The following is a 72089-nucleotide window of genomic DNA, read 5'->3' as shown; positions in this document are numbered from 1 at the left end:
AAAGCGCTGTCTGGTGGCGGGATTGGAGGATATGAGGGAAATGTGTAATAACAACTTGCTTTTATAGCACTCAATATGACAGTGTTTCCCTTTCTGACCTCAAAAGGATGGACAGTAGAGTTGGCCATACCTAGATTCAGACTTGAGATTTCCATATTACACGGAGATATTCAGCACCAAGCGTTTCACACATTGAGCCATGTTGGCATCTATTTGATGTATTGTACCACTGGTTGGTACTCTGCTTACAGTTCAGTTCAGCAAGTCCCCCTCATGAGAGAAAATATTGCAAGAGGAGAACACGTGAGGAGTACTTGACTCCTTTGATGTTTAGCACCATCTCTGTATGGAAGTGTAAACATGTTCTAATCAGTTGCGGCTGCTACGGAACGTGGGTGGCAGGGAGGTGGGGATATGGCAAAAAAAATAACACACCTGTGTATGGCTGCCACCTCTCCTCCGTCCTCTTCTCTTCCTGAGTCCCTGCAGCACAGAAGCACATAGGCTCCCATAATCCCCTAAGCCAATCATGACAGCAGCATCGTGATTGGTCTGAGCGGCCAGGTTTGGCGCTCAGGCAGGGTGTGGAAGCCTGTGCATGTTCTCCACCCGGCTGTGCAATAAAGTTGGATGGAGAAATTCTAAGTGCGCATGTCTGTTTGGCCGTCCCAAGATGGCCAGCCAAACTGTCATGCGCACTTATGATGCACATACCACTCCTCCCTGTGACACAGCTCAGCACTGCCCCGCCCTACCTGTCTCCGCACTGAAAAAGAAAATGATAATAACATTGTCTTATTATCATTTTATTTTTCCTTTTTTGCACTGCTCAGAGCCCTAGCGGAGAAGCCGCAGTTGGTTCTAATGTGCAAAAGATTGCCTGAACTGTATGGTCTTCTGGTATTTCTGATGCAGGAAAGTTCTATCAGGATACGAGAGCCACAGCTAGAGCATAACAGGCACAGTGGTCTTGCATATATTATGGAACTGCTGGATTTTAGATTCATTGAATGCAAGTACTCAGGACAAGGGCCTGAAGTAACCCAAGTGAATGTGTCTTTTCCCACTCTGCAATGTACTCATATATAGAGACAAGTGCTGCACTACACTTGAAGCATGTATTTAAACCCTGCACACCTCACCCAGCATATCTCATTAGGACATGTTGAATCTTACATCCTTCCAACCATGGACTCCGAATGGGCGCCAATGAAGCTGAAGCTGTACATCCTGCTCAGGTGTATTAAGTTCTACAGTAAAAATACAATTTAATGCAAGCCTTTCACATGCTAAAGGTTGAACAGGGTACAAAACTGGACAGTTAATACTCAGTGGTGGAATGAGAGCTGTCCTGGTGCCTTCAGGGGAGGTGGGATGTGCTCGAATTTCTTCAGCCCCAACCTCCTCTTGCTCTTTGGATTCTTTGCAGATAGCCATTTCTTGAGTAGGCCTGGGCACATTATTATGCAGTAATGCCGATCCTACAGCACTAGTCATAGAGTAAGTTCTCAGCAGTGTTTTACATGTTCTGGTGCTTTCCTGAACCAGTTCGGGTGGATTAAGGCTCCTGGGCAACAACAATTAGCTGACCTGTAGTATTTTGTGGGTTTCTAGTTAATTGGACGTTGACGTCTTTGGTTTACTAGAACAGTGACCCAGGGGTTACTGGGATGTCAATATTTTAGATGAATAGCTGTGTAGTGGTGTCTGTGGCTGGCCATTTGGAGGGTATCATTCCATGTGTATGTTCCTCCTTTTAGATGCCAGTTGGTCTCCAGATTACCCCATATCACCAAGCATGCACTGCTCCAGATGTAAGCTTTCCTTTTGCACATAATCCTTTTTAGGAGTGTACGTTGGATCAAATGAAGAAGGAGAACAACAACCAGAAAGCATGGCGCCGTTAAATGAAAACCTTTGATTGGAGTACTGCATCTTTGCCTACATGGAGTCACATGGTAACGTTTTATGTAGGTTGCTTTGGATGTCTCTGGTTACTGGGATATTAGCACATAGGTTCAGTCGCGTCTCACTGCCCTCTGAAGGGGCGGGGTGGGGGCGGCGCGCGGTGGGGGGTGAAACATTTAATAAAAATAATAAACAAATAAATAATAACTTAGCTACTCCGTTGCCGCCGCGCCGCACCTCTTTTCCTCTTTGCTCCAGGCTGCAGGCACGGGCTCCCAGCCGGCCCTGCGGCCAATCCTGATGCTGCTCCAAGCAGCGTTATGATTGGCTGGGAGCTCCCAGCCAGTGCACTCCCAGGCAGACTGGGAGCCTGTGCAGGCTCTCTCCAGCCCAGCAACATGGATGCTGGGCTGAAGAGAGCCTACTCCACATGTGTTTTTGGCCGGCCCGAGACGGCCGGCTAAACATACATGCACACTGAGGGGAGTGCTCTGTGCCCTCCCCTCATTGCTCATCACCCCCAATGCCCCACCCCTTTACAAGAAAATGAAAATAAACACAGTTTATTATCGCTTTCTTGTAAAGGTTTTGCAGCTGCTGCTTCTGCTGGCAGGGGGCAGTGCTCCTCCGCCCTATTGGAGGAGCTGCCCCTGCATAGGTTACTTTAAATAACACCGCTTTTAGATGCATATTGGTCCACAGAGTATCATGGACGACGAATGTTATTTGGATGATGGCACAGAGGTTTTGGTGGATGTGCCTGTTTTAGACAGACAGTGATCAAAAGAATACTGTGAATGTCTGCTTATTTGGATATTGGCCCAGATACCACTGTTACTATGCATGTTTTTAGATGCACGCTTGTTTGCAGAATAGGGTCCACATTGATTGATACTGTAGACGTCTCTCGTTATTTGTACACTGGCCAACACTGAGGACAGGAACGATGCCGCAAGGGAGGGCCAAATAATGGGGAGATGTTAGCTAAAGTATGGGCAGAGAAAAGGCAGATTATACGGCCATATGCAGCAAATTTTGTGGCAATATATTTTCACTATTTTACCACTTCAGCATACTTTAATAAAGTCTAGATAAAAGTTTAACGTTATTGGTACAATGTTCAATACCTACATACAGCAATCAGCAACCAAAAGGTCAAGCAGCTAACCTTTGCAGAGGGCAGGCCACAGAGCCAGTTCTAGCGCTTTTTGTAATTTTTTTTATCTATTTGAGTTTGAAACATAATTTTTGTTTGTAGAAATCTGAAAATTATACAGCAGATGGTGGCTTATGTGGCGAGTGCACTCAGTCCATATTTATGCAAAAAGGCTGAAGAAGCAGAACACTTTATTCCAGTGGCACTGCCCATATGTTACTGTGAAAGTTCCAAGGGTTACATGCACACGTTTTAGTTGCACGTTAGTCTACAGGAAGCCTGTAGTTCATTAGCTGTTGGTCCGTGGATTATTGTGGATGTGAGTGATTTTAGGTGCTTATTGGGCTATAGAATAATTAGAATATATCTAGTTAGTTGGATGCTGACCCATAGATTACTGTGTAAGCATGTGTTTTTAAGATGCACATTGGTCTGAATCATGGGTACTCACAAACATTTTCTCAGGGGCCACAAAGTATGCTTGTAGTGTGCCCGAGGGCCGCATTGATGCCAGCAGCACCATGGGAGTGGAGTTTTGTTGGTTGGGGGATGGGAGGAGTTAGGTGGTCATGTTGTGGTTGGTGAGTCATTGAGATATTTTGAGTGTTGCATTCCATACTGTCCTCTAAATAAAGCCACATACGTTTTAGAATTCTGTGTTTGCTGTCTCTGAATCACTATCCCTTTACTGAGCCTATGGGTAAGCATTGAGAGAGTCAAGTGTACACAAATGTACACAAATTTGATATTTGCTCGAGTTAGAGCTATTAGCGTTGTAAATTCCTAACTGGATTTTCTTGCCACTTAAATTGAAAATAAAAAGTAAAACAGTTGACATAAGCAGGCCGATTCAAAGCACCACGGCCACCATGAGGATGAGCTCGAAGGAGGCACACAAAAGGAAAAGACAGTCGCTTGCAGCCAAACGTATCAGCAAACGTGCAATTATCCATGTAACAGGGTCGATGGTTAAAGTGGTAACAAACTGCCCCAAGGAGGGACAAACATAAAGCATTTACCAATGATAACAAAGGATTTTTGAAAGGCAAGCCCAGGAGCAAGTGATAGTGATGGGCATGCAGTGGGTGTGGTTAAGAGACCACAAATAGATTACAAAACGTCAAAGAGCTTGCGCGCTCAACCTAAAAAGAAGTAACTTCATGACTGCATTGGAATGAAATAGAATTGCACAATGTGAAGCCAAAAACGTAGTATCAATCCCGGGATCCTCACTTGACTAAAATGTGTGACCTTAGGCAATTATCTAATTTCCTTTTGCCTTCTTTTCTTCATTATGACATATGACAGCACCTTGAAATACATGCATTCAGGATATACACTGCCCAAAACCGTATTTTGTGTTTGATTTATTAAACTATAATGATGTACAGGTGTAATAACAATCCAGGCTACCCACAGGGGTCAGTGTGACAACTTACTTGCCTTTTAGTTCACTATTGGCCTTGTTTTCCAGGTGGGAGTAGGCATTAATATCTTTACATCCCATTTTGAAAACTGTCAGTCTTGGAAACAAATGCACTGATATAATCTGATGAAATAAGGTGAAATAGGTATGAGTGTTAATAAAATACATTTTTTTTTAATTCTGAAGTAATGGCTTCATATTTTTGCAAATTTGTTTCAACTTTCTTTAACAATTAATATGTTCTTGAACTTCTTCTGTTTTACTTAGGTTAACATGTAAATAAACCTTGCACGTTTATTTCATATCTTTCTATTCGTGCTATCTCAAGAAAACAGCAATCTAGTGAAGTCGCTCAGGTGGGGGCTACATGTCAAGGTCAGGAGGGCTGCATGTGGCCCCAAGCCATACTTTGAGTATCACTGGTTTGCATGCTACTCTGGCTGGTTATTTGGAAACTGCCCCATAGTTACTCTCTCTTTGTCAATAGAATACTGCGGATGACTGTTATTTTGGCCCATATGTTACCATGAATATCTCTATTTCACTCAATGTCTTTTTAGTGGGATTTCAAGCTGCAACATGAACCTAATATACACTATTTTGAAATCGTTTTATTCCTATTATTATACATATTTCACCCTCCTAACTCCCAGCTCCATCTCTTTTCTGTCCCCTTACATTCTGGTGTATTTTAAAACTTTATACAGTCTTTCAGCAGCTCTGAGAGATTATACAGCAGTAAAATTGTAGTATAGTATATATTTGTATAATCCAATCCAAGTTTCCCCTAGATGCTTCCATTAAAAAAAAAATAGGATTATAGAATGTTTAGTATCCAAGTAGTTGCAGCGCGGTCTAGCAGGCACATATTGCAAGTGTTCAGTCTGTTTTAGACAATGTATGATATTAGTGGTTTCTGTTTTATCCCAAACACTTTTCTTTGTGCCTCATACTCAGTGGCGGCTGGTTTATGTTTATATTTCTCTCTGTAAGGCTACGTCCCACTTGATTTGGTCTGTGATACCATGATAGGCAATGAGGCATATCCTATTTTTATCAAAGCCAAAAGTAATACCTTTGGTGCGTGTTCTGATTCCCGTTCTGTCTGCCAGCAGTTCAATAACTAGTGCTCAATTAAAGGGTGAGAGGTGACAGCCCTGCCTTGTGCTCTGATGGAATGTGAATTGTTCTGATTATCTTCAATTTGTTCTTACTCTTTCTTCGTGGATTCATATCCTGCTACTAATTATTTGTTCGTGGTTAAGTCTAACCCAATGTGTTTTAAAATCAACTTAGGAAAGTCCAATGAACACAGTCAAATTTTTCAGCATCTAAACTCAAAAGAGTTATTTTTCTAGCTGTCATGTCCACTAAGTGTGCTATTTAGTTGATATTGTCTGATCCCTGGCTGCCCTTGATAAAACCAATCAACCAATCAGTCTTTTCGCTGGAATCGTCTTGAAGACTTTGACATCTGTGCTATATTGGTTAATATGAAGCACAGTTCACCTGGCTCTTTCCCAGTTTTGGAATGAAGAAAATATCTCCTTCTCCCATGGTTGGCATGACATCCCCCTGCGGGAGGTGATAAAAAAGCTTCTGTTAGGTGTTTTCCAAATATCTGAAGAAGTTTTGTAGAAATGCATCAAAATTCCATTGGGTCCTTTGTATTGTTTGATTTTTTTCATTTATTGCTTTTTGGACCTCTAACACATCTGTCAATGAATCTGCTTTGTCATAGGGTGAATACAGGGTAAGTGGTATGACTGTAGGAAGGTTTTAATCTCTTCCTGGTTTTCATCTTCTGCATATATGCGGTGATAGAACGGATTGAAGGTATCTTACTTCCCTACCGTAAAACTTCAGAGTATAGGAACAGTGTAGGCAGGAAACACAGATAGGATTCCAAGGGGAAGATCAAAAGAAACTGTGCTTCTTAGAGGATGCATATGTATGTTATATGCGCTACAGCAGCATTTTTAATGACAAGTAGTCAGATGCGTTTTTTGAGAATTATTGCTTGTGCCAAGAATGAAGGTAGATAACAATATATTGAGCTACTTTGTTAATTGGAAATGAGATGAGAAAGCATATACGAATTAAGTCTATAAAAGATGCTGTTTGTAAAAGCTGAGTTGAGTGTTGTTTCAGTTACAGAACTGAGCTGTGCTCCCGGCCGCATTATTCTTTTATAAACCAGAGTTGTGCCATTCTTTATTCCTGAAAACTTGACTACATTTTGGTAAGCCAGAGCCAAGAGCCCTCCGTCTCCTCAACTCCCTGGACCATGGCTGAATGAAACACTGCCTGCATTGCTTTAATAGACCATTGCATGCAAATCAGGTGAGCATACACCTGCCTATTTGAGCGGGTGGTCGGGGTTCCAGAGGCTGTTGTCCAAAAGGGTGAGGAGAGGTCAGGCTTTGAACTTTATTATTTAAAGTGCATACTTCTGTGGCAATTGTAGTATGGGGGAATAAGTGCATGCAGGATTTGTGTGGGTTTTGAAATGCAATGGTGATGCAGAAATGAAATGTGATTTCCCAGCCATTCCGGAAGACTAGCTAGTAGGGATTCCCTTTGTGTGAAAGAAAGGAAGTACAACGAGTAATAGTGCATTAGCCAGGGGACAGCTCCTGGAAAAAATAGACTGTAACAGTATTACTCAGCGGACAGCTCCTGGAAGAAATAGATGGTATTTGTGCATTACATAGAGGACAGCTCCTAGAAGAAATAGTTAGGTACTAGTCCATTACACAGGAGGCAGTTCCTGGAAGGGACAGTTCGTGTCCATCAGATATCCCGTTGAGAAGTGAGAAGTGAGGTGAATCGGGTAGTGCACACAAAGTCTGACGCCACACGAGACGGTTACTTTACCAGCACCGGCAGACCCCATTCTAAAAAGGTAAGACGCACAATTTACAAATCCTCGATTTAAGACATCGGGAAGGCGCTTTGGAGGGAGGACAATCGAGACCGAAGCGCCAGGGGGAAGTCTGATGTTTTAGTAGAAAAGACGTCCGAATGGTCGGCATCAAGTGACCTTACACTGAGCACGGTCAGACTTTTGGTTGCGAAACTGAAAAAGCGCAACAGCATTGAATAAACATAATGAGTAATAGGGAGGATAAAAAGAATATGATAATCCACAGCCACGGCAGTCAAGTTATAGAAAAAAGACAAGGATTGTCACCAGTAGTTGTACAGTCTGAAATAAGTGAGGAAGAGAAGGGTGCAAGATCTCTGCCATATTTTTGATATCCCAGTAGGGATACTCAAAGCGGAAGGGAAGTGGAGAAATATTAGTGCAGATAAAACACACAAATTAAAAATAGAAAACATCAAAATAAGTAGAAATTAATAGGAAGACCTTATGAGTGAAGTTAGTGAATCCCTGTGATGGGAAACAGATACTCTCGATTTAGTTTTAACATTTAAATGGGCTCTCGACCAACCCCCCTATGCCCGTGAAACACCCCTTGGTTTAGCATTAGAACACAAGACCCTCTCACATTAGAAATACTTCTTGATGCGTTTTTCACAGATTTATATGATTCTGGGGTTTTAAATGATGGAAGGGACCCCACACCCCCAGACACCACTACTGATAATTTTAATTCATGATAACGTTATAACACGTACAGCGTCAGGCACCAATCCACTTCACCCCCCATAAATGCACCTGCACCCAATATTATCATAAAAGAAGTGCTGCACAGATTAGCGATCAGTATCGCTGATGTTCACCAGTATGGCCTCACAATGATGTATGTCAAGTCAGGAATCACTCCATGTGAACACTTCTCCACCAAACACATTGCTATAGGTTAGCAAAATTGATAAGGACACATATATAGCAGTGAGGAAGATGAAGGGTAAAAAAGGGATAATAATAAGAGGAAATACCAGGAAGCATATAACTTGGGTAAAGCCATGGATGCCCCCTGGAACATATGATAAAAAACTTTCTTGTGAGACAAAAAGGAAAATACAGAAATATTGTAAGCAGTGGCACAGAGAGAGACACTAAGGACCATGCCCAGCCATGGCCAAAGGAAGGCACAATTGACGAAGACATAGTTCAACACACACTGACTCATATTAGCTCTAAGTATCAGAAGAGAAAGAAGAGGGAAGCTATTCTGTCATTATGGCAGTTTTTTTGTGACACAAAGACAAATGTAAAAGGGACAGAGCCTAAACGCAACGCAGGAGCAAGAGAAAACCCCAGAGCAGGCTTCAGAGGAGCCACCGCCATATGGTATCTATCCTACTCTGCCGGCTGCCGGTGGCGGGGTATCAGGATCCAGATCAGGTTGAACCTGAGGAAGACAGGATAGATGTGAAAGAGGCTGGCAGAGCCCCCAGTCCCACCCTAGCAGCTCCTTGGGTGGATCATGAACAGAGAAGAAGAGACAGGGCAACGCCTAATCGTGACACACTAGAGAACAGGCAAGAAGATTCAGGAGCCTTGACCCTCTTCGAGGGCAATGGATGACTGGGCAGATTGTTCTAAAATTGGGAAACACATTGGCAGAAAAACTGAGTGAGGCAGCTGGAGAGTGGATGCAGGAAGAAAGAGAGTGGGAAAAAGAGATGGAGAGATCATAGTATGACGAACGTTGAGATGAGATGGAAGTAAGAGAAAGTTATTTTTTAAGAAGAGACAGAAGCCTGTGTAATTTCCAACAACGACCCATACAAAGGCTACAATTGATAGCAAGGGACTCAGTAGAGAGACAGAAATAAGGTCAATTTTAAAAACATCTAAAGTGGAGCAGACACCTATAGAGATGATAGAACAAAAGTTATTATCGCAAGCCCTTTTCAGACAAATTAGCAACATGAATGGAAAGAAACAGGAGGACACCGTGGCCAAGGCAAGTGTCTTTCCAACCCTATGACTTACCAACGGCAGAAGACTGTATACAGCAGGGACGTGGTGCCCCAGAATGGAAACATCCATACATGCAGGAATGCCTTGCAGTGTGGGAGATGTATGCTGAGGACAAACTGACTGAAGTGACATGAAGTAACAGGTCGGATCTGAGGTTATGCTGCAGGCTGCCAGGTCTCCCGCCCATTATGCAGCGGCACCCCATTTTTAAGGGAGGGCAAGTACAAACATACACATTGTCCCCACTGTCTGAAGGTGCAGGAAAATGGATAGGGTGTTTTGAAAAACACACGGCCGCAGTCAACCTCGCCTTGGGCGATGTTAAAAGTTTGCTGAGTTCTCTAGTGGTAGACGAAGTAACTACCATATTTACCAGAGCTGGACTCTGTTATGTCACATTGATAAACATGCAGTTTGACTAGTCCTCCTTCAACAAAGTCCGTCAGCACGTTTGGAATGCGCTTTGGCAGATATACCCAGACAGACCAGATATCGGAGCACTTATGGCAGAAAGAATTAAGCCGACTGAGGATATTGCAGAGTTCGTCACGAGAATGAAAGAACAATGGGTACAGGAGGTCGGTGTAGTTGGGAAAATACAGGAGGAAATGCACTTTTATTTTACAACGTGCTGAAGAAAGGTATATGGTCAAATTTGGATGGGGTAGTGGGAATTGAGGCCAAACCATGACCAGAAATACAGGCCCACATAATACATTATTTTAAAAGGAACCAAGAAAAAGCTAATGAGAGAATAGAACAGGCAGAGAGGGCTAACGTTAAGTTGGTGCAACAGAAATTCAAGAAACCGAGCACGGAAGGGACTTAGCTGACAGCACCACCAGCAACTATTACAACGCCAGTGCAAGGGCAGACACCAGGAGGGCAACTAGCAAGTGATATGGGGAGGACACAAGGAGGTCCGTCAGGAGAGCCAGGACTAATGCAGGGGAGAAGGCAAGGAAGATACCGAGTGGGACAGCAGTGTTATTATTGTGGCAAGGTGGGTCATTTTGCAAGAGAATGCAGGGCTAAGAGCTAAGATGAACGCGTGCAAGGGTGGCTTACGTCGCAAAGACAGGTGACTAGACCACTGCAGGTGCAATAGGGACCAAAACAAAATGGGAGACAGGAGTACCCCCGGACCCTCCAAGCTCAGTGGGTGGCACCACAGAGGCCACCGCCCTAAAATGGGTCCTTGGGGGCAGCAACACCATGGGAGGGCAAGCACAGGTGCAGGTAGGGGGAGTGATGGTGCAAGAAGGTAACTCCTTTCACGCATCACCCCAAGCGTTCAGTGGGACACTGACACCGAACTATGTCCAGTGACAAACCAATACTATTGGTAACCCACAGGTCAGAAGAAGAACCCACTGTCACAGTAGCCATAGAAGGGCACCCCTATCAGTTTTTAATTGACACTGGGGCCACCAAGTCTTGCATAAAGGAAGGAACATTACCACTTTTGTGCGACTCAGTGGACACACAAGGGTTCACTGGGGCTGTCAGACAGGTTCCTTGTACGAGATCAGTAAACATGGCTGTGGGTGATGCACAAATTGACGGACCATTGTTGTATTCCCCAGTGTCACCCGTCAGCCTTCTTGGAAGAGATCGAATGAGCAAGTTGAATATGACCATTTTGTTCCTGGAAGCAAGATCGATGGTGTGTTCTACACCCAGTATCATGCCAGACAGAATACTGTCTCTCATAGCTCCTGAGGAATCAGGGCAGCAGGTCAGAACAGTACCAGTCGATACAGAGGATTTCTTGTGTGGCAAATACACTTTTATAGTGCATACACCAACACTAAAAGGAAAGCCAGTGCAACTACCAAAAGAACTGGTGTTCAGACCTTGTGAACCCATAGACCCCCATAACAGAATGAGAGATGTGTCTGGACATATCAGTTCTCGGAATAAGACCAACATGTGCAGTGCTCATCACATTCGACCGGAAGCAGGCAATGTAGGCATCAATAGTGTTTACAGATCCTGTGGTCAAATTAAGGGATGTCTCAGATGAGGAATTGTTCAGTGAACACCCCCTGATTGGAACAGTTGTGTTTGAAATGGACATTTCAATTAGAATGCAGTTGCAGTATAGGACAGTGTTAAAACATGCACAAGACGCTACAATACGAGAAAGGGATTTGGCAAAGGTACCAGAAGTGTTATGGACAAAGGGGCCACATGATGTGGAACTAATTAAAGCAGCTGATCCTGTGAAAATTACATTGAAACCCGGAGCCATTTTGCCCATGATACGTCAGTACCCCCTATCCAAAGAAGCTGAGGAAGATATCTTACTGACAATTTAGTCGTTACTTGAGCAGGGAGTAATATATGAGAGGCTATGCTGATTTTCCCAATAAACAAGGCCAAGGGAGGAACTTGGAGAATGATTCAAGATTTGCGCTCTCTGAATGACATAGTCATTCCAGAGTTCCCGGTGGTGCCTGACCCATCTGTTATACTGACAAATATCCCCAAAGATGCCACTTTCTTCTTTGTAATCGATCTGAAAAATGTGTTTTTAGCGTTCCATTACATCCAGACAGCCAGTGTTTGACCAGGTTCACATTTGCCATTTGCCATTTGCTCAATGTTTTGTGAATCCCCAAGAATTTTTAATAAGACTGTGAAAAAAGACTTAGCGAACATACAATGCAAGAGTTCGCTTTTACAATATGTGGATGACATACTGGTTTGTAGCGCTACTGAAGACATATGTAGAGAAAACACCATTGGCCTCCTCTGTACACTTGCAGACAAAGGGTACAAGATCGATAAAAATAAGTTGCAATATGTGCAGGCAGAGGACCACTATTTGGGACAACTAATATCTAAAGATGGGAGAAAAGTGACACCTGACAGAGTAGAGAGCATTAGAAACATGCCTAAGCCCAACACTACCAAACAGATGCAGTATTTTTTTGAGCTTTGTAATTATGTGAGGCAGTGGGTGTTTGATTACGCTACGCTGACAGCACCATTCCTCACCACATTAAAATAGTCTCATGTGACAGCAAATAAAATACCTTGGATAAAGGAGGGTGAGGAAGCGTTCCTGGAGCTAAAGAAAGCGATCACGAATGTTCCAGTGTTAGGTACACCTGACAACACAAAGCAATTCTACCTCTTTTGTCATTGTAACGGAATGACAGTGATGGCAGTATTGACTCAAAAGGCATCTATGGATCATAAGCCAATTGCCTACTACAGAGGGCTGCTAGATCCTGTCAGGAAAGCTCACTATCCATGTGGGCAAGCCCTGCCTACAGCCACCTTTGCAGTCCAGAAGTGCACCACTATCGTGATGGGATCACCTTTAACACTGTATGTAGGGCATGCGGTATTCGCTATATTGCAAAGAAGCAAAAGCACTCTCACCACTGAGAGAGTATCTAGTTATGAAGTAATACTTTCATTACCATCCTTGCAAGTGGTCACATGTCACACAGTTAATCCAGCGACATTCTTCACTCACCCAGTTACTGAAGACAAAGAAGTACACGACTGTGCCAATTATGTGCCAGAGGAAGAGAGCAAGGTGGGGGAGGACCTCATCCTTGGGAGCATGCTGCTCTTTGTAGATGGATCCTCCTTCTTAGATCAAGAAACAGGGATTAGACATTCAGGAGCTGCAGTTGTAAGAGCCGGATAGCAGGGGTCATCTGATAACTTACAGATAGTGAGTCACATACCACTACCTTCTCATTTTTCAGCACAAGCCGCAGAACTAGTGGCCATCATTGAAGCACTGCAGCATGCCGAGGGGTTAGAAGTCACCATCTATTCAGATTCAGTGTATGTTACCACCACTGTACATTCATGCACCCACAAGTGGGAGAGGAGGGGGTTTCTTAAATCTGATGGGTCCCCTGTAATTCACAAAGATTTGCTGACAAAGTTGATTCAGGCTCTAGCCTACTATCCAAGGTAGCAGTGATAAAATGTGTGGCACATACAAATAAGCAAGACCTTGTCTCCAGGGGTAATGCTTTTGCAGACTGGGCAGCCAAAGAGGCAGCCAAAACATTTTCAAATTATACGGAATCACAAGAGCACACATTATAAATGATGATGAGTAGACAACAGAATGATACTGAAGTACCACCCCCTACACAATAGCACAGAAATAGCACAGTTACATCTCTGTGAGTTGCAAGAGCAAGCACAACCACATGAAAGGGAATTATGGGAACACAGAGGGTGCATACAATCACCAACAGATTTTATTTATAGGAAGGAAATCACTGGAAAACGTGTAATGCCACAAGCCCTGCTGTATACCGCACTAGAGCAACTACATCTCCATGCACACACGGCTAAAGAATATTTTCTTGCTACATTACAGGCAGATTGGTTTATCCCACAACTATCTGAAATGATTACTATGTATATTGCTAAATGTGCAGTATGCCAACAATACAGAGCACGACCCACACTAAAAGTTATTACATCAACAATTCCCCACCCAATAGGTCCATTTAAACATCCACATTTAGACTTTGTTGACATGATTGTTAGATTTAACAACTACAGGTATCGAATTGTAGTCGTCTGTCCTTTCTGAAGGTGTATTGAGGCAGTACCCTGTGTACATAATGATGCCAAAGCAGCAGCTAACTTTTTGATACGAGAAGTAATACCCAGGTGGGGAATAGCAGAAGCGATCCATTCAGACAACAGAACTCATTTCGCCAACGCCCTTTTTCAACACATTGGCACCTCCCCGGGAATAAAACATAAATTGTCATCTATCACCCCAAAAGTAATGGTATAGTGGAGCGCCTTAATGGCCTTTTGAAAAACAAGGAAGTGATCATCACCTGACCCTGCACCAGATAGTGACAGGTGCCCTATGCCGACTTCTTTAATAGCAAGGCAGAAGACAGATGCTCACAAAACAGCTGAGGTTTTAGGGAATGAAATGAGCTGTTATTTGTCTCAGTTGCTGAAGTCTGTTAAGTTCTTCTCTAAACAGTTTGCATAACAGTGGAAGTGCACCACCGCAGCCTAGCAGACCAGTCCAATTCCTGTGTGTCAACAAGTGTATGTTCGCAATTTTGTAAGGTGATGTAAAGACAGCAAGTTCAAGGGGCCTTATCCAGCCACTCAGAGCACCCCAACAGCAGTGAAAGTGGAAGGCAGGAGACCGTGGATGCACCTATCTATTTGATTGGCACCTGCCCCGTGTCAAACACAGCCATTGTTACAGGAACATTTAGAGGAGAACAAAGAGGACAAGGAATAACACTGTTTTCTTTTAAAGAGCGAGCTGAGTACCTCATTGGCTCTACCTACAGACATTTGTGGATTACTTTTTTTTTTCTTGTTTATGTTTTATCATATTTACAGCTATATTATAATGGTATCTTAATTCATGTATAGTGTTATGTACAAACATTGTGCACTTGAAAAGAGAAACATATTACTATAAGAATGTATCTTGCAATATTTATGCTCACTTACTAGATAATTTGTGGTATCCGCATATGAGAGAGGTAGGCATGCAAAGTACTAACGAGTCTTGCCTGGTATGTTCTGCATGCCAAATTGTATTCATCTAAAGAAGTACCTCTTAACGTCACACGGTGTCTTTTGCATCTTTTCCTGTGTAGAATGAGAGCACGGACGCAATCCTCACAGGTACTAAAGGGAACATTTTTAGTAAACATCACACAGTATGAAGAGGAGTTAGCTGACATAACGGATAGTTTGACTGATTGCAAAGAAATAAAAGTAAAGCTGGAGACAAGGGTTCTAAGTTACAAGGCGGATAGGTGGAAGGCTAGAATATTAGAGCAGGGATTCCTAGGGGAATCACGACCTACTCTTTTGTGTAAGGATTATTCTGCCACACCTAGTCCCTATCATTGTCAGGAAAAACCATACCTCAAGGTAAATGGTTCAGTATATGTCCATGGTCTTTAGTCACTGTGCACACCCCCTCCTTGGTGATTGCAGGAGTGGACATCTCAAAGCTACATGACCACCCTATCAGCTGTCTAATGACCTTGTTACATCATCATTGGAGGAGAAGAGCCACTGAGTATTTTGCCACTGCAACTTGGGCAGAAGTTCCGCAGGAGTATCGACTGTTTAACGATGCTCAGTAGTTTTTTGGAAGCATCCTCCCATTCATTCAAGCGAAATCCACAGCTCGTTGGTTGCAAATAACACGATGGAAACTGCTGAAAGCCATTAATGCTACATAAGACGGTTTTAATGCAATCAAAGAAGAGTTGCAGGCAGTGCGAGTAATGCTTATGCAACATAAGTATGTGTAAGACTAAATGACGGCTATGGAAGGAGGGTTTTGTGCCAAGATCAGTACGGCTTGTTGTACATACGTGCCAGATAATGATGCAGACAATGGAACAATAACAGAGGCCATACAGACTTTGCATAATCTGCAGAAGAGAATGGTGGAAGACGGGGGATCCCCCGACGAGTGGTTTCCAGGGTTGTTTTCGTTGATGCAATCCTGGTCACCAGAATTGCCTAAATGACTTCTTTCAATCCTTGTGGTGATCCTTTTGATGTATTGTCTAGTCCAGATTATTGTAGGATGTTGTAAGTCCAGCGGTCGGAAGTTAGGAGGGATGTTTATTAGTAGGGTAGTTAGCAAAACATGGCAGGAAAAACAGAATGCATACACTGGGGTATGTACATTGGATAGGAGAGATAAGTTAGTAGTTAAAAATTCAACTAGAGAGGGGAATGTAATAGGCCTCTAAAGAAAGAGGGAAGGCCCACTCTATTCAACACATGGCTTAACAGGAAAATGTGCAGGAACATATACAGTGCGAGATAAATACAGGCCTAAACCAGGGTTCCATGTTACAATGGAATACAGGGGCAGAAAGGAAAACGAAAGAACAGGCGAGATGCAGGGCAGAGCAGTTGCAGCTGGTCCTCGCATACCACAGATAATTTAGACAGCTGCACACACAAGAGCCTAAGCCACGTCCCGATGCAAGTGTTAGGAGGAGGGGTACATCATGGCACATCTGCAAGAAAGACATGGTATTCTTGTGAGTGTCAAGGCTGGCAGAGGGAGGAGGATAGGCCGTAAATCTTCAGAGTCTTGGAACAATGTAGGGAGGAAACCCAGATAGAATTCCAAGGGGGAGATCAAAAGAAACTGTGCTCGTTAGAGGATGCATACCCATATTATATGTGCTACAGCTGCATTTTTAGTGACAAGTAGTCAGACACGTTTTTTGAGAATGATTGCTTGTGCCAAGAATGAAGGTAGATAACATTATATTGAGCTATTGTGTGTTAATGGGATATGTGATAAGAAAGCATGTACGAATTAAGTCTATAAACAACGCTGTTTGTAAAAGCTGAGTTGAGTGTGGTTTCAGTTACAGAACTGAGCTGTGCTCCCGGCCCCATTATTCTTTGATAAATACTGTATTGCTACCAGATTTGTGTCACTTCTTTATTCCTGAAAACTCGAATACAAGGGTGTCTAATTGTTGCCCTTTCTTTAAAATGTTTGGCTTAACTTTAATAATGTTAGCTCTGATTTGTTTGTTCTCATTAGGTTTAGTTACTCCTTAATGCCTGTAATCTTGCCCCTGTCCACTTTAAAGGCATCTCAGTTTGTTCTGGGGGAAACATCTTCCTGTCTATTAACTTAAAAATATTTGATCGCCTTCACCATTTCTCTTTTACTTGCTGTGTCTCTGAGAACTGATGTTCCCATCCTCCACTCATTTTGACAATATTTGCTACTTGAGGTGTGCCTTTCAGTTTCAATGAGTGGGTGATTAGAGAGGAAGCTGTCTGGAATCTCAGCATTAGATAGTGGCTAGATGAGAATCTCTGATATAAATAGGTAATCTCTTCTGATATGTACCGTGTGATTATGTGAGTACTATGAGTAGTCTCTGTTTTCTGAGTAGTATATCATGGGCCATGCATTGTCTACTCTCCTCTCCCTTATTTTCTGTTTTAGCTCCCTTAAGGTGGCTCTTGAATATTCTTCTGTTCTTCTCGATCTGTCCAATTTTAGATTCCACACTCTATTGAAACCCAGTCCAAGAATCACTTCTTCGCAGAGCCCTGCATTAACTTGTCCACAATGCTGTTTAGAAATCCGTCTTGTTCCACATTTGGGGTATATATGTTTATGAATATGATGAAACTATAACCCATTCTCATCTGCACCTGACAAAATGCTCTTCACCGTCTTTCTGGACCCTAGTTCTCTCTCTTTTAACGTTATGTTTAAAAGGATAGCCACTCCTGCACTATTGGTGGGTTGACGAGACTCAAAACTGATAGGCATAAGGTTTGTGTGCAATCTAAATTGGTCTGTGGGTCATAGGTATGTTTCATGTAAGAAAACAATGTCTGGATCCTGCTGAGTTTTGTATCACTGCATGTTATGCGTCTTGTCTGGGCTTTCATCCCTTTAACGTTTAACAATAATAGCTTGAACATCGTTATATTTAAAGATTCCTCTTGGAAATTTCCCTTCCACACTGCTGAGTGTTTCTAACTTACGAGCCCTGGTCAAGTCCCTCCTTCAAGTACCCAAAATGATCAACTCAATCCTGGTCAACTGGGCCAACATTAGCTTTGTGGCTTCAGAGATATCATTGTCTAAACGTTGGTAGCAACATTTCCTATCTTTCAATCCACAGAAACAAATCAACAAAATGGGTGGTCTTACCACTTATGGTATTCTATACACTTTCTACTATCAGTTCATTCCTCCTCTGCCATGTTGCTATTTGAACCAATTATGGATTGTATCATGACTCACCAGGCAGAGATGTTGTGGGGTATCATAGTTACCTGAAGGCTGGCTAGATTTCCGTTCCTGCATTGTAATCCGATGGACCAAATAAAGTGTTTTCAGTTACAGACAGATACTTCTACTTTCTTATGAATATTTCCAACCTCAGATCTCTAGCCTTGTGAAATATTGTAAGCCACCAGATTGGATCCAGAAACTCAAATAGCAGTGCAGGTTGTACTGGGCAGCTCTGCACCAATGTTGTTCCTCACCAGAACTGATAAACGGAGCAGCATATAAGTGCTACCCCTGCACGCTGAAGTCTGCTCCTTTCTTTCTACATCTTCAGATGCACATCTGGAGCTCCGCTCGTGTTTTGTTGTCACTTTGTGAAGTAATTTTGTCTTCAAAATGATCCAGTGTGCAAGAGAACGTTTAACCCTCTAAGACTACAGAGTTTAAACCTTGTAGGATCTGTCACAAATAGATGTTTGTGACAGATCCCCACGAGCTCTGTCTTTGGTGTTTGTGTTTGGCATGATTCCAAGGCTTGCAGAGCTGCACCCAGATGAACCTGAAGGCCATTCAACAATGTGAGGTGAAGCTTTATGTGGCAAAGCACCAGAAGCCTCCTCACAGGTTCCCTTCCTCATCGAAATCAAGAGTGAGGACCCACTCCATCTCACAAAGTCATTCAAGCAACAGATCATCTTCGTGGTCCAAGACTTTAGGTAAGTCAAAGAAAAACATAAAGTGTCCAAACAGGACTGAGTCCATTCCCACTACTTTGCGGAGAAGGAACAAGGGCATCACTGTGCCTTCATCTCTTGCTCCATTTCTACTGAGGAGGTGGTTAGATCTTTGGTCCTGATGCACACTGAGTTCCCGGGTCCCTTTGCGATGTTTGAGCATGCCAAAGCTTACTTAGAGGCCATGCTGCTCATCTTTATCATGGTACTGACTCCTACTGGTGTGCCTTTAGGCCACAAGGATCTTCAGGGTCCCTCAGTCTCCCTTTGAATTCTTCCCTTAGAACCCACTTCAGGTTCCACATTGGTGTCAGTGCTGACTTTGGGTTTGGCACCAAACTCTTGGCCAGCTCCATGTCATCGACACTGGCACCAATGAAGCATGCACCAGAAGAGGAAAAGCAACTCATAGTGGCCTCCGACTCAGTCAAATTCATCCCCACAGGTGCAGACAATATTCCTCTACAGTGCGTTGTGCACAGTCAATACACCAGATTTTTGGCTAAGACTCTGATCAGGGTCAGCAATATAGAGATCAAAATGGAGATGATGGAGAAGAGATTGACCCCTTTATGATGAAGGCAATTGGTACATGGACCTACAGGATGCCAGTGGGTTGGATACCCCACTGAAGACTGGGTTGGTATCCCCACCCTAGACCAGCTCAGGAAGAAAGTATAGATTTTTTCACTGTGATTCGGAGGGCTGTTGAGGTCCTTGACTCCACCTCTCCACTATAATGGTGAAAACAAATGTTCACCCAGAGATCTTTCAGCCTGGCCAGGCACATAGCGAATCTCTTCTGCCCTTCAACAAAGCCCTCGCAGGCACTACATTCAACATTTCAGCTAAACTGTGCTCTAGCCCACCGGGCAGTCGACGGATTGCGTGTCGGCATAGACCAGCTCCAGGATTCCCTCACTTTTTAACTCCACCTGCAACCTGTGAGAGTTTGGTGGTACAAGCTTCCAGCTGCATCATCCAGCGTCAGATGACTCTTCCTGACAGAGTCCAAATACATAGAAACAATTGACAAATGTATGCCCTCCTTTGCCAGCATTACCTTGAGATCAGTCAGTGCCAGTTGCATTCTTAACCTTTACACATACAAACATAGTTGGTGAGATCTTACCAGCATTCTTAGAAAACATATGGGCTTCCTCTGTCCATACCTTGCAGGGTGGCAGGAATGAGGCCAAGTTCATCATCCATTGAAGCGTAACACCACTGATTGTCTAGGAAGGGTCACTGGGAAGAGCGTGGTGCTGTGGCACCACTCATGGATGAGATCCACAGGCTTCTTAGGCAATTTCCATGTGTCCTTAATGGACATGCTGCTCAGTAATACCTGCCTTTTTGGCAGCAATGCACTTCCTTACAACAGTTTTCCCTTTTTCGGGGATATGTCAGCGGCTTCGGGTATTGGCAGCATCTGGCTATGCTGCCCACACAACAGGCCATCCTGCACTTTTGCGCACAGGCTGTGGTGCCACCAGACAATGACCAGGTCATCAGGGGCAGGCTACATGTCAGAATGGCAGAGCATTACATTTGACAAGTGGGTCCTCTAAATTGTCCTTAGGGCTACCCCTAAACAACCCTTTTTGACTCACTGTATCTGCTAACTACGTCAGCAGCTCTCGGATGACCATCTGTGTTTTTTGTATCAGGAGGTGAAGGTCCTTTTAGCCAGAGGAGCCATAGAGATGGTTTTGGCCAACGAAGAAGGGACTGGATATTTTTCCTGCTACTTCTTAGAGTCGAAGAAGGGCGAAGGCCTTTGTTGTATTTTGCATCTTCACTCTTTCCATGCCTTCCTGTGAAAGGCCAAATTAAAGATATTCTAGCTGGCCCGAGTTCTCTTTGCCCTGGATCCCAGAGAAAGGATGGTGGAGATAGACCTGCTTCATTGGTGCCTATTTTCACATCCAGTACATCAGGCCCACAGGCACTATCTGCGATTTAATGTGGGCCACACGCATTTTTAGTTTTCCATGCTCCTTTTCAGCTTCACCAGTTCCCTTTGGGTGTTCACAAAGGTGATGGAAGTGGCCACTGCCTATCTGCAGAAGTCCCGGACACCAGACTTCCCCTACCTCGAAGATTGGCTGTTGAAGGTGGGCTTACCTTTCCTCCATACCAACTAGTCCAGTACATTTGAGCTGTGATCTCAATGTTTCAGTCTCTTTTCTGGGCCTCAGTAAGGATGGCTGTGAGGTTTCTTGTTATGGTTGCCTCCTACATTCTGCTTACCAAATTAGCCCAATGACAAATGCAGGCTCTAGAATGGATCTGAAGTCTTAGTGATCCTAGCACCAGGGAAACTTGTTGGATTCCATTCAGGTGTCCGAGGAGATCGCAAAAGATCTGCAGTGGTGCCTGCTCAACCTCATTGGCCCAGCATCAGACCCCTCTCTTACCCCTCTCAGATTATTGGGTGGTGACAGATGCATTACTACTGAGATGGGGATGCCATCAGGGAGAGTGGGAGACCAGAGGACCCATGTTATCTGTGGAGTCCCACCTACACTTAAGTCTGTTGGAACAGAGAGCAAATAACTTGGCATTAAAGGCCTTCCAGTCAACCATCAAGGGCAGGCTGGTACAGGTTCTCACAGACAACACCTCTGCCATGTGATACTGCAAGAAGCAGGGCAGGGTGGGGTCTTGGGGCCTGTGCCTCTGGAGCTGGCTGAGTCCTCAAGTAATATACCTGGTGGAACACCAGCTGGCTTGATCTTTAAATGAGAGGGTGAATGAGCTTAGCTACCACATTGTATTGGATTACGCATTATGGTTACACCCGAGGTAGCGCAGGGTGTTTTCCAGCAATTGGGAGAACTCTGGCTCAATTGATTTGCAACCACAGAGAGTGCACAGTGTCAATACCTTTTTATATTGGCATTCCCGAGGACGCTATACCTCGGAGGTGCAATCTGCAGGCAGCAGAGAACTTCTCTCTGCTTTTGCCTGTCCTGCCTTAGTTCTGAAGAAGCTATGGAATGACTGGACAAAAATCCATCACACTGGCTCCAGGTTCAGCCAGGAAAGAGTGTTATTTGCACTTTCTGGGCCTGAGCATCTGTCCTTCGATCAGGCTGCCACTTCAGGAGGATCGTCTCTCACAGAAGCAAGGCACCTCCATGCGTGGAGATTGAACAGCCCAGTTCATCCCTTTTGACCTTCTTCCTGAAGTTGTTGATGAGGTCCTATTTGCCAGGTGTAGGAGGCTGGACTGGCTTGTAGTGAGTACCAAGGGGTACTTACACCTTGCACCAGGCCCAGGTATCCCTTATTAGTGTATAGGGTGTCTAGCAGCTTAGGCTGATAGAAAAGGTAGCTTAGCAGAGCAGCTTAGGCTGAACTAGGAGACGAGTGAAGCGCCTACAGTACCACTAGTGTCACTTGCACAATATCATAAGAAAACACAATACACAGATATACTAAAAATAAAGGTACTTTATTTTTATGACAATATGCCAAAGTATCTCAGTGAGTACCCTCAGTATGAGGATAGCAAATATACACAAGATATATGTACACAATACCAAAAATATGCAGTATAGTATTAGAAAACAGTGCAAACAATGTACAGTTACAATAGGATGCAATGGGGGCACATAGGGATAGGAGCAACACAAACCATATACTCCAAAAGTGGAATGCGAACCACGAATGGACCTCAAACCTATGTGACCTTGTAGAGGGTCGCTGGGACTGTAAGAAAACAGTGAGGGTTAGAAAAATAGCCCACCCCAAGACCATGAAAAGTGAGTGCAAAGTGCATTAAAGTTCCCCAAAGAGCACAGAAGTCGTGATAGGGGAATTCTGCAGGAAAGACCAACACCAGCAATTCAACAACGATGGATTTCCAGACTAGAGTACCTGTGGAACAAGGGGACCAAGTCCAAAAGTCACGATCAAGTCAAGAGTGGGCAGATGCCCAGGAAATGCCAGCTGTGGGTGCAAAGAAGCTGCTACTGGACAGTAGAAGCTGAGGATTCTGCAGGAACGACAAGGGCTAGAAACTTCCCCTTTGGAGGATGGATGTCCCACGTCGTGAAGAGTCGTGCAGAAGTGTTTTCCCGCCAAAAGACCGCAAACAAGCCTTGCTAGCTGCAAACTTGCGGTTTAGGGTTTTTGGATGCTGCTGTAGCCCAGGAGGGACCAGGATGTTGCCAATTGCGTCAGGGGACAGAGGAGGCGCCCAGCAAGACAAGGAGCCCTCTCAGAAGCAAGCAGCACCCGGAGAAGTGCCAAAACAGGCACTACAAAGTGGAGTGAAACAGTGCTCACCCGAAGTTGCACAAGAGAGTCCCACGCCGCCGGAGGACAACTCAGGAGGTCGTGCAATACAGGTTAGAGTGCCGTGGACCCAGGCTTGGCTGTGCACAAAGGAAATCCTGGAAAAGTGCACAGGAGCCAGAGTAGTTGCAAAAGACGCTGTTCCCAGCAATGCAGTCTGGCGTGGGGAAGCAAGGACTTACCTCCACCAAACTTGGACTGAAGAGTCACTGGACTGTGGGAGTCACTTGGACTGAGTTTCTGGATTCAAGGGACCTCGCTCGTCGTGCTGAGAGGAGACCCAGGGGACCGGTGATGCAGTTCTTTGGTGCCTGCGGTTGCAGGGGGACAATTCCGTCGACCCACGGGAGATTTCTTCGGAGCTTCTAGTGCAGAGAGGAGGCAGACTACCCCCACAGCATGCACCACCAGGAAAATAGTCGAGAAGGCGGCAGGATCAACGTTACAGTGTCGCAGTAGTCGTCTTTGCTACTTTGTTGGAGTTTTGCAGGCTTCCAGCGCAGTCAGCAGTCGATTCCTTGGCAGAAGGTGAAGAGAGAGATGCAGAGTAACTCTAATGAGCTCTTGCGTTCGTTATCTAAGGAATTCCCCAAAGCAGAGACCCTAAATAGCCAGAAAAGAGGGTTTGGCTACTTAGGAGAGAGGATAGGCTAGCAACATCTGAAGGAGCCTATCAGAAGGAGTCTCTGACGTCACCTGCTGGCCCTGGCCACTCAGAGCAGTCTAGTGTGCCAGCAGCACCTCTGTTTCCAAGATGGCAGAGGTCTGGAGCACACTGGAGGAGCTCTGGGCACCTCCCAGGGGAGGTGCAGGTCAGGGGAGTGGTCACTCCCCTTTCCTTTGTCCAGTTTCACGCCAGAGCAGGGCTGAGGGGTCACTGAACCGATGTAGACTGGCTTATGCAGAAATGGGCACCATCTGTGCCCATGAAAGCATTTCCAGAGGCTGGGGGAGGCTACTCCTCCCCTGCCTTAACACCTTTTTCCAAAGGGAGAGGGTGTAACACCCTCTCTCTGAGGAAGTCCTTTGTTCTGCCTTCCTGGGCCAAGCCTGGCTGGACCCCAGGAGGGCAGAAACCTGTCTGAGGGGTTGGCAGCAGCAGCAGCTGCAGTGAAACCCCTAAAAAGGCAGTTTGGCAGTACCCGGGTCTGTGCTAGAGACCCGTGGGATCATGGGATTGTGCCAACAATGCCAGGATGGCATAGAGGGGTAGACATGTTACATGGCCATATTCGGAGTTACCATTGTGAAGCTACACATAGATAGTGACGTATGTGTAGTGCACGCGTGTAATGGTGTCCCCGCACTCACAAAGTCCGGGGAATTTGCCCTGAACCATGTGGGAGCACCTTGGCTAGTGCCAGGGTGCCTACACACTAAGTAACTTAGCACCCAACCTTTACTAGGTAAAGGTTAGACATATAGGTGACTTATAAGTTACTTAAGTGCAGTGAAAAATGGCTGTGAAATAATGTGTGCATTATTTCACTCATGCTGCAGTGGCAGGCCTGTGTAAGAATTGTCAGAGCTCCCTATGGGTGGCAAAAGAAATGCTGCAGCCCATAGGGATCTCCTGGAACCCCAATACCCTGGGTACCTCAGTACCATATACTAGGGGATTATAAGGGTGTTCCAGTGTGCCAATGTAAATTGGTGAAATTGGTCACTAGCCTGTTAGTGAAAATTTGGAAAGAAATGAGAGAGCATAACCACTGAGGTTCTGGATAGCAGAGCCTCAGTGAGACAGTTAGTCATAACACAGGTAACACATACAGGGCACACGTAGGAGCACTGGGGCCCTGGCTGGCAGGGTCCCAGTGACACATACAACTAAAACAACATATATACAGTTAAAAATGGGGGTAACATGCCAGGCAAGATGGTACTTTCCTACACAACCCCCCCCCCCAAACTAAGGACAATAAAACTAGCCATGTCCTGATGAGTCTTCATTGTCTAAGTGGAAATATCTGGAGAGTCCATCTGCATTGGAGTGGGTACTCCCAAGTCTATGTTCCACTGTATAGTCCATTCCCTGTAGGGATATGGACCACCTCAACAATTTCGGATTTTCACCTTTCATTTGGTTTAGCCAAAGTAGAGGTTTGTGGTCTGTCTGAACAATGAAGTGAGTGCCAAACAGGTATGGCCTCAACTTCTTCAGTGCCCAGACCACAGCAAAGGCCTCCCTCTCTATGGCAGACCAATGCTTTTCTCTAGGGGTCAACCTCCTGCTGATAAAAGCAACAGGTTGATCCTGGCCCTCAGAATTAAGTTGTGATAAGACTGCCCCTACCCCTAATTCAGATGCATCAGTTTGGACAATGAATTTCTTGGAGTAACAGGGGCTTTTCAGGACAGGTGCAGAGCACATGGCCTGCTTCAGCTCCTCAAAAGCTTTCTGACAGTTTGCTGTCCATAATACCTTCTTAGGCATTTTCTTAGATGTGAGGTCATTAAGAGGGGCTGCAATGGAGCCATAGTTCTTTATGAACCTCCTATAGTACCTTGTGAGGCCTAAAAAGGCTCTCACTTGAGTCTGAGTAGTAGGGGGAACCCAATCTATAATAGTTTGGATTTTCCCTTGAAGTGGTGCAATCTGTTCTCCACCTAACAGGTGTCCCAGATAAACCACCTTCCTCTGCCCTATCTGGCACTTTGAAGCCTTGATAGTGAGGCCTGCCTTTTGCAGAGCCTCCAAAACTTTCCATAGGTGGACCAGGTGATCATCCCAGCTGGAGCTAAAGACAGCTATATCATCTAGATATGCTGCACTAAAAGCTTCCAGCCCTTGCAGGACTGTATTCACCAACCTTTGAAAAGTGGCAGGTGCATTTTTCAATCCAAAAGGCATTACTGTGAATTGGTAATGGCCTCCAATGGTTGAAAATGCAGTTTTTGCTTTTGCATCTTCTGATAATTTGATCTGCCAATACCCTGCAGTCAAATCAAAAGTGCTTAGATACTTGGCAGATGCCAGTGTATCTATTAGCTCATCTGCCCTGAGTATAGGGTGAGCATCAGTTTTGGTTACCTGGTTAAGACCTCTGTAGTCTACACAAAACCGCATTTCCTTCTTTCTATCCTTGGAATGAGGTTTTGGTACAAGTACCACATGAGAGGCCCATGGACTTTCAGAGTGCTCAACCTCTCCCAGTTCAAGCATTTTCTGTACCTCTTGCTTTATGCAGTCTCTGACATGGTCAGGCTGCCTATAGATCTTACTTTTGACAGGCAAGCTGTCTCCAGTATCTATAGTGTGCTCACACCAAGAAGTGGTACCTGGCACAGTAGAGAAGAGTTCAGAAAACTGACCCAGGAGATTTATGCAGTGGTCTTTCTGCTCAGCAGTAAGACAATCTGCCAAAACTACACCTTCCACTAGAGCATCTTGTTCTGTGGAAGAGAAGAGATCAGGGAGAGGGTTACTCTCTTCTTCCTGTCCCTCATCAGTTGCCATGAGCAGGGTGAGATCAGCCCTGTCATAGTAGGGTTTCAGGCGATTGACATGGAGCACCCTAAGGGGACTCCTGCCAGTGCCTAAGTCAACTAAGTAGGTAACTTCACCCTTTTTCTCAACACTTATGTGGGGTCCACTCCATTTGTCTTGGAGTGCTCTTGGGGCCACAGGCTCCAAGACCCACACTTTCTGCCCTGGTTGATACTGAACCAAAACAGCCTTCTGGTCATGCCATTGCTTCTGGAGCTCTTGGCTGGCCTGAAGGTTTTTACTGGCCTTTTTCATGTACTCAGCCATCCTTGATCTTAGGCCAAGTACATAGTCCACTATGTTTTGCTTTGGAGCTTTTAAAGGTTGTTCCCAACCCTCCTTAACAAGTGTTAGAGGACCTCTCACAGGGTGACCAAATAGGAGTTCAAAGGGGCTGCAGCCCACTCCTTTCTGGGGTACCTCCCTGTAAGCAAAAAGGAGGCAAAGTAACAGGATATCCCATCTCCTGCGGAGTTTTTCAGGGAGTCCCATAATCATGCCTTTGAGAGTTTTGTTAAATCTCTCCACCAGTCCATTTGTTTGTGGATGATAGGGTGTGGTGAACTTGTATGTCACACCACACTCCTTCCACATGGCCTTTAAGTAAGCAGACATTAAACAGCTTCCCCTGTCTGATAACACCTCTTTTGGGAAGCCCACCCTGGAAAAGATTCCCAGGAGGGCCTTTGCCACTGCAGGAGCTGTAGTGGTCCTTAGAGGAATTGCTTCAGGATATCTGGTGGCATGGTCCACTACCACAAAGATAAACCTATTGCCTGAAGCAGTAGGAGGGTCAAGGGGGGCAACTATGTCAACCCCTACCCTTTCAAAGGGAACCCCAACCACAGGCAGTGGAATAAGGGGTGCCTTTGGAGTGCCACCTGTCTTGCCACTGGCTTGACAGGTTTCACAGGACTTACAAAATTCCTTTGTGTCCTCTGACATTCTAGGCCAATGAAACAAGGGAACAAGCCTGTCCCAAGTTTTCATTTGCCCCAAATGTCCAGCTAAGGGAATGTCGTGGGCTAGAGTTAGGAGGAACTTTCTGTACTCCTGAGGAATCACCAATCTCCTGGCAGCTCCAGGTTTTGGATCCCTTGCTTCAGTGTACAAGAGGTTGGCCTCCCAGTAAACTCTGTGAGAGTCACTGACATCCCCATTTGCTTGTTTGACAGCTTGCTGCCTTAGACCCTCTAATGTGGGACAGGTATGCTGTGCCACACTCAGCTCCTCCCTGGCAGGCCCCCCTTCACCCAAAAGCTCAGCAGCGTCTGCTTCCAGCTCCTCTGGTGTAGGTTCTGCACAGGGTGGGAATTCTTCTTCCTCAGAATTAGAATCCACTGTAGAGGGAGGGATAGTAGGTAGTGTTTTACCTTTACTAACCCTAGCTTTAGGGAGCACTTGGTCCATTCTTCCAGGATCCAAGTCACCCTGTCCTTTTTGCTTTTTGGCCTGAGCCCTGGTCAAAGCAAAAATATGCCCTGGAATGCCCAGCATTGCTGCATGAGCCTCCAACTCCACTTCTGCCCATGCTGATGTCTCTAAATCATTCCCTAATAGACTGTCTACAGGTAAATCTGAGGCAACCACAACTTTCTTTGGGCCAGTAACCCCCCCCCAGTTGAGATTCACAACAGCCATGGGGTGGCTAAGGGTGTTGTTATGAGCATCGGTTACTTGGTACTGGTGACCAAGTAGGTGTTGTTCAGGGTGGACCAGTTTCTCTATTACCATTGTAACACTGGCACCTGTGTCCCTGTAGGCCTGAACCTCAACACCATTTATTAGGGGTAGTTGCTTGTACTTATCCATGTTAAGGGGACAAGCAACCAAGGTGGCTAAATCAATAGCCCCCTCAGAGACTAACACAGCCTCTGTGGTCTCCCTAATCAGACCAACCCCAACTAAGTTACCAATAGTGAGCCCAGCTACTCCCTTGGATTGGCTATTGTGAGAAAGTAGCCTCTTTCTAGCCTTGTTACCCCCACTTTTGGCCTGTTTGTGAGTGTATGTCAGGGTGTTTTCACTGTCTCACTGGGATCCTGCCAGCCAGGGCCCAGTGCTCATAGTGAAAACCCTATGTTTTCAGTATGTTTGTTATGTGTCACTGGGACCCTGCTAGTCAGGACCCCAGTGCTCATAAGTTTGTGGCCTATATGTATGTGTTCCCTGTGTGGTGCCTAACTGTCTCACTGAGGCTCTGCTAACCAGAACCTCAGTGGTTATGCTCTCTCCTTACAAATTGTCACTAACAGGCTAGTGACCAATTTTACCAATTTACATTGGCTTACTGGAACACCCTTATAATTCCCTAGTATATGGTACTGAGGTACCCAGGGTATTGGGGTTCCAGGAGATCCCTATGGGCTGCAGCATTTCTTTTGCCACCCATAGGGAGCTCTGACAATTCTTACACAGGCCTGCCACTGCAGCCTGAGTGAAATAACGTCCACGTTATTTCACAGCCATTTTACACTGCACTTAAGTAACTTAAAAGTCACCTATATGTCTAACCTTTACCTGGTAAAGGTTAGGTGCAAAGTTACTTAGTGTGAGGGCACCCTGGCACTAGCCAAGGTGCCCCCACATTGTTCAGAGCCAATTCCCTGAACTTTGTGAGTGCGGGGACACCATTACACGCGTGCACTACATATAGGTCACTACCTATATGTAGCTTCACAATGGTAACTCCGAATATGGCCATGTAACATGTCTATGATCATGGAATTGCCCCCTCTATGCCATCCTGGCATTGTTGGTACAATTCCATGATCCCAGTGGTCTGTAGCACAGACCCTGGTACTGCCAAACTGCCCTTCCTGGGGTTTCACTGCAGCTGCTGCTGCTGCCAACCCCTCAGACAGGCATCTGCCCTCCTGGGGTCCAGCCAGGCCTGGCCCAGGATGGCAGAACAAAGAACTTCCTCTGAGAGAGGGTGTGACACCCTCTCCCTTTGGAAAATGGTGTGAAGGCAGGGGAGGAGTAGCCTCCCCCAGCCTCTGGAAATGCTTTGTTGGGCACAGATGTGCCCAATTCTGCATAAGCCAGTCTACACCGGTTCAGGGACCCCTTAGCCCCTGCTCTGGCGCGAAACTGGACAAAGGAAAAGGGAGTGACCACTCCCCTGACCTGCACCTCCCCTGGGAGGTGTCCAGAGCTCCTCCAGTGTGCTCCAGACCTCTGCCATCTTGGAAACAGAGGTGCTGCTGGCACACTGGACTGCTCTGAGTGGCCAGTGCCACCAGGTGACGTCAGAGACTCCTGCTGATAGGCTCCTTCAGGTGTTAGTAGCCTATCCTCTCTCCTAAGTAGCCAAACCCTCTTTTCTGGCTATTTAGGGTCTCTGTCTCTGGGGAAACTTTAGATAACGAATGCAAGAGCTCATCCGAGTTCCTCTGCATCTCTCTCTTCACCTTCTGCCAAGGAATCGACTGCTGACCGCGCTGGAAGCCTGCAAACCTGCAACATAGTAGCAAAGACGACTACTGCAACTCTGTAATGCTGATCCTGCCGCCTTCTCGACTGTTTTCCTGCTTGTGCATGCTGTGGGGGTAGTCTGCCTCCTCTCTGCACCAGAAGCTCCGAAGAAATCTCCCGTGGGTCGACGGAATCTTCCCCCTGCAACCGCAGGCACCAAAAAGCTGCATTACCGGTCCCTTGGGTCTCCTCTCAGCACAACGAGCGAGGTCCCTCGAATCCAGCGACTCTGTCCAAGTGACCCCCACAGTCCAGTGACTCTTCAGTCCAAGTTTGGTGGAGGTAAGTCCTTGCCTCACCTCGCTGGGCTGCATTGCTGGGAACCACGACTTTGCAGCTCCTCCGGCCCCTGTGCACTTCCGGCGGAAATCCTTTGTGCACAGCCAAGCCTGGGTCCACGGCACTCTAACCTGCATTGCACGACTTTCTAAGTTGGTCTCCGGCGACGTGGGACTCCTTTGTGCAACTTCGGCGAGCACTGTTTCACGCATCCTCGTAGTGCCTGTTTCTGGCACTTCTCCGGGTGCTACCTGCTTCAGTGAGGGCTCTTTGTCTTGCTCGGCGTCCCCTCTCTCTTCAGGTCCAATTTGCGACCTCCTGGTCCCTCCTGGGCCCCAGCAGCGTCCAAAAACGCCAAACGCACGATTTGCGACTAGCAAGGCTTGTTGGCGTCCTTTCGGCGGGAAAGCACTTCTGCACGACTCTCCAAGGCGAGAGGGATCCGTCCACCAAAGGGGAAGTCTCTAGCCCTTTTCGTTCCTGCAGAAACCTCAGCTTCTTCTGTCCAGTAGAAGCTTCTTTGCACCCGCAGCTGGCATTTCCTGGGCATCTGCCCATCTCCGACTTGCTTGTGACTTTTGGACTTGGTCCCCTTGTTCCACAGGTACCCTAGATTGGAAATCCACAGTTGTTGCATTGCTGGTTTGTGTCTTTCCTGCATTATTCCTCTAACACGACTTCTTTGTCCTTAGGGGAACTTTAGTGCACTTTGCACTCACTTTTCAGGGTCTTGGGGAGGGTTATTTTTCTAACTCTCACTATTTTCTAATAGTCCCAGCGACCCTCTACAAGGTCACATAGGTTTGGGGTCCATTCGTGGTTCGCATTCCACTTTTGGAGTATATGGTTTGTGTTGCCCCTATCCCTATGTTTCCCCATTGCATCCTATTGTAACTATACATTGTTTGCACTGTTTTCTAAGGCTATACTGCATATTTTTGCTATTGTGTATATATATCTTGTGTATATTTCCTATCCTCTCACTGAGGGTATACTCTAAGATACTTTGGCATATTGTCATAAAAATAAAGTACCTTTATTTTTAGTATAACTGTGTATTGTGTTTTCTTATGATATTGTGCATATGACACTAAGTGGTACTGTAGTAGCTTCACACGTCTCCTAGTTCAGCCTAAGCTGCTCTGCTAAGCTACCATTATCTATCAGCCTAAGCTGCTAGACACCCTATACACTAATAAGGGATAACTGGGCCTGGTGCAAGGTGCAAGTACCCCTTGGTACTCACTACAAGCCAGTCCAGCCTCCTACATTGGTTGTGCAGTGGTGGGATAAGTGCTTTGAGACTACTTACCACTCTTGTCATTGTACTTTTCATAAGAGAAAAATATACAAAACAAGGTCAGTGTATATACACATAGCCAAAAAGTTTTGCATTTCCTCTTTTCACTCTTTTCTAAGTGCTGAAAAGTACTTCTAACTTTCTAAAAAGTTCTAAAAAGTTTAAAAAGTTTTTTTTCTCTGTCTTTCTAAAAGCTCTGACAAACTTTTTATCTTTTACTATCACTTTAACTCTCTCTAAAAATGTCTGGCACAGGCCAAAATGTTGATCTGTCCAAACTTGCATATGATCACCTTAGCTGGAAAAGAGCAAGGAGTCTCTGTATAGAGAGAGGTTTGAGTGTAGGGAAGAATCCTTCCTTGGAACTGTTACTTAACATGCTTAGAGAACAGGATAAGGCCATAAGTGCCCAAACTGTGGAAAAAGTAGCTAATGGTTCTCAATCTGATCCAGGGACTCCCCCAGGAAAAGATTCAGGAAAGAAACTTCTCAGCCTGCCCATTACTAGACAGTCTAGCATAGTTGGTACAGAGGTTGAATCACACCATACTGATGGTGTGCTCTCACATTATACTGTTAGCCAAGCTGTTAGGGTGCCCTCTGTAAGGGACAGGTCTCCTTCTGTTCATTCCCATCATACCTCTGTATCTAGAAATGTCCCTCCCACCCACCCTGATGACAGATTGTTAGAAAGGGAGCTCAATAGATTGAGAGTGGAACAAACCAGACTGAAGCTTAAAAAGCAACAGCTGGATTTGGATAGACAGTCTTTAGAATTAGAGAAGGAAAGACAGAAGTTGGGTTTAGAAACCCATGGTGGCAGCAGCAGTATTCCCCATAGTCATCCTGCAAAAGAGCATGATCCCAGGAATCTGCATAAGATAGTTCCCCCTTATAAGGAGGGGGATGACATTAACAAGTGGTTTGCTGCACTTGAGAGGGCCTGTGTTGTACAGGATGTCCCTCAAAGGCAGTGGGCTGCTATCCTATGGCTATCATTTAGTGGAAAGGGTAGGGATAGACTCCTTACTGTGAAAGAAAGTGATGCCAATAATTTTACAGTTCTTAAGAATGCACTCCTGGATGGTTATGGCTTAACCACTGAACAGTACAGGATAAAGTTCAGAGAGACCAAAAAGGAGTCTTCACAAGACTGGGTTGATTTCATTGACCATTCAGTGAAGGCCTTGGAGGGGTGGTTACATGGCAGTAAAGTTACTGATTATGAAAGCCTGTATAACACAATCCTGAGAGAGCATATACTTAACAATTGTGTGTCTGATTTGTTGCACCAGTACCTGGTAGACTCTGATCTGACCTCTCCCCAAGAATTGGGAAAGAAGGCAGACAAATGGGTCAGAACAAGGGTGAACAGAAAAGTTCATACAGGGGGTGACAAAGATGGCAATAAGAAGAAAGATGGTGAAAAATCTCAAGATAAGCATGGGGATAAGGGTAAAACCAAAGATCCCACTTCAAATCTTAAACACTCTTCAGAGGGTGGGGATAAAACAAATTCTTCCTCTTCTTCCCAACCTGCACACATTAAAAAGCCTTGGTGCTTTGTGTGTAAAAACAGAGGCCATAGGCCAGGGGATAAGTCCTGTCCAGGTAAACCCCCTGAGCCTACCACCACTAATACATCAAGCTCTAGTGCCCCTAGCAGTAGTGGTACTAGTGGTGGGACTGCTGGCAACAGTCAAGTTAAGGGTGTAGTTGGGTTCACTTTTGGGTCCATAGTAGAAACTGGGGTAGTCAGTCCCAAGACAGTTTCTGTCACACCTAGTGGCATTGGCCTTGCCACTCTGGCTGCTTGTCCCCTTACAATGGATAAGTACAAGCAGACAGTTTCAATAAACGGTGTTGAGGCCTTGACCTACAGGGACACAGGTGCCAGTATCACTTTGGTGACTGAAAACCTAGTGCACCCTGATCAACACATCATTGGACAACAGTATAAGATTATTGATGTCCATAACTCCACTAAGTTTCTTTCCTTAGCTATAATTCAGTTTAGTTGTGGTGGAGTTACTGGCCCTAAGCAGGTGGTGGTATCACCTAGCTTACCTGTAGACTGTCTCTTAGGTAATGACCTAGAGGCCTCAGGTTGGGCTGATGTAGAGTTTTATGCCCATGCAGCCATGCTGGGCATCCCAGAGGAATTGTTCCCTCTCATTTCTACTGAAATGAAAAAGCAAAGGAGAGAAGGCCTGAAAACTCAGGATCCCTCTCCATCAACAGGTAAAAAGGGTATCACAGTATCCCCTAACCACCCTACCATTCAGGATACCATTCCTGTGGTGGGAGAAACCTCTCCTGGGGTGGCACCTGTTCCAAGGGAATCATCAGCTGGCAAAGCTGTACTCCCTGAGGTAGAAGTACCTCTGTGTGGGATAACTAACATTGGTGACAAAAAGAGCACCATTTTAGTTAACATGGAGCATCCCTCCAACCCTCCCAGAGAAACTTTAGTGCAGAAACTCTGCACTGCCTCACAACACTTAGGACAGCATCCCTGCCCTAGTGTGGAGCTGATAGGACAGCATCCCTGCCCTGCTCCAACTCAAGAGAAACAGCATCCCTGTTCTCTCTTCCAGCCATATGGACAAAGTTTTTGCCCAGCTATGGCTTTACTGAGACAGCATCCCTGTCTGGCATTTCCATCACTACAAATAGGTTCAGTGGACAATTCCCACTGCTCTAAACTAAAACTTACTGATAGAAACTCTGAAAATACATCTTCACATTGTTGCTTAGCTAAAAAACTTCAAACAGGGTGGTTTACATCCCCACAGGGAAGTAACCATAGAGTGGATGATAAAGGGAGTAACCAGTCTATTGCAGAGCTACTCTCTACTTATCACCACTTAGACAATAAAGTCTCAACTGGCCAAGGTTAGCCTTATTGTCCTTCGTTTGGGGGGGGGGTTGTGTGAGAAAGTAGCCTCTTTCTAGCCTTGTTACCCCCACTTTTGGCCTGTTTGTGAGTGTATGTCAGGGTGTTTTCACTGTCTCACTGGGATCCTGCCAGCCAGGGCCCAGTGCTCATAGTGAAAACCCTATGTTTTCAGTATGTTTGTTATGTGTCACTGGGACCCTGCTAGTCAGGACCCCAGTGCTCATAAGTTTGTGGCCTATATGTATGTGTTCCCTGTGTGGTGCCTAACTGTCTCACTGAGGCTCTGCTAACCAGAACCTCAGTGGTTATGCTCTCTCCTTACAAATTGTCACTAACAGGCTAGTGACCAATTTTACCAATTTACATTGGCTTACTGGAACACCCTTATAATTCTCTAGTATATGGTACTGAGGTACCCAGGGTATTGGGGTTCCAGGAGATCCCTATGGGCTGCAGCATTTCTTTTGCCACCCATAGGGAGCTCTGACAATTCTTACACAGGCCTGTCACTGCAGCCTGAGTGAAATAACGTCCACGTTATTTCACAGCCATTTTACACTGCACTTAAGTAACTTAAAAGTCACCTATATGTCTAACCTTTACCTGGTAAAGGTTAGGTGCAAAGTTACTTAGTGTGAGGGCACCCTGGCACTAGCCAAGGTGCCCCCACATTGTTCAGAGCCAATTCCCTGAACTTTGTGAGTGCGGGGACACCATTACACGCGTGCACTACATATAGGTCACTACCTATATGTAGCTTCACAATGGTAACTCCGAATATGGCCATGTAACATGTCTATGATCATGGAATTGCCCCCTCTATGCCATCCTGGCATTGTTGGTACAATTCCATGATCCCAGTGGTCTGTAGCACAGACCCTGGTACTGCCAAACTGCCCTTCCTGGGGTTTCACTGCAGCTGCTGTTGCTGCCAACCCCTCAGACAGGCATCTGCCCTCCTGGGGTCCAGCCAGGCCTGGCCCAGGATGGCAGAACAAAGAACTTCCTCTGAGAGAGGGTGTGACACCCTCTCCCTTTGGAAAATGGTGTGAAGGCAGGGGAGGAGTAGCCTCCCCCAGCCTCTGGAAATGCTTTGTTGGGCACAGATGTGCCCAATTCTGCATAAGCCAGTCTACACCGGTTCAGGGACCCCATAGCCCCTGCTCTGGCGCGAAACTGGACAAAGGAAAGGGGAGTGACCACTCCCCTGACCTGCACCTCCCCTGGGAGGTGTCCAGAGCTCCTCCAGTGTGCTCCAGACCTCTGCCATCTTGGAAACAGAGGTGCTGCTGGCACACTGGACTGCTCTGAGTGGCCAGTGCCACCAGGTGACGTCAGAGACTCCTGCTGATAGGCTCCTTCAGGTGTTAGTAGCCTATCCTCTCTCCTAAGTAGCCAAACCCTCTTTTCTGGCTATTTAGGGTCTCTGTCTCTGGGGAAACTTTAGATAACGAATGCAAGAGCTCATCCGAGTTCCTCTGCATCTCTCTCTTCACCTTCTGCCAAGGAATCGACTGCTGACCGCGCTGGAAGCCTGCAAACCTGCAACATAGTAGCAAAGACGACTACTGCAACTCTGTAACGCTGATCCTGCCGCCTTCTCGACTGTTTTCCTGCTTGTGCATGCTGTGGGGGTAGTCTGCCTCCTCTCTGCACCAGAAGCTCCGAAGAAATCTCCCGTGGGTCGACGGAATCTTCCCCCTGCAACCGCAGGCACCAAAAAGCTGCATTACCGGTCCCTTGGGTCTCCTCTCAGCACAACGAGCGAGGTCCCTCGAATCCAGCGACTCTGTCCAAGTGACCCCCACAGTCCAGTGACTCTTCAGTCCAAGTTTGGTGGAGGTAAGTCCTTGCCTCACCTCGCTGGGCTGCATTGCTGGGAACCGCGACTTTGCAGCTACTCCGGCCCCTGTGCACTTCCGGCGGAAATCCTTTGTGCACAGCCAAGCCTGGGTCCACAGCACTCTAACCTGCATTGCACGACTTTCTAAGTTGGTCTCCGGCGACGTGGGACTCCTTTGTGCAACTTCGGCGAGCACCGTTTCACGCATCCTCGTAGTGCCTGTTTCTGGCACTTCTCCGGGTGCTACCTGCTTCAGTGAGGGCTCGTTGTCTTGCTCGACGTCCCCTCTCTCTTCAGGTCCAATTTGCGACCTCCTGGTCCGTCCTGGGCCCCAGCAGCGTCCAAAAACGCCAAACGCACTATTTGCGACTAGCAAGGCTTGTTGGCGTCCTTTCGGCAGGAAAACACTTCTGCACGACTCTCCAAGGCAAGAGGGATCCGTCCACCAAAGGGGAAGTCTCTAGCCCTTTTCGTTCCTGCAGAAACCTCAGCTTCTTCTGTCCAGTAGAAGCTTCTTTGCACCCGCAGCTGGCATTTCCTGGGCATCTGCCCATCTCCGACTTGCTTGTGACTTTTGGACTTGGTCCCCTTGTTCCACAGGTACCCTAGATTGGAAATCCACAGTTGTTGCATTGCTGGTTTGTGTCTTTCCTGCATTATTCCTCTAACACGACTTCTTTGTCCTTAGGAGAACTTTAGTGCACTTTGCACTCACTTTTCAGGGTCTTGGGGAGGGTTATTTTTCTAACTCTCACTATTTTCTAATAGTCCCAGCGACCCTCTACAAGGTCACATAGGTTTGGGGTCCATTCGTGGTTCGCATTCCACTTTTGGAGTATATGGTTTGTGTTGCCCCTATCCCTATGTTTCCCCATTGCATCCTATTGTAACTATACATTGTTTGCACTGTTTTCTAAAACTATACTGCATATTTTTGCTATTGTGTATATATATCTTGTGTATATTTCCTATCCTCTCACTGAGGGTACACTCTAAGATACTTTGGCATATTGTCATAAAAATAAAGTACCTTTATTTTTAGTATAACTGTGTATTGTGTTTTCTTATGATATTGTGCATATGACACTAAGTGGTACTGTAGTAGCTTCACACGTCTCCTAGTTCAGCCTAAGCTGCTCTGCTAAGCTACCATTATCTATCAGCCTAAGCTGCTAGACACCCTATACACTAATAAGGGATAACTGGGCCTGGTGCAAGGTGCAAGTACCCCTTGGTACTCACTACAAGCCAGTCCAGCCTCCTACAGCTATTAGTAGGTTTGCTCCCACCACCACTGCTATTACTAGGGGCACTAGGTGTAGCAGCAGGGGTTGTAGTGGTAGGAGGCTTGGTGCTTTTCTTTGGACAACTGAGATCTGTTGTCCAATGGCCTTTTATTTTACATAAATAGCACCATGGTTTCTTTTCTTTGTTTTGATTTGAAGAGGATTTGGGCCCACCACCCCCACCAGAGTGTTTTTGTGGGCCTGATGAAGACTCATTTTTAGATTTGTCCCCACCCTTGTCAGAAGACTTGCCATCCTTCTTCTTGCCATCTTTGTCACCCCCTGTATGAACTTTTCTGTTCACCCTTGTTCTGACCCATTTGTCTGCCTTCTTTCCCAATTCTTGGGGAGAGGTCAGATCAGAGTCCACCAGGTACTGGTGCAACAAATCAGACACACAATTATTAAGAATATGCTCTCTCAGGATTAAGTTATACAGGCTTTCATAATCAGTAACTTTACTGCCATGTAACCACCCCTCCAAGGCCTTCACTGAATGGTCAACAAAGTCTACCCAGTCTTGTGAAGACTCCTTTTTGGTTTCTCTGAACTTCATCCTGTACTGTTCAGTGGTTAAGCCATAACCATCCAGGAGTGCATTCTTAAGAACTGCAAAATTATTGGCATCACTTTCTTTCACAGTAAGGAGCCTATCCCTACCCTTTCCACTAAATGATAGCCATAGGATAGCAGCCCACTGCCTTTGAGGGACATCCTGTACAACACAGGCCCTCTCAAGTGCAGCAAACCACTTGTTAATGTCATCCCCCTCCTTATAAGGAGGAACTATCTTGTGCAGATTCCTGGAATCATCCTCTCTTGCAGGATGACTATGGGGAATACTGCTGCTGCCACCATGGGTTTCAAACCCAATTTTCTGTCTTTCTCTTTCTATCTCTAAGGACTGACTATCTAAATCCAGCTGTTGCTTTTTGAGCTTCAGCCTGGATTCCTCCACTCTCAATCTATTGAGCTCCCTTTATAACACTCTGTCATCAGGGTGGGTGGGAGGGACATGCCTTGAAACAGAAGTATGGTGAGAATGAACAGAAGGAGACCTGTCCCTAACAGATGGCACTCTAACAATCTGGCTAACAGAAACAGCACTTCTACTATGATGAGAAGGGATACTCTTACTGTGATGTGAGGCAACACTATTACTATGATGTGACTCTACATCAGTACCAGCTATCCTAGGTGGTCTGCTAATGGGCAGGCTAGGAAGTTTCCCTTCTAAATCTTTTGCTAGTGGTGCCCCAGGGTCAGATTGGGAACCATCAGTTAATTTCTCAACAGAAGTGCCACCTCTGGCCTTATCTTGTTCAACAAGCATATTAACCAACAGTTCTCTAGAGGGATTCTTACCTACACTTAAACCTCTTTCTATGCAGAGACTCCTTGCTCCTTTCCAGCTAAGGTGATCATAAGCAAGTTTGGACAGATCAACAGTTTGGCCTGTGCCAGACATTTTAGAAAGTGTTTAAGTGACAGAAAAAGTGAGAAAAAAGTTTATTCAGAACTTTTTGAAAGACAGAAAAAAACTTTTAAAACTTTTTAAGAACTTTTTAGAAAGTTTAGAGGTACTTTTCAGCACTTAGAAAAGAAGTGAGAGAAGAAAAGCAAAACTTTTTGGTTAGGTGTACATACACTGAACTTGTTTTGTATATTTTTCTCTTATGAAAAGTACAATGACAAAAGTGGTAAGTAGTTGCAAAGTACATATCCCACTGCTGCACAACCACTGTAGGAGGCTGGACTGGCTTGTAGTGAGTACCAAGGGGTACTTACACCTTGCACCAGGCCCAGGTATCCCTTATTAGTGTATAGGGTGTCTAGCAGCTTAGGCTGATAGAAAAGGTAGCTTAGCAGAGCAGCTTAGGCTGAACTAGGAGACGAGTGAAGCAGTACCACTAGTGTCACTTGCACAATATCATAAGAAAACACAATACACAGATATACTAAAAATAAAGGTACTTTATTTTTATGACAATATGCCAAAGTATCTCAGTGAGTACCCTCAGTATGAGGATAGCAAATATACACAGGATATATGTACACAATACCAAAAATATGCAGTATAGTATTAGAAAACAGTGCAAACAATGTATAGTTACAATAGGATGCAATGGGGGCACATAGGGATAGGGGCAACACAATCCATATACTCCAAAAGTGGAATGCGAACCACAAATGGACCCCAAACCTATGTGACCTTGTAGAGGGTCGCTGGGACTGTAAGAAAACAGTGAGGGTTAGAAAAATAGCCCACCCCAAGACCCTGAAAAGTGTGTGCAAAGTGCACTAAAGTTCCCCAAAGAGCACAGAAGTCGTGATAGGGGAATTCTGCAGGAAAGACCAACACCAGCAATGCAACAACAATGGATTTCCAGACTAGAGTACCTGTGAAACAAGGGGACCAAGTCCAAAAGTCACGATCAAGTCGAGAGTGGGCAGATGCCCAGCTGTGGGTGCAAAGAAGCTGCTACTGGACAGTAGAAGCTGAGGATTCTGCAGGAACGACAAGGGCTAGAAACTTCCCCTCTAGAGGATGGATGTCCCACGTCGTGAAGAGTCATGCAGAAGTGTTTTCTTGCCGAAAGACCGCAAACAAGCCTTGCTAGCTGCAAACTTGCAGTTTAGGGTTTTTGGATGCTGCTGTGGCCCAGGAGGGACCAGGATGTCGCCAATTGCGTCAGGGGACAGAGGGGGTGCCCAGCAGGACAAGGAGCCCTCTCAGAAGCAAGCAGCACCCGGAGAAGTGCCAAAACAGGCACTATGAAGTGGAGTGAAACGGTGCTCACCCGAAGTTGCACAAGAGAGTCCCACGCCGCCGGAGGACAACTCAGGAGGTCGTGCAATGCAGGTTAGAGTGCCGTGGACCCAGGCTTGGCTGTGCACAAAGGAAATCCTGGAAAAGTGCACAGGAGCCGGTGTGGTTGCAAAAGACGCTGTTCCCAGCAATGCAGTCTGGCGTGGGGAGGCAAGGACTTACCTCCACCAAACTTGGACTGAAGAGTCACTGGACTGTGGGAGTCACTTGCACAGAGTTGCTGGATTCAAGGGACCTCGCTCGTCGTGCTGAGAGGAGATGCAGGGGACCAGTGATGCAGTTCTTTGGTGCCTGCGGTTGCAGGGGGACGATTCCGTCGACCCACGGGAGATTTCTTCGGAGCTTCTAGTGCAGAGAGGAGGCAGACTACCCCCACAGCATGCACCACCAGGAAAACAGTCGAGAAGGCGGCAGGATCAGCGTTACAGTGTTGCAGTAGTCGTCTTTGCTACTTTGTTGCAGTTTTGCAGGCTTCCAGCGCAGTCAGCAGTCGATTCCTTGGCAGAAGGTGAAGAGAGAGATGCAGAGTAACTCTGATGAGATCTTGCATTCGTTATCTAAGGAATTCCCCAAAGCAGAGACCTTAAATAGCCAGAAAAGCGGGTTTGGCTACTTAGGAGAGAGGATAGGCTAGCAACACCTGAAGGAGCCTATCAGAAGGAGTCTCTGACATCACCTGCTGGCCCTGGCCACTCAGAGCAGTCCAGTATGCCAGCAGCACCTCTGTTTCCAAGATGGCAGAGGTCTGGAGCACATTTTAGGAGCTCTGGGCACCTCCCAGGAGAGGTGCAGGTCAGGGGAGTGGTCACTCCCCTTTCCTTTGTCCAGTTTCGCGCCAGAGCAGAGCTGAGGGGTGACTGAACCAGTGTAGACTGGCTTATGCAGAAATGGGCACCATCTGTGCCCATGAAAGCATTTCCAGAGGCTGGGGGAGGCTACTCCTCCCCTGCCTTAACACCTTTTTCCAAAGGGAGAGGGTGTAACACCCTCTCTCTGAGGAAGTCCTTTGTTCTGCCTTCCTGGGACAAGCCTGGCTGGACCCTAGGAGGGCAGAAACCTGTCTGAGGGGTTGGCAGCAGCAGCAGCTGCAGTGAAACCCCTGAAAAGGCAGTTAGGCAGTACCCGGGTCTGTGCTAGAGACCCGTGGGATCATGGAATTGTGCCAACAATGCCAGGATGGCATAGAGGGGGCAATTCCATGATCTTAGACATGTTGCATGGCCATATTCGGGGTTACCATTGTGAAGCTACACATAGGTAGTGTCCTATGTGTAGTGCACTCGTGTAAGGGTGTCCCCGCACTCACAAAGTCTGGGGAATTTGCCCTGAACCATGTGGGAGCACCTTGGCTAGTGCCAGGATGCCCACACACTAAGTGACTTAGCACCCAACCTTTACTAGGTAAAGGTTAGACATATAGGTGACTTATAAGTTACTTAAGTGCAGCGAAAAATGGCTGTGAAATAATGTGTGCATTATTTCACTCAGGCTGCAGTGGCAGGCCTGTGTAAGAATTGTCAGAGCTCCCTATGGGTGGAAAAAGAAATGCTGCAGCCCATAGGGATCTCCTGGAGCCCCAATACCCTGGGTACCTCAGTACCATATACTAGGGGATTATAAGGGTGTTCCAGTGTGCCAATGTAAATTGGTGAAATTGGTCACTAGCCTGTTAGTGACAAGTTGGAAAGAAATGAGAGAGCATAACCACTGAGGTTCTGGATAGCAGAGCCTCAGTGAGACAGTTAGTCATAACACAGGTAACACATACAGGGCACACTTATGAGCACTGGGGCCCTGGCTGGCAGGACCCAGGGTCCCAGTGACACATACAACTAAAACAACATATATACAGTGAAAAATGGGGGTAACATGCCAGGCAAGATGGTACTTTCCTACACCAGGCAATCGTCCACAAAATATATGCATGCTGGATGGTGGGATATGTTTGTGGCCCAGTGCAGCAACCACTAGAATGAGCCCATTGCAAGTCAAAATGTCAGAAGTGTTGCTGTTTGTTTTGCGTTGTGCCCTGCAAGGACTTCCTGTGATTACTGTGAAAAGTTATTTCAATGGACCCTTCATTTTTTTACGTTTGCTGGACCACCCATTGTGATGTGTTTTGTGAAAAGATTTGAAACATTTTTCTGGAAAAGCCCTTTGTATTGCCACAGTGGGACTTGAATTTGATCCTGTGTTTCCTCCTGTATACCCCTTTCGAGCCAATGAACAGTTGTCCATTGCACATCAGCACATTAATTGTTTTTTCCTATTAGTGATAACTTCAGCACGTTTTGTGAGTAAGCTTCAGCCCGTCTCAATCCGGCCTCCTTGTATCTCTTTTTTTCCAGATAAACCAGTGTTACACACTTACAGACCATTCATACTGAAGGTGATGATGCCTTTTCATGTTGTACAAGTCATCACTATTCCGATCTTCATTGTGCCACCTCATCCCTCAAAAGAGGAATAGAGATTCTATTGCTTGGACCAAAGAAAGCTCAGAGCTTTCACATCAATCATACCAATGAACGCTGGGTGGATGTTCAGCACTTTGAGGGGTTATCTGGTGCAAAGAAGGCAAAGGTGATGAAGCCACAGGGCATTTCACGATAGATACTTCTGTATATTAGGAAGATCTGCTCTGCATTAGCTTAGATGCAGGCTCCAGAAGGCCTAAGGGCTCATTCTTCCAGATTTAAGGCTGCTGCTAATTCATTGGAACACAGAGTGCCTGTCCTGGATATATGTCAGCTGCTACATGGACATCAGTGCATATGTTCGCCATTCACTACTGCCTTGCAATAGTAATCCTGAACCTAAGTAGCTTGTTCTTTCTGCTCTTTTTATTTTCTGTCTGTGGCTTCGAAGCAGTCCGAGATATGTTCTCCTCGGATGAATGAATGAAGGAATGCACTAATGAATAAATGAGATATTTATAAGTGTAACGTATACAGAGGGACATCTTGGCACTAATGAAGCAGAGAAAAATAAGAGTTCACAAAGAAAAATCTATTCAAATGAGTCTTGAATAGATGCAACATTTTGTAAAACACCTTGTAGTCCAGGATAGTGCAAAGTGTTAAAGAAAATTGATTCCAAACTTTAAATGCTATTACAGAGAATGATTAACCTGCCAGCTCAAACCATCTAAAATTTGTAACTAGTGTTACTGTCTTCGCATAACCACACTGACTGCTTAACTTATAAGGGTATTTATGTTTCATGACTGTACACAGCATGTCCTGCCGAAAGCTGCTGGTATATAATTTTGCACCCTGCTTTGCCTTTTTGTTATTGCCTAATACAAATTAGCTATAAAAAATGTCGAACTTGTGCCATTATATGGTATCCTTATTTAAGAGGGCCAGCCAGTAGGTATCTTGAGATCCGAGCCTGAACTGCATGGTATCTGATAACCTACAGGGCTCAATTAACCAAACAGAAATATTTAAATGAAACTCTTTGTTCTGCTGGTACCCAAAAGAGTTTAAGCATCCTAGGAACCAGTCTTGTCACTATGTTTTGGACCAGCTGCAATCTAGAAAGCATCTTAGTAGACAGACATAAGTAAAAGGCATTTGTATAATTGGGCCTCGAAATATTAATAGCAGCTACCACAGACATTCTAAATTCCATAATAATAACCATTAGGCTTTTCTTCAATAGTGTCAGTTGATGAAAGTATGCCAACAACAGAATAATGTACTTCTGTTTCAATGAGAAGCTCCTTGCCAAATCTGATGCCAATGTTTTTTTTTTTTTTTTACCATTTTGACTATGGGAGCCCATAATTGGCAGGGTCGTAGATTGATAATCCATAGGTAACTTGGCCTTCATAGGAGCACGTCAGTTTTATCAGCATTGAGGTTTAACATATTTCTGATCATCCAGGCTTGGGTGGCTAGGAGACAGGATTGGAGAGTCTGTTGGATAACCTCCATAGGACAGTCAAGTCTAAAAATGAGCTAGTGATCATCTGCATAGGAAACATAATCCAAGCAAAAACATCTGATAATATGGATCAGTGGCAGCATACAGACATAGAAGTCAAGTTAATTAGGATCTATAAGGAACTCCGCATCCTACCAAGTTGAATTTAGACCTAAAATAAGACATTATCTAAGACTGTCAATAAAGATGGAATTATTGACTGTATCAAATGCTGAAGATAGATCAAGTAAGATGCGGCCAGCAGGGTGCCCTTTGGCAAGGCTTATTCTGATATCTTCGATAGCCAACACCAGTGCAATCCGCTTGCTCATAACAGGATGAAACCAGTTTGAGTTGGATCTAATAAATTGTGCCCTACAAGATTATAGGATAACCAATTGGCCAGGTGTTTTTCTCCTATCTTGGGAATGGGAGAAAGCAGTGAGATGGGCTTGTAGTTTGATTCCAGTGTAAGGTCAAGGATGTTTTTTAAATAAGGCCTTTCCTACACTTTTCTTCCAGTCACTGGACACTGCTCCAGAGGAAAAAGAGTACATTTCAGGTACCCATGAATACAGGGATTGCTGAAGTAGCCAGTTCATGTAACACATTAGCGGGGCAAGTGTTATCAGAGAGCCTGATTTAATTGGCATTATCATTTGCAAAGTATAAGTGTCTTGGGTGCAAGGGATAGTATTTCGAAGGGCACCCCTTATGTAGGTAATACTATTTCAGCAATGTCTTCCTAATGACAGGGGTCTCTTTTGATGTTACCCTTTAATAAGCAGACCTTGTCAGTGAATAAGGCAGATGAATCACATAATTCTTGAGGGGGCAATATTTACTAAGTAAGTGGGATTTTTTTTAATTCTCTGACCATTTTGAACATGGTCCACCATGAACTGAACACCTCATTGATCAAATTGCATTATATGTTGTTTTAACTCTCTGAAGACAGCATTAATAGCACCTTTATTGAGATCTAAAAAAGAGGCTGTGCTTTGGAGGAATATATTAGCTGCCATTTCCTCTCTGCCTTTCTCACCAATACTCTTTTAGCCTTAAATTCAGCCATCTGCTGTGATTTAGCTAATTTATTAAAAACATTGGACTTGAAGTTGGTGGGACTTTTTGCACCATAAACAGTGATCATTCCTACTCAGGCTTTGCGGTATTTGGCACATTGTCCAAAAATCTCGTTACATTTTGGAGAGGCTTCAGCCGGAATAATTTTGTGACAAGATCATGATGTGATCAAGCTAACTTGGCAAGTGGGCATGCTTCTCCCTCTGTGTCTTCTTTGAGGTGGTGAAAATGTTACCTCAGTGGGATCTGTTTTCAAGGGCTCTGCGTTTCTCGCACAAATGCTGGGTTTGCATTTCCAACATGGCAAAGGAGGCTTATATATTTTGGCCTGATACCTCCTTGGATTTTAGTTGGCTCTCTTTGGATTCAGTTCTTTGATTCCAGGTTTTCAGATCTTTTTTCGTCTGCAGAATATCTTTCAGTATGTCTTCACACAAACTGGTCAATTCATCCGTGAGGGATTTTTCAAAGCCGGTTGTGAACTCAGCTAAACAGTCTCTCATGTTGTCCTTTGTAAGGGGAGTTGATGTGTCTGCTGGCATTGTGCTGTAGCTAGTCCATCGTCTGGGGTTGTTCTTCCCCTAAGGAATATCTGTATTTTACTTGCATTTTGGTCTACATGATACTGTGGATATCTCTTTTTTTGTAAGATAGTGGTCCATAGGAGACTGATTATCTCTACTTTTAGATGCACATTGCCCTACGGGATACTGCGGATGCCTTTGATAATTTGAATATTAGCCCATAGTTTGCTGAAAATATCTCTGTTTTAGATGGCTATTGCTCCATAGCATACTGTGGGTGTTTTTGATTATTTAGATGTTGGTCTATAGGTTACATTGAATCTCCTTAATTTCGTGGGCAAATAGAATATGATTGATGTCGTTGATTTTGAATGGACCACTGCCATTGGTTATATATTAGTACAGCACTTAAGTGCAATTTTTGTAGGTTCTCCTTTCACCATTCATGCTGCAGCCCACACGTTGTCGTGCATATTTTCCTGGGAGATATGAAAACTCTTGTCAATATGTATCAACCTTTCTATATATAGTGTGCAGCAAATACTTTTCCAGTTCATCGCCTGTCCTTCCAATATGTTTTAGTGCATCATACTAGTTCTGTGACAGGGTGGAGGAGGCTACAGGACATCGCTCTCTGTAGCCACCTCTACTGCCTGGTGAAATCCTTTCAGGATTTTGACTTCTTCCTGTTGCTCGTCCAGAATAGAGTTCAAAGGTCAGGGGTTTGTATCTCCCTGTGTGTGGCATTACCTAACAATACTTCGCAGAATACGAGACCACCGGAGAGAGGGCACGGACTGAAAGAGTGGTTTGAGCGGGAATGGGTTTTGTAACTAGCGCCTGCTGTGTCAGAAATATTAGGCCTTAGGTGAGATTTACGCAATTGCCTTTGCGGATATTACGCAAAATGAAATTACACAAAATAACGCTTTTATATGCGTGAGCGTACTGTTTAGTGCGAAATGCATTCTCGCGTCCATTTTCGGTGCCAGAGTGCATTTACCTCTAAATATCGCACGTGACGTGAACAAGAGCTGCTCATGTTCTGTTCTTTCTTGGTTTTCCCGTGCTCCCACAATAGAATTTTTACCTGAATTAATTTTTATGTGACTTAGTGTAATGGTGTATCCGAGGGCATTTCTCATAACAATCGTAATCCAAAATGCCATAAATTACAGCCATTTGCGCGGAAGTAAATGAAATTTTGCCCGTGCCCAGAAAAGCTCGACCGGCCTTCAGCTGGCTAGCTTACTTTAGGGTCAGACTTGAATTTACAGCTGTCGCCAGAACTCTTGGCATCAGGGGAAACTTCAGGAAGCATTACCAAGACGGGCATTGGCTCCGCTCAAATGTCGCTGTCCTTAAGTACAAGAATAGTTTGGGCAGAAACTGTGTGCTTGCACTAAAAAAAGAGTGAATGTGCATTCTGAATAGCCCCCGAATGGCTTTCCCTATGATGACCGCAGTCTCAAACATATAGTCGTCGGGTCATGCTGGAGGAGAGAAAGTCGCTCTCCTTCCTCACCATTGTGTGGCAGAAAGACATTGAGCGATTGTCTGTTGGTCTTACTTTTAACAGGCGACTAGGACCTGAAGGGCCCATCAGTTCTCTGACACACGCCATGCGCCCAGAAGTACACAAAGTGTTCGTCCACTGGAGACACACCTTGTTTGTTTACGGATGCTGCTCTGTGGTAATTCGGGCAATGAGTGAGGGGTTGGGGCCAGGATGTATTTATCTGTGCCATCCTTGATGTACTCCTGCGAATTGGATGAAGGAGAGCAAGCAGTCCCATTGGAGTTCTTGAGACTGTATGTATCTCATACCCTGCTCTGGCTAGTGCCCTGCTCTGATTCATCATCCCAGCCATCCACAGTCCTTCGCAACCTCTTAGAGGATGTCCAACTCACCGTCCCCTACCTGAGACACAAAGCCGGCTCAACAGCTCGAGCCACTGTTGCTCTGAGGAAGATGGTGGAGCTTGTGTCAGCATTGCCTAGGGTACAGCACTGGCGGAGCCTCCTCGCGGGCAGAGTCAACATGCTACTGTTGGGGCCACAGGCCGGCAGCTCTGCTTCAGAGCCTTGGCCAGCAGCCCTTACTCCAGCCTACCAGACCCAACATTTCCAGTTTATGAATTTAACCTTGTCCCAGGCCTCGCCCAGCCTGAGCTCCAATGACTACATAAAAGAGGACATGAAGACCCAAGATGAATTGGATGACTCAATGAGGGGCGTGCCTGTGTAAGCACTGGGTTATTAGCATTATATAAGCCTGTGTGATCTTAGGTGGTGGAATATGTGTGTATGACTATAGAGTGAGTTAAGCCCGTGTGAGTGCACAGTGAGCAGTGTGCCTGGGAGAATGCAAGATAAGCTGTGTGCCTTGGTGAGTGCAGGGTGAGCAGTGCACCTGTGTTTGTAAGGGATGCATACGAGAGCAGGGTGTGCGTGTATGAGTGCATGCAGGTTGATGTGTGAGTGTAGGGTGAGCAGTGTGCCTCCTTGGTGAGTGCACGGTGCAGAACATTAAAGACGGATCTATTGACATTGTCAGTGCTAATTTTTTAGATATATCTCTATAAAACAAGAACAACTCAAATGTCCATGTGAACCTGGGTATTTAGACCAAACATACACAATAATTCACATGGAACTCATTTATAACAGTAATAATAAAGCTCGATAGATGTCAGCATTAATGTCATATAAGGATCAAGAAATATATACCTGTAAAATTTCTGTTACAAAGCAAAAAAAAAGTATTATATTAAACTATCATAATGTAATCTCAAGCAGTCTAAAGTGCATAGTGACCTCCAAGTTCGTGAAAACTGTAACTAGCAAAACAAGTGAGGTATTCCATAGTAGATGGTTTATTCTGCTGTCATTTACATTTTGCTTCACCACCACAGCATAAACATTGGGCACCGGGTCACCCCATGACAGCTGCCATCTATCTTGCATTAAGTGATAGTATTTTTCCTGATTACTTGTGCACGTCTGTATAAAAGTTCGTTTATTTCAGTGGGAAGGCTTTTGGATTCATGCTACACTTTAGCAATGCATTTGTTCTTTCTATTTTTTAAAATACTTTTTTAGGTGGAGCCTACTAAAAAGCACATGCACTGTCAGTTGCAAGGTTTATTGTTGCTTACCAATAACTTCCCCATTGCTTACCATTGGTTAGCTTTCCTTGTCATCCTCGTTTACCTGCTTCTTATTCATGTACCAACGTATCAATCTTGTGGTTGTCCCTCCCACTGAACATTGCATTTTTACAATCTCTTTGACTTGCATTGCTGCTTCCACTGCTCGATTTTCAAGTACCACTTTTTCTTTTCTTCCGTAAGAAGCACTCCACTAGAGAGCGCTTCCCTTTTGCATGTCTCTTCACCTGCACTCCACTTTGCACTCTGTTGCTGACTGCTTCTTCCCACCCCCTCCATCCTGTGCTCACCTTTGTGCTTCTCCCCATTACTTCCCCCGACTAGTTGCCTCTTTGTTACCTTCTTCCAACCCCTTGTTCCTTTCACTCCATCCCTGTTGCTTTCGAGTCCCCTCCATGTTGACTTTACGTTCCCTCCCATGTTGCTTCAGCAGACCCCCACTCTCCTCTGTTGCTTCACCCTTCGCTGTCACAGCATCCCCTGTGATATTTAGACATTCCCTGTGCCCTCCCCTGTGTTGCTTCAGCTCCCACTCTGCCTGCTTAAAAAAACACGCATTTGCATGCTTTATTAGGGTCGAGCCTGCGTTGCATGAGCTCACGCATGCGTATCGCAGCGAGACGCTTTCGTGTTTAGAAAAGGGCTCAGAGCCATGTCGACGTCACGTCAGTGTTTTTGATTGGTTCGTGGGCTTGCCTAATAAAATCTGCCTGTTTTCATTAGTCGAAGGCATGCACACGTCATGCCTTTTCTGGTGGCTAGCCCTCCTCGAGCGCATCGACCAAGTACAGAAAACATGCGATGCTCGCTGTTTTCTGTCCGGCTCGTGGACTACTTTTTCTCTAATTTACTAGCGCGATTTCGCTTGGCAGAAGTCGAGCGCTTTACATAGTTAATTGCACTTTTTCAGGTTATGTACATAAATGCACTTTTGCCGATAGGTGAAAAGTCGTGTTAGGAGTTTACAACGCTATCAGCTCTAACATGAGCAAACGCGAGACCCGTTGCATTGCAAATGCTTGTTTTTTTTAGTTACTGATTCAACCCAGATTGGTAATTGAAAAAGATAAAATAAAACACCTGTGTAATTTTGTAGGCCTGTTTATGCATGATGCTCATTCGTAAAATGACATGGGCGGCTACGTCACAGAATTTTGTTTTTAAAGTTTAACCATTCAACAGCCTGGATACTATGCAGCATGGCTAAAAATCATTGACACAGACCAATGGGCTTTTTCAATGCTTGTTTAGTTATCCTTGTGTCTAAATAATGTCTCTATGTTTAATATAAAGCCAGTAGTCTCTTTCTTTGCACAAATTAGAGGTATAGTTTTCAGTGAAGTGCATGATATATACCTCTACAAAGTAGATCTGCCTGCTCTGAAATACCCTTCTTCTTCTGTTTAAAAGTAATGGTTATTTTCTGCACAGTTAAACTTTTTTAATACAAGGAAATAGCTGCCTATTAAAGGTGGTAGCATGTCCTCTTTTTTCCCTTCATTTTGTTTTAGACTGGGTTACCAGGTGACTCCAAGTACCTACTAGAAACATTTTACTGTCCTGGTTCTTCATTTAAAAATCTTGTGTACCCTGGGAATTGGAGTCTTAGTTCCCATCAACTAAACCAATGGGATTAACACGTTTGAAAATAAAGATATGCAATAGTAAAGTGCGGGACTGGAGCACACTGCTTACAGAGGAATGGATGGTAGTGAATACCGACTTACACTGCACACAGCTACTTGACAGTGTCCTGGCGCACAAGCCACCAGGTCAGGAGGAACACCAACATTTAAATCTGATTGAAGAGCCACGCTTTCAACTGTGTCTTAACAGGTGATTGACAAGAAACAGCCCATAGTTTCAAGGGGAGCTTTTTCCAGGCTGTAGCCCCTAAGAAAGCAGCAGATCTGTCCCCAGTTCTAGTCCTTCGCACTCTAGGAATGGGAGTGGGTCAGCCAAATGCCAGTGATTTACTAGCTGATCTCAGGTTGTGGGAAGGGTGGTGACAGCTGAATCTGGATCTCAGATATTTCACCCCACATTGGTAGAGGGCCTTGTGTTTCAGTGCTAGTGGTATGAACATAACTCTTTTCCTTATCGGCAGCCAGGGCGACTAACGCAGATATGTTGAAATGTGCAGTCTCACTGGTAGTTTGAGAAGGAGGCGAGCTGGCGCATTTTGTACCACCTGTAGTCTCACCAGGAGATAATCCGGCAAGTCCAAATAAAGCACATTGACGTAGTCCAACCCTGTTGTTATCAAAGTCTAGATGACTGACTTTTTAGCCGAGAAAGACGAGTTAATCTGGTACCGTATCCTTTTTTACCAAGGACGAGTTACTCCTGTCCTAGCTACCTTTCCTTGCGATGCAGCATTATTTGACCAAGGTTTAAATCTGACTTTGTATGCATGTGTGTATATATATCCTTTACTCAAAATACATATACGGCTGTATATACAAACAAAGGCAGATTTAAACATTTTAAGCAAATGTGTATGCGAATATATATAACTATGCCTATATACATAAATCCTATCAAGCTGGTCCTACCAGTTTTCTATGTTTTCCAATGTCTCCTCCCCTTAAATTCACTTGTAGAGACGCTACTGCTTAAAAAATTGATACCAGTGTATCTCGGGTAGCAGCAACAAAAGTGAAGTCTTCCCACCAGCTCCCAGACAGAGCCCATCTGGTGCATCCATGTACCTGCAGCTGCAGGTGCGAAAGGTGAGTCACAAGGAGGGAGTAAGTATCAGAGGTCAATGTGCGTCCGGTGAAACAGATTATGGGTCTTGATCCCTGAGTCAGCAGACCATTAGTGATTAGCTGAACATAGAGTGAGTAATTAATCTCATGTAACCAAAACTCTGAGGCACAATTTAGCTATTTGAGTGATGTGGTATTTGATATTGTTCATAAAGATCTGCTGTATTATCTCACCAGCTAGTTTTATATTTTCATGTGGGTTTGTTTAGTTTTGCTGATCCCTGACCCAAGTGAAGTTGTATATTTATATGTTAAGACGATTCGATGACCCTGGGAAGTCCCCACAAAACTATATATGGACATTTCCATCAGGCAGTGCTTAATTTGTACTTGTTGTTTCCGGTGCGGAGCACCGGCACTTATTTTTGAGAGACGGCGCTTAATTTTTTGCCTCAAGCATTTACTGCGAGCAAAAGACACATTTGAGAAAGAGAAAAATGAAAAGGCGCCACAAAGGAGAGAGCAGAAAGCTGCAGGAGTTCGCTGAAGGGACAGGGAGGGTCTGTAAATGGATTGAAGAGGCCCGAGATGGCTCCAGGATTACGCTGCCACAGTATTCTGTGTTCACACATTTAATCGAAGCAGCCGCATATTTAAGAGAAGGGCTTTGGGCACCAGCACGTTTTTATTTACAAATTAAGCACTGCCACCAGGGTGATCCCGATTTTAACCTTCTGTACAAATTTGTGCCAAACACTATCTAATCATCAGTTTCAATGGCTATCATTCACCTTTAGAATTTTGTTGGAGCATGAGAGGAGCCTGGTGCATGACCCCTTTCTCAAAATACTTCCTCTTTCAGCTGGAGAAGTTGGCGAAATCTTGGCCTTTTAAAGGTTTGTAGTGTCTGCTGGGGTTGTTATTTCGATGTCTCTTCCCTCCGTTACTTCACTCATGGGGTTTAACTGAACAGCACTAGGCATTATAATTGCTTTATTTGACCTGGTGGGTGCACTGAATTTTGGGAACCGGAACTTCTTTCTCAGGATCACGCTTTAATCATGACCAAGAGAGATAACGGGCATGACAAATATTAGAAAGGAATAAGAGAAAAATAAAGAGACAGTAAAAAAGGGAGAAGGCAGCAATGGAAAGAACCTGCAGGGATGAAATAAAGGGGCGACGACTGTAAGATGGCAGATGAACGGTGCATATAGTGGACTAAAGCCAAGACAGCCTTTAGCTTTGGCAGCCTCAACCTTTGGGAAAACGAGCAGCAGGCTTCTGAGGAAAACTTTGGGTCATATTTATGAGCCCATAGCCCCAGTGGCGCAATGCCCTGCGCCGTATTTACAAGGTGGCGATAAGCCACTCTTTGTGGCTTAACGCCACCTTGTAAATACAGCCCTTTCGCAAGTGGCCTTTTGCGTGGAAGGGGCATACAATGGGTGTTGCTGTGGGCGTGCCACAGCAACACCCATTGCATTTTGACGCTGTCTCAGATTTACGAGTTTTCGTTAACCTGAGGCAGCGCCAAAATCTAATGCCACCCAAGGGGTGGCATTAGCCAGGCGCAACGAAGAGGAATACTTTTATTAATCCTAGTTTTTTTTGCTTTTTCTATATGTGCTGCATTCTGCAGCACACATAGAAAGAGCAAAATTCCAGACATGATTGTTTATGTGCAGGAGCAATCATTTCAAAATGGCGCTTTGGCACGTCTGTGTGTACTGCATTCTGAAGCACACACAGAAGTGCCAAATCGCCAATAGTGATTGTTTATGTGCAGGAAGGGACAACTTCCAAAAAATAAACAATCAAACCCCTCAATGCAGACATCCTTCCACGATGGTGCAAGGATGCCTGCATTGTCAGCTAAATTTAGCGCCAGCGCAGGGACAACACAGGGGTGTGCCATATTCAATTAAATACGGCGTATCAATACGCTGTGCAGCATCGTGCTCCTTCATTTTTAGTTAACTATGGGCGTTTCGGGCCCAGCACTCATTCTTTTACATATTAAGCACTGGCACTATCTACCCCTTTAAAAGCTGCATGGCTCCCACCCATACCAAGAAGGGTGCCCTAAGGCTGAAGTTTGTCAGTGACAACTGCTTTTGGGTGAATAATTAGACCCAACTACTGTAATCTTACATATCTTGGTTTTTTTTTTCATTGCTTTCAAGGTTTCTGCCCTATTGCTTCTGAGGGGACCACACGTGGTTAGGGTGACCCGATGACTCTTTGTAACCTGTACATCAGTTTTCCAGTTCTGGGATTTCATTTACAAATATGTGCATTCTGGATCGCAGAGCTCGATTAGCACTAACAGAGCTGAAAATAATTACTGTTAACAGGAAAACCCATGAATGGAATATTACTGTGACAGTGACAGGAGCCATCTGATCTCTCTATGCTTTGTATATACTCTGGTTGTTTAACAGTGCCTGCAGGATTTGGGCTTCTCCCACTTCTGGCTGGATCAGGCACAGTATATACCTCGAATGCTTATAGTACATCCAGGTGGTTGGTCTCTGTTACTTCTGGGTATACATCATCTGACATACGTTCTAGTGATCTCTACCTATCTGCATGTCATGCACACTATGATGGTCTCAACCTTAGATCCTCCACATTCCTAACATGCAAGTATGACCTGATTTCTAGTCTCACAATCTCCACAACACCTCAGCAACATTCCCCGCATCAAACGTGAAGCAGGTCTTTGAACCTCAAGCAGCAGCTCTTATACAGGCCAAACCACATCCAGCATCTTGTAAAATATGCACTATCAAATCAAATCATTAACATTTATAAAGCGCGCTACTCACCCGTGCGGGTCTCAAGGCGCTAGGGGAAAGAGGGGGTTGCTGCTGCTCGAAAAGCCAGGTTTTTAGGAGTCTCCGGAAAGCGGAGTGGTCCTGGGTGGCCCTGAGGCTGGTGGGGAGGGAGTTCCAGGTCTTGGCCGCCAGGAAGGAGAAAGATCTCCCACCTGCCGTGGAGCGGCGGATGTGAAGGACGGCATCTAGTGCGAGGCCAGATGAAAGGAGGAGGCGGGTGGGGACGAAGAAGCTGAGGCGTCGGTTGAGGTATTCCGGTCCCTTGTTGTGGAGGGCTTTGTGTGCGTGGGTGAGAAGTCGAAAGGTGATCCTTTTGCTGACTGGGAGCCAATGCAGGTGTCTCAGGTGTGCTGAGATGTGGCTGTTGCTGGGTACGTTGAGGATGAGGCGGGCCGAGGCGTTTTGAATGCGTTGCAGGCGATTTTGGAGTTTGGCTGTGGTCCCAGCGTAGAGGGTGTTGCCGTAGTCCAGGCGGCTCGTGACAAGGGCGTGGGTCACGGTTTTTCTAGTGTCAGCGGGGATCCAGCGGAAGATCTTGCGGAGCATGCAGAGGGTGAGGAAGCAGGCGGAGGACACGTCGTTGACTTGCTTGGTCATAGTGAGAAGATGGTCCAAGATGAAGCCGAGGTTGCGGGCGTGGTCTGTGGGGGTCGGTGCGGTGCCGAGGGCCGTGGGCCAACAGGAGTCGTCCCAGGCGGACGTGGTGTTGCCGAGGATGAGGACATCCGTTTTTTCAGAGTTCAGCTTTAGGCGGCTGAGCCTCATCCAATCTGCGACGTCCTTCATACCCTCTTGTAGGTTGGTCTTGGCGCTGGCGGGGTCCTTGGTGAGGGAGAGTATAAGTTGTGTGTCGTCGGCGTAGGAGGTGATGATGATGTCGTTCTTTGCGTACGATGTTGGCGAGGGGGCTCATGTAGACATGGCATCGAGTACCTGAAGCACATTGAAACATTTTGTGAGTTCATCAGAGTTATGAAGCTCTTCCTAAATACTTCAATATAATAATAATACATATCACAGCGGCCTAAAGTGCTGGAGGCTTATTTACAATCCCCCCTATGCTGCTGGCACTTCACTTTTAGAGACGTTCCGGCTGCGCACACTGCAGAGAAATAGTTACAAGGCCATGTAAAGCCACCCTGCGTGGCTTTTCATGGCCTTGTAACTATGGACTGAGGCAATGTAGCACAATTCACTGAGTTGCTTGACCCTGAGATAGGGAGGCATGCCATGGGTGTTATTGTGGGTGTTCCCATGTAGCACCCATGTCATTTGACACATTCCCATATTTACGAGAGTTTGCAAAGCTGGGAATGCGTCAAAAGCCTATGCCTCCCCTGGTGAGGTGCAATGAGAATAAAAACCTTTATTTTTTGTTGTTTTTCCTTTTTCTACTCGCTGCATTCTGCAGCAGGGGCGACTCCTCCTCTAAGGCAGAGGAACGTTGCCTCACTGAATTTTTGAAAAAGGTAAACTAGAATGATAATAACGTACACTATGTTATTATCATTTTATTTTTACTGAGAATAAGGGGCGGGGCTGGGTTGGAGGGAGGGGGCTGGAGGAGGGCTATGCAACACAATATGCACATATCTGTTTGGACGGCCCAGGTTTGGCCAGCTGTGTTGGGCCAGCCAAACAGACATGCGCACTTTGCATGTTCTCTACCCAGCTGTATTGCACAGCCCAGTGGAGAACATGCACAGTCTCCCACTCCCAGTCTGAGTGGCGAAGCAGGACGGTCAGACCAATCACAACACTGCTGTCATGCTGGTGACAGCAGCGTTGTGATTGGCTGGGAGCCTATGTGCACCCGGGACCAGGAAGAGGACGAGGACGGAGGGAAGACAAACACGTCTTCCCTTGAAAGTAAGTGTTTTTTTATTATTATTATTATTTTTCTTTTTAACCCCCGTCCTGTCGCACCCCATCCTGCCCCATCACCCCCGTTCAGTGGCAGCCGCCACAGTTCTGCAGCACACAAAGAAAGAGGAAAACACCTCTTATGATTGTTTTTGTGCAAGAAGTTGTCCCTTCCTGTACAAAAACAATCATCCCTGTAACGCAGACACCCTTGCACCCTGTGGAAGGGTGCCTGCATTGGGGCATGGCAGCCCATTTTACACCAGTGCAGGGCAAAAGGACAGGAATGCTCCATATTTCATAGAAATGGCAGATTCCTGCCCTTTTGTTTGACGCAGGGCAGCACAGAAAGAAGGGTTGCGGTCCTGCCCAAAAACTTCTAAATATGCCCCAGTGCTTAAAATGATGTTGTGTTAATCCGAATTTTCCATGTTATTAGCGAATTCAAACACATCCATCAGAACCATAAAAGAAAAAAATAGATGAGAGGTTGAAGCTTCACAAGGGTCTGTGTGTCACAATATTGTAGCCAGGAATATTGTCTGACATACATTATTGTAAATATCGTTTACCCAAATATTGCGTGGGTGTAGGCTTTTTATTATTAACTCCAATGGGCGATGTTTTTGTAAACAGCATTTGGGACACTATGGACCAGTTGTACGTAGCTTTTTTGAAGTTGCAAGTGGCCCGATTCACAGAATTGGACGTTTGTGACTGCACAAAAACCTTTTTTGTATGTACGAAACCTATTTTGTGATTCAGTAACCTATTAGCAGGGCCCCTAGAATTAAGTGGCATGAGAGGGACAAATAATTTGGCAGGGTTTAGTAAATTATGCGGCAGGAAGATGGAAAATATGCAACATAAGGCAGAACATATTGTAATAGTTTTACTTAATTAGTTCATCATTTTTAGCTTAAGCATAGCAGCGCGCAAGCACTGCTTTTCTGACGTGTTGGTATTTATGTGGGCTTTTAACCACACCCACCTCACGCCCATCACTTTCACTTGTTTGTGGGCTTGCCTTTTAAAAATACTTTGATGACATTGGTAAATGCTTTATGTTTGTCCCGTCTTGGGGTGGTTTTGCTAACGCCTTGGGGACTGACCCTGTTACACAGATAATTGCAAGTTTGTCGATATGTTTGACTGCGAGCAAATTCTTTTTCCTTTTGTGTCTCTCCTTCATGCTCACGTTCATGGTGGCCATGGCGCTTTGAATTGACTTGCTTATGTCAACTGTTTTATTTTTCATTTTCAATTTATGTGGTAAGAAAAGTCCAGTTAGGAATTTACAACGCTAATAGATCTAACTCGAGCAAACGCGAGACCCAATGCATTGCAAATGCTTGTTGAACTTTGTAACACTGTTTGAGCACTGGTTGCACCTCATTAGTACCATTTTTATACCCAAATATAGCAGCAAGCAACACAAAGGTGACCACTCCAGCTTTACAAAGAGCCTTTCACTGTGCAGCAGCATGTGTTGATGCATTTTTTATAACTTTTGAACCGTTTGAGCTAGAAAATATTTTTTGTTAAAATCTGCAGATTATGCTGGACATTATGGATTATGAGATCAATGCGGAAATCTCCACACAAGCAAATAATTCCAGTGGCCTTGCCTATTACCACATCTGAAAATGGTTTTGCGATTCAGTATTAGGAAGGGGCTTGTTAAGGACATCCCTTCCTAATAGCGACTCACGGTGGTGTGTGTGAATGTTTTGCAACTGAAATGCGGTTGCAAAACATTCACATTTTACCGACTTCTTGAAGGAGATGGTAACCCATTTGCAAATGGGAAGGGGTCTCCAAAGGAAACATTTCCATGGACCAATGCTACTCTTAAAAAATGGAAAGGAATCTTTTAATTTTTCTTCTTGAAATGCATCCCGTTTTCCTTTAAGGAAAACAGGCTTTTAAAAACAAAATGCTACACAGATCTGGTGGTCTTCTAACCCCAGCAGACCACCATCCCTTTGCTATATGGCCATTTCCAATGAGTTGCAAATCATGACCTACCTCAAGAATATTGATGAGGTGGTCCATTTGTGACCCATTGGGAGGCGCTAAATGTGTCTGAGACACAATAGTACATCCCTGATTGGGATTTTTATAATTGCAAATCATAAAGATTCACAATTAGAAAGCACAAATCTAAAGCTACGTACATCTGGCCCTATATTTTAGTTAGATGATATTCTGACTATGATATTCTAGTACCACACCTCACAACTTTACTCTCTGAACTCTAAATGACATTCCTGAATCTATGCATGAACCGTGTTCCTAATCGAACAAATAATTCATCTGGTTCTGTTTACCACAGTTAAGAAAGGAAGCACAATGCGTCCATTACTTACCGGTAATGGCATTACTCCTAGTCCTACTCCCTCGCCTTCCTTTCCCAACCAATGAGGCTCCTTGCCTCCCCCTAGACCCCTCCCTTCCCCTTTGAAAAGTCCCTCCCACCCCACCACCTCCTGTACAGATATAGGTGGTCATTACAACCCTGTCGGTCGGTGCTAAAGCGGCGGTAAGACCGCCAACAGGCCGGCGGTAAAAAAAATTCAATTACGACCGTGGCGGAAACCGCCAACAAAGACAGCCACTTTAACACTCCGACTGCCACGGCGGTACAAACAAACAGCGTGGCGGTCACCGCCAACAAACAGGCGGGAGACAATGTACCGCCCACACTATTATGACAGGCCAATCCGCCACCTTTTCTGGGGCGGATTCACCACGGATAAAAACAAAGCGGAAACATGAATCCCGAAGGGAAAACGCTCACCTCTACACACCCCACGAGGAACGAGGACGCCATGGATCTGGAACTCCAAATTCTTCTTGCAATAGTCTTCCTGCTCCTCAACCAGGAGCACGAACGCTGGCGGCGAAGACCACGGTAAGTACTGCACCTACGACACAGGGGAAAGGGGGAGGGAAAAAACAGGGACATACACACGCAACACCCCCACCCTCACCCACTACAACACACACAATAATGCAAATCAATACATCACAAATACACCTCCCAAACCCTCCGGAAGAATGCAAAGACAATAGAAAATGAGTGTAACCATTGTAATATATTAAAAGCAAGTAGGCAGAAATATATATATACACCATGTACAAAAGATATACCAAGCATAGTAGTCCAGGTAGTGCTCTAAGAAAGTCCGTGGAACACTGGGACCACACGGTATGGGCGAGGCCCACACAAGATCCCCGACCATGACGGAGAGAACACTGCAGGGGCATCAGAGAGCAACTAAACAGGCACCTCATGGGGAGGGAAAGGAGGGCACCTCAGCCGCTTGAGTGCACGACGCCAAATCCATGAGGGGGCTACATGCCCACTGTTCAATCCTGGGGAGTGCAAAGCCACAGTCTCTCAAGTCTCTACAGTGGGTGGGTTGCCCACTGCTATATCCTGGGGAGTGCAAAACCACAGTCTCTCAAGTCTCTACTGTGGGTGGGTTGCCCACTGTACAATCCTGGGGAGTGCAAAGCCACAGTCTCTCAAGTCTCTACAGTGGGTGGTTTGCCCACTGTTCAATCCTGGGGAGTGCAAAGCCACAGTCTCTCAAGTCTCTACTGTGGGTGGGTTGCCCACTGCCATATCCTGGGGAGTGCAAAGCCACTGTCTCTCAAGTCTCTATAGTGGGGGGGTTGCCCACTGCCATATCCTGGGGAGTGCAAAGCCACAGTCTCTCAAGTGGATAACAGTCTCCACTGGTTCTGGAGGGGGCATGGTGCCCAGAGTGCTTCATCCTGCCAAGGACTGAGGTAGTGGATGTGAATCTCCACTGGTTTTGGAGGGGGCATGGCGCCCAGAGTGCTTCATCCTGCTAAGGACAGAGGTAGTGGATAACAGTCTCCACTGGTTCTGGAGGGGGCATGGTGCCCAGAGTGCTTCATCCTGCCAAGGACTGAGGTAGTGGATGTGAATCTCCACTGGTTCTGGAGGGGGCATGGTGCCCAGAGTGCTTCATCCTGCCAAGACAGAGTGAGTGGATGACAGTCTCCACTGGTTCTGGAGGGGGCATGATGCCCAGAGTGCTTCATCCTGCTAAGGACGGTGGTAGTGGATGGCAGTCTCCACTAGTTCTGGAGGGTGCATGGTGCCCAGAGTGCTTCATCCTGTCAAAGGACTGAGGTAGTGGATGTGAATCTCCACTGGTTCTGGAGGGGGCATGGTGCCCAGATTGCTTCATCCTGCCAAGGACTGAGGTAGTGGATGACAGTCTCCACTGGTTCTGGAGGGCACATGGTGCCCAGAGTGCATCATTCACCCCGTGACGGACTCAGTTGCGTCAGTGCCCTTGCCGCTCATGGGCCAGCGGTGCTTGAGAAAGCGGTGCCCTGTTCAGCGGTGCTTGAGATGGCGGTGCCCTGTTCAGCGGTGCTTGAGGCGGCGGTCTCCATTGCAGAGACTCAGTTGCTGGCGGTCCTTCATGGCCCAGCGGGGCTTTTGCTGGCGTGCCTTCATGGCCCAGCGGGGCTTGTGCTGGCGGGCCCCTCCTGGGCAGGTGGGCTGGTGCTGGCGGGCCCCTCCTGGGCCGGTGGGCTGGTGCTGGCGGTCCTGTCCTGGGCAGCTGGGCTGGTGCTGGCGGTCCTCTCCTGAGCAGATGGGCTTGTGCTGGCGGTCCTGTCCTGGGCAGCTGGGCTTGTGCTGGCGGTCCTGTCCTGGGCAGCTGGGCTTGTGCTGGAGGTGGCCTCCTGGGCAGCGGGGATGATGGGGGTCTTCTCCGCCGTGCTGCTCTTCCCAGACTTGCCGGGTTTCTTGTGGCCCTTCCCCACCTTGGAAGGTGGCACAGCTGACTCCACACTCCCACCGGGACCCCTAGGAGCGGCTTTGGTGGCTGGAGTCTTCCCCCTCTCCCGCCGGGCACTGGCCAACTTCTGATGCTTCACAGGTGGGGGACTGTCTGTGCTGTGGTGCCATGCCACACTGGCTGCCCTGGTGGCCGGTGCACTCCAGATTCCGGTGACTACAGGCACCACTGGTCCCGGAGATGTTGTGGCTGAGGTGCTGGTTCGGGACCTAGGAGATGGATGGGGTGGGGGAGGTGTGCGAAATAGGTCAAGGTTGGACAGGACAAGTTTTTTTGACACACTGGGATGGGTAGCTGGAGGGGGTTTGGGAGTGGAGGAAGAGGTGGTGGTTGTAGTAGGTGTACGTTTGGTGACTTTGGGTGAAGGTGCATGCGCTGGAGGCTGTCGTGAGGTGGATGGCTGTTGGGTGGGTGTGTGCCTGCGTTTGTGTATCTTGGGGAGGGGGCGTCACAGACACAGTGGGAGAGGACACAGGGGACGTGTGAATGGTAGTGGGGGTGGTGACTGCACGTGAGCGGGGTGTGGTGGTAGGTGTGCTGGAGAGGGACGTAGTGGCTGTAGAGGTAATGCATGCAGGTGTGAGTGTAGACAAGACTGGGAGGGAGGAGGGAGACGACGAGGAGGGGGACACAGTGGAGGCAGTGGATGTTGGTGTGTCTGCATGTATGTGAGGCTTGCGTGAGTGCTTGTGGGATGTGTGGTGTTTATGTTTCCCTGAGCTTCCCTTGTGTGTTGAGGTGTGTGCATGCTGGTCTGTAGGTGTGCTTGGGATAGGCTGAGGTACAGGGGATTGGGTTGGGGTGGAGGGAGTTGGATGGGGGAGGCTAGACACAGGGACAATGGCTGCCATCAGTGCTGAGGCCAGAGTCTGAAAAGCCCGCTGAAGGGCCGCCTGACCAGAATGAATGGCCTTCAGGAATGCACTTGTTTGTTGCAACTGCCTTTCTGCACCCTGGATGGCATTCAAAATGGTAGACTGCCCAACAGTGAGGGACCTGAGGAGGTCATTGGCCTCCTTACTGAGGGCAGCAGGGGTGACTGGGGCAGGGCCTGAGGTGCCTGGGGTGAAGGTGATGGCCACCCTCCCGGTCGAAGGCTGAGAGGCTGCTGGGAGGGCGGTGCTAGAAGGGGGGGTGGCGGCTGTACCTGTAGATGGGGGTGGCACAGATGTTGCCGCCACCACAAGGGAGCTCCCATCAGAGGACGAGTCCGTGTCACTGGTCTCAGCTCCTGTCCCCGCCATGGAGCTCCCCTCGCCCTCTGTCCCACTGGTGAAGTACGAGTCCGTAGTGTGGCCCTCCATAGCCATGTGGGATGCAGCCCCCTGGTGCTCCGGTGCCACTGCTCCTCCGCCTGATGATGCTAATGCACACAAGAACAGGGAGACCACAAAAAGGGGGACGACGACAGAAGAAAGACATGTTGAGTGCATGCATTACCGCTACAGTTGGCGGACACGACAGACACAGAAGCCCCCTGCACTACGCCGCGCTCTTGGGCTCCACTGTTCAATTCCTGGGAAATGGCCTACAAGGCTATGGACGACATCTGCACACATAGATGACACAGGGGCATGACTACGTGTAGTTGTCACTCTACAGAGGTGGGGTGGGGTGCCACATGGCCTGTCTTACAGAGGGGGTTTGCCTAGGGAACTCACCCTGGCCTAGGGAAACCCACAGCCCACCTCCCCCACCCAGACACCTCCACTGTGTGCAAAGTCAGCAGAATGAAAGTGTACTCACCCCCTTGTGTCTGCTGTGATGCCCTCAAGCGCCCATCCAACTCCGGGTAGGCCACCTGAACATCAGTGGGGTCATGGTGCGACGGGCACCCCTCTCACGTTGGGAGGCCATCCCCAGCTGAGCCTCCGCCGTCTTCTTGCTTCAGCGGCGAATGTCCTCCCATCTTTTCCGGCAGTGGGTGCTCTGTCTGTGGTAGACCCCCAGGGTCCGGACGTCCTTGGCGATGGCACGCCACATATCTTTTTTCTGGTGGGCGCTGACCTACATAAAATGTACAGGGGAAAAAGAGAAGTTATTACCAACTGCACCGTCAAACTGATTGGCCCCCATCCCTACGCTTGCCATGTGGCACATGCATTCACCGTCTTTCATGCACGCAGCACTCTCCCCCCTTCCTTCTTACATCCAGCCCTCTCCACACATGCTTAGCCCATACAACATGCTCCCTGTGTACTTACCTGTTTGTCTGGAGGACCGTAGAGTAGCATGTAGTGGGGGAGGACCCCATCCACAAGTTTCTCCAACTCCTCCGATGTGAAGTCAGGGGCCCTTTCCCCAGACACTCGAGCCATTGCCTCTTCCAGACCGAGGTCACAGCAGCACTTGCAGTGTAGGTCCTCTCCTGTCGAAGATCAGGTATCGAGTGATTGAACAGATAGAAAATGGCGGTCACGTCCGCGGTGGTGCGTACCGTCACCGCCGGCGTACATCATCATTGGCTCCTGGGACCCATAGGGTCCCATGTTAACCAATGCAGCATTGCGCCGCGGTCTTCAACCGCCTACTGCGACGGTGTACAATGCCAGCGCAGTTACCTCACATCCCATTGTCCCACTTTACAGGTCAGGCAGCCGCCATTTCAGGGGCCCACATGGCTTCATTTTCAACTGTGTCACACATACCTAGGCCTAGACTCAACACATACAGGCCACCTCTTGTGTATGAATGGTGTTCTGTGTAAACTGTGGGTACGTACCTCTGAGTTTTTTGACTCTGTGCTCGCTGTTGTCCTTCATAGGCACCGTCGCTGGGACATGTGAGGAGATGGCGGCATCCTCCGGTGTACCGACGAGGCCCATGGGAGAACTAGGAGGGTGATCGAGCGGACCTTCTGCCTCCTGAAGGCTAGGTTCCGCTGCCTCCATATGACAGGTGGATCCCTATTCTACTCACCAAAGAAGGTGTGCCAGATCATCGTGGCCTGCTGTATGCTTCACAACTTGGCTTTGCGACGACAGGTGCCTTTTCTGCAGGAGGATGGTCCAGATGGCGGTGTTGTGGCAGCTGTGGAGCCTGTGGTCAGTGAAGACGAGGAAGCAGAGGAAGAAGACATGAACAACAGGGACTCAGTGATCCAGCAATATTTTCACTGAGACACAGCTAAGAGTACAGACCTGCCTACTACATGTACTTTAACACTACTACCTCTCTACTGTCTGTCGTTTTCACCCAGTGTATGGATACTGAGTTGTCACTTTCCCTTACAATTTCACAGATGTGGGACCCACTGTGTGACATCTGCTTAGATTCCTCATGGACTAGAGCTGTGTGACATAGGTATGTTGACATTACAATTGAAAGAGCATTTTGTCACTGTAATTGCTAATACACTATTTCGAAATCACAGACAGACTCCAGATTGTTTTGTGCTTTAAGTGTGTTTATTTAAGTGCTCAATATTGGAGGGGGTAGTAAAACGGTGAGGGGTGATGGCAGAGGAATGTCCATGGCAGAGTCCAGTCTATTAGTCTCACAGGTGCATTGCCCATATGGGCATAGGAAGTGGAGCTGGGGCAGTTTAAGTATGGACAGGGTGACAAAGTGGGACAGTAGGATGACAATCAGGGTGGTCTCATTTCTTGGCGGGGGTCTTGGCATCATACTCTGTCTTGTTCCTGGATCTCAGGGACCGTTTGCGGGGTGGTTCTCCCTCTGCAGGGGGTGGGGTGCTGGTGTGGTGGTCCTGTGGCGGGGCGTCCTGTCCACTAGCGCTGGCGGAGGTGGTGGGCAGTTCATCGTCCATGCTAGTGTCAGGGGCCCCTTGTAGTGCCACAGTGTGACCCTCTGGGTGTTGAGTACTTCCTTCAGCACCCCTACGATGGTGCCCAGGGTGGAGCTGATGGTTCTGAGTTCCTCCCTGAAGCCCATATACTGTTCCTCCTCCTGCGGGCGCTGGGTCTCCTGAAACTTGGCCAGTACCGTTGCCATCGTCTCCTGGGAGTGGTGATAGGCTCCCATGATGGAGGAGAGGGCCTCGTGGAGAGTGGGTTCCGTTGGCCTGTCCACCCCCTGTCGCACAGCAGCCCTCCCAGTTCCCCTGTGTTCCTGGGCCTCCGTCCCCTGGACCGTGTGCCCACTGCCACTGCCCCCAGGTCCCTGTTGTTGTTAGGGTGGTGGGTTAGCCTGGGTTTCCCTGTAATGGTGGACACACAGCTGATTGACGTGTCCTGGGGACGGAGGTATGGGCCCGCTGGGTGGGTGCTGTGCTGGTGTTTCCAGAGGGGGGAATGTCTGTGGTGGCCTGTGACTGGGTGAGGGCAACTGACTGTCCAGAGGTCCCCGAAGGACCGGGCTGGTCATCTAGATCCAGTTGGACAGAGGTGCTGTCATCACTGTGGGCCTCTTCTGTTGGTGGTGTGGACATGTGTGGACCCTCCTGTCCGGTGACGTTGGGTAGGGGTCCTGCAGGGGTATAAAAGGATGGTTATTACATCTGTGTGTGTCATGGTGTGCAATGGGTGGGTGGGTGACCGTGTACCCCAGTGCTTGCATTCCTGTGTGGGACCTTGTGTGATGATGGTTTAGGGGGTTGCATGGGTATGTGCAGTGGGCATGCTATAGTGATGGGTGTCCATGCTTTGTTCTTGCATGCAGGGCTTGGTGTTGGGATGTGTGGATTGTGATTTTGGGACATATGTGAGCAGTTGGAGTGGTGGGGGTGAGGGTGAGGGTGGGGGTATGTGATGGCATGCAGGCAGGGTGGGGGATGTTAAGATTTGTCTTACCAGAGTCGATTCCTCCACCTACTCCTGCGAGGCCCTCAGGATTCAGAATCGCCAAGACCTGTTCCTCCCATGTTGGTAGTTGTGGGGGAGGAGGTGGGGGTCCGCCGCCAGTCCGCTGAACCGCCAGGTGGTGTCTTGAGACCACGGAACGCACCTTCCCCCGTAGGTCGTTCTGCCTCTTCCTGATGTCCTCCCGATTTCTTGGGTGCTGTCCCACTGCGTTGAACCTGTCCACTATTCTTCACCATAGCTCCATCTTCCTTGCAATTGAGGTGTGCTGCACCTGTGCTCCGAATAGCTGTGGCTCTACCCGGTCGATTTCCTCCACCATGACCCTGAGCTCCTCCTCCGAGAACCTGGGGTGTCTTTGCCGTGCCATGAGGTGGTGTAGGTGATGTGTGGGGTGGAGTGTGTGGTGATAAGTGTGTTGATATGTAGTGGTGTGTTGTGTGAGGTGCGAGGAAGTTCTGTGGGTGATGGTGTTGTGTGCCTGTGGATGCTGTTGTTCTTGCTGGTGCTGTCTCTCTCTGGCCTTCTTTCGGAGGTTTTGGTAATAGGGGTTTGTGGGTGATGTGGGTGTGTATTTTATATTGTATTGAGTGTGTGGGAGTGGTGTGTGTATGTGTATTAGGTGTGTGTATTTGGAATTGTCCAATGTGGCTGTGTTTTGTATGAGTGTGTGTATTTTGAGCGCGGCGGTGTGTACTGCCAATGGAATACCGCGGTTGAAAGACCGCTGCGTGGATTCGTGGGTTGTGATAGTGTGGGTGTATTTCTGTTGGCGTGACGGTGGAGGTTCCCTCCCTCGCCTTCCTTTCCCAACCAATGAGATGTAGCAAGAGAAACACAGGAGACGGACACTTAGTTGCAACAAATTTAATCACAACACAACAGGACACCGGAAAGGAATCATAGAGGACAACACACGGTGACCCAACACCGACTCCAAACCCCCCAAGTCCGCCAGTCTATAATGATGAACAAAAGTGCAAGGAGAGGCCCAAGTAGCCACCCTGCAAATTTCCACCACAGGTGCACCCTGTAACTCAGCCACCATAGCAGCCATACCCCGGGTAGATCGTCCCTGGATTCCTGGAGACGGCACAACCCATTTCAAAGAATAAGCCATCAAAGCCAGAGAACGGACCCAACAACTCAAAGAAGCAGTGGACAGTTTCTCCCCCATCCGAGCCAGACCAAAATTAACACACAACGAATCCTCTATCCGGAAAGGGAAGGTATTCCAAAGAGGCCCTACGCACATCCAAAGAATGCAACCGAACCTCCTCAGCTGAGGAAGGGTCGGGACAAAAGGCAGGCAGGATAACCTCTTGCCGAGTATGGAAAGCGGAATTCACTTTGGCAACAAACAAGGGAACAGCCACAAGAACAATCCAATCAGGAAAAATCTTACAAAAAGGAAAAGAGCAGGCCAAAGCCCCCAACTCCCCCAAACGCCGGGCCGAAGTGATGGCCAGCAGAAAAAAAGTTTTCAACATCAGATGACGCAAATCACAGGACTCCAGAGGCTCAAAGGGAGGACCATTCAAGACCTCCAACACCAATGAAAGGTCCCAAGAAGGAAAGTACTGCACTGGACGAGGAAACAAGTTAAGAAAGCCCTGAAAAAATCAGGCATCAAATGACCCTCATCAGAAAGATTCCGCCACGGGCCCCGAAAAGCCTGAATCGCAGCCCACTGCACCCACAGAGAAGCCACAGACAAACCCAACTGGGCCCCATCCTGCAAAAACTGCATCACCTCAAACAGAGATGCCTCTGTAGTATCCAGCAGATGATGCAAACACCAGGCAGAAAATACTTTCCACTGCCGACCATAAACAGTAACGTGGAACGCCGCCGGGAAGCCAGAAAAGTCTAAGTCAAAGGAACCGGAACCCCCAAGCCCGTCAACCCCCTCCGTTCAACCTCCAAGCCATCAAGTGCAACCGCTGCAAAGACCCCAGAGGGAGGCAAGGAAACGCTAGAGGTGGAGGACAGAGAGGGAGAGCTCACATGTGACTGGAGGCCATCAACTGAAGCAACAGAAACCAATTCGCCCATGGCCAATGTGGAGCAATCAAGAGAACCCTGGCCTTCAGTAGACACACCCTCACCAGAAAAGCATGGAGCAATTGGAAGGGTGGGAACTCATACAGAAGATCCTGAGGCCAAGGCCACGATATCCCATCCACTGCCCAAGCCCGAGGGCAACAAAACCGGGAGCAAAATCGCCTCACCTTCGCATGCTCTTGGGAGGCAAACAAATCCAACACCGGAAGACCCCACATGTGAACCAGATGATGGAACAGAGACAATCTGAGGAAGGAAAAAAATCTGTGACGAAGGAATGACCCTGCTCAACAGATCCGCCCGAACATTGACCACCTCCTGAATGTAGGTGGCCCAAAGGGACAAAACCCACTCCAGAGCCCAAACGAAAATGTCCCTCGCAATCCGAAACAGAGACCTGGTCCCACCCTGCCTGTTCACGTAAGATTTAGCCACCAAGTTGTCCGTCTGGAGAACATCCAAGCCCTTCAGGGACCCCAGAAAATTAACCAGAGCCAGAAGAACCACTTTCAACTCGAAGAGCGGCCCGACTCCCGAGGCAACCAAAAGCCCTGGACCTGTTCGGACCCCAGCCACGCGCCCCATCCGGAGAGACGGGCATCGGTCGTCACTACAACTGGCCGCAAAGGAGACAAAGGCACCCCCAATCGAAGTTGAGCAGACACCAGCCACCAACCCAACTCCCTGCGAATGAATCTCGACACAGGAATACACGCCGGAAGAAAGCCTGGAGCCGGAGACCAACGAGCGAAAAACCAGCTCATCAGGCAAAGAAGATGAAACCACGCCCAAGGTACCAGAAAAAACACTGACGCCAAATGACCCTGCATACGCAACCACTGAAGGACTCTGGGAGCACTCTGTGACAAGATCGACCACACATGTGACTGGAGGCACCACAACCGCTTCTCTGACACAGTCAGCAAGCCTTGGAGAGTCAGAAAGCGGGCCCCTAGGAAGACCAGATTCTGGGAAGGAACCAAATCTGACTTCCCCCAGTTGACCAAAAACCCGTGACCTTGCAGGACCAACAGTACCCGTGCCACATGACTCCTCAACAGAACCCGGCTGGGAGCCAGAATCAGAATATCGTCCAAATACGGATGGACAAACACTCCCTCGGAATGCAGAAGAGCCACCAGCGGAGCCAGCACCTTGGTGAAAATCCGGGGAGAGGATTTGAGGCCAAATGGCAGAACACAAAATTGAAAATGGTCCCGGCCTACTGCAAAGTGGAGGAACCTCTGAGAAGACAGGGCTACGGGAACATGCAAGTAAGCATCCTGCAGATCCAGAGACCTCAGGAAATCCCCCGTACTAATCAGAGGAAACATCGTCTGAATGGACAGCATCTGGAAATGCACAGTCTTTATCCAGGAATTCGCCCACTTGAGATTCAGCACTGGACAAAAACCCCCTGACACCTTTGGAACCAGGAACAAGACAGAATAAGCACCCTGTCCCCTTTCTCCCACAGGAACTCGGGAGATGGCTCCTTTCACTAGCAAGTCCTGGACACCCTCCATCAATGCCCCCCTTTGGGCACTGTCCACAGGCGTATAGAAAGGAACCTCAGCAGAGACTGCGCAGAAGCTACAGCCAGGGGTAGGGGCAGGTGAAATACAAGTCGTCTGTCTATTCCTTCGTCATTGGGGGATTTCAAGCCGTTGTTGTGCAGAAGTGAAGTAGTTGTAGATGGACAGCTACTTGCCAAAATGACATTGGCAAACGTGAAGGATTCCTCAACTCCAGAGTCCCAGAAGCACAGCCCGATGATTTGTTAGGTCCATCACATCACAGTTCATGCAAGTTTAGATGTGTCCTGCTGAAGGAGCAGATAAAGCACGTCACACTCCATCAAACTGGACTCCCCCTTACTCAGTCTAGCTGGAAGTATGTTCATGACAGCTGAGGAAATTACACCAAAGGACTCCACTCGCAAAAGGATTCCCTCAGTGTTGACGAATGACTATGTGAACGGCTACTTTTATGAAAGAGCAAGTTTTTGTACAAAATATGTTTTTTGCAATGAAATAAGCGTCTGCAATGCATCAATTCAGTATTTTTAAACACCGACAACCACATTTTTAGACGAAACAAGAAACTTTTACATCTTTTTTCTTAGTATGTTCCTCGTGTCTATATGTTGTCTCCAAAAACACCTCAGACAATGAACTCCAGTTTTTCTCTAATTTCTGCAACACAGCAGGAATAGCCCTATCATTTTCCTGCAGGCATCATGCACAATGTGATGGTTAGGCAGGTCGCTTTAACCATACTTTCAAATAACATTGATGATGTTATTCAAATATTATCAAGCCAAACTGGAATGCAGTACTATAGGCCATAGTGTGTGCACATCATTTATATACATGGTCCGCACTAGCAAAGTACTCAACGGGTTAACGAAAGAGGGGGCGCACACTTTGCCTTGCATTCAGACTTTCACAACACAGGTACACACCTGAACATACACCTTGCCAGGCTTCGCTAAAACGTTAGTGATATCGAAAGTAGGGGTACAGAGATGGCTACTACCATTTACCATTGGATGAACTATTAGTTGTACTGTGATGGTGGGTATTGTTGGGTAAGTGAAAAGGATTCCGGCTATAGGACCACTCTGGCCCTAAAGAGGCATGTCAACATGTTGAGTTCGGTGAAAGGAGTCAGCCATGGAGACAGATCCTAAGTTCTACAGTGAAGGAGGGAACAATTGACATAGTACGAAGCAATTGGGGCATTCCATTACCACGCTGAAACCACAAAAAACGCTTGGGATCTGTTTTTCTTTACTCCATTGAAGATTTTGTGACAGAAGGAATAGACTTTGACAGTTTTACATATAACACATGGGGAAAAAAGGGAGGAAATCCAAGCAGCATGAATACACTCTGGGCCACAAATATTAAAGGAACAGAGATTGGTTCAAGTCCGGTGAAATACAGACCTAACCTCTAAAAGGGAGTAAAAGCAAGCGTGGAACAGTGTCATTAATAAGGTTTGCTACGTCTTAAAGCCCATTTTCTTGAAGGGTTCAGTTCCTTTACAAAAATTACTTGGTCCTCTTTTGCTGCATGGTCCGATGGTAAGGCGAGCTACAGAAAGGCCCTCTCAATGGTCAAACACTGGCCCATCTAAGACTCTTCTGAAAAGGTGTGAGGCAAGTAGTATTGCACCATAGAAGATTCAACCAGGGTATTGCCACATTGGGTAAAATGTGTGGCAAGCTTAAGTTCTGGAAAGAGAAGCTATATGAACAGTTTCGGTGGAGGCAAAGAGCAATCTGGTTGCTATTCTTGGCTTTTTAAGGGGGAAAGTTTAATGTAGGAGGACCTTGAACAGCTTATTTCCACAGTGTACTCCAAACAGAGCAAGTACTTTGACAGCTATACAGATGTGGACGTGTGGCAAAGGTATTTTTGGATTTTTCAAGTAGAAACAATTGGTAGAGTATTTGGGAGGTCAGCTCCAAGACCTAAGAGTTTTTGGAGCTGTACATCATGAGCTGAATTATGGCCTTTGGACACAATTGTCACCTGAGAGTCGACTGGTCAATATGTTTTTATATTATTTGAGGATGAGCGCATAAGAAACCCTATCCAAGAACAACCATTTTATTGACTCAGACGTTTGTTTCAGGAAATAGGTGGCCAAAGATTATTTTCTTCACCTAAAAACCTTCAGC

Source organism: Pleurodeles waltl, chromosome 6 (genome assembly GCF_031143425.1).
Source record: "Pleurodeles waltl isolate 20211129_DDA chromosome 6, aPleWal1.hap1.20221129, whole genome shotgun sequence".
Classification (NCBI taxonomy): domain Eukaryota; kingdom Metazoa; phylum Chordata; class Amphibia; order Caudata; family Salamandridae; genus Pleurodeles; species Pleurodeles waltl.
Note: the sequence above shows the minus strand (reverse complement) of the source record.